This window comes from Daktulosphaira vitifoliae, unplaced genomic scaffold (genome assembly GCF_025091365.1).
Source record: "Daktulosphaira vitifoliae isolate Bord-2020 unplaced genomic scaffold, ASM2509136v1 Scaffold_3, whole genome shotgun sequence".
Taxonomy (NCBI): domain Eukaryota; kingdom Metazoa; phylum Arthropoda; class Insecta; order Hemiptera; family Phylloxeridae; genus Daktulosphaira; species Daktulosphaira vitifoliae.
This window is the reverse complement of record NW_026099574.1, coordinates 5588425-5640296: the sequence shown is the minus strand read 5'-3', so window position 1 is coordinate 5640296 and position 51872 is coordinate 5588425. Positions and strand designations below refer to the sequence as shown.

The 51872-nt window shown below is 26.8% G+C and overlaps 4 protein-coding genes across 6 annotated transcripts in view; all 4 read right to left on the bottom strand.

Annotated features, from left to right (window-relative positions):
* LOC126901007 (uncharacterized) overlaps nt 1–2537 on the bottom strand; it is a 29870-nt gene extending 27333 nt beyond the window's left edge. Inside the window, exons 1-2 of the mRNA XM_050677095.1 lie at nt 2326–2537; nt 1647–1803 (exon numbers count right to left, since the gene is read on the bottom strand). Of these exons, the coding sequence (XP_050533052.1) occupies nt 1647–1803; nt 2326–2372 (204 nt within the window). The 5' untranslated portion in view covers nt 2373–2537. The remainder of the gene's footprint in view (nt 1–1646; nt 1804–2325) is intronic.
* Nucleotides 2538–15002: 12465 nt separating this feature from the next.
* Nucleotides 15003–26217, bottom strand: LOC126901083 (facilitated trehalose transporter Tret1-like). 2 transcript variants are annotated; one of them, XM_050677304.1, is made up of 8 exons: nt 26053–26217; nt 20503–20604; nt 19227–19324; nt 17508–17646; nt 17047–17432; nt 16502–16849; nt 16172–16437; nt 15003–15647 (listed from the first exon to the last, which is right to left on the bottom strand). In XM_050677304.1, the coding sequence occupies exons 3-8, from the start codon at nt 19290–19292 to the stop codon at nt 15389–15391; spliced, it is 1464 nt and encodes a 487-aa protein (XP_050533261.1). In that variant the 5' UTR covers nt 19293–19324; nt 20503–20604; nt 26053–26217; the 3' UTR covers nt 15003–15388. The 2 variants fall into 2 exon arrangements, with proteins under 2 accessions (XP_050533261.1, XP_050533260.1); XM_050677303.1 differs by lacking the exon at nt 26053–26217 and adding an exon at nt 20666–21195.
* A 2915-nt stretch (nt 26218–29132) lies between these two features.
* LOC126901082 (facilitated trehalose transporter Tret1-like) lies at nt 29133–34906 on the bottom strand. 2 transcript variants are annotated; one of them, XM_050677301.1, is made up of 7 exons: nt 34867–34906; nt 31950–32041; nt 31735–31876; nt 31168–31553; nt 30747–31097; nt 30405–30673; nt 29133–29536 (listed from the first exon to the last, which is right to left on the bottom strand). In XM_050677301.1, exons 1-7 carry the CDS (start codon nt 34889–34891, stop codon nt 29302–29304), a joined length of 1500 nt encoding a protein of 499 aa, XP_050533258.1. In that variant the 5' UTR covers nt 34892–34906; the 3' UTR covers nt 29133–29301. The 2 variants fall into 2 exon arrangements, with proteins under 2 accessions (XP_050533258.1, XP_050533259.1); XM_050677302.1 differs by lacking the exon at nt 34867–34906 and adding an exon at nt 32486–32582 and having other exon boundaries at nt 29134–29536.
* An 823-nt stretch (nt 34907–35729) lies between these two features.
* On the bottom strand, nt 35730–44027 carry LOC126901090 (innexin inx1). Its single transcript, XM_050677315.1, has 3 exons — nt 43323–44027; nt 36715–37067; nt 35730–36238 (listed from the first exon to the last, which is right to left on the bottom strand). Exons 1-3 carry the CDS (start codon nt 43827–43829, stop codon nt 36034–36036), a joined length of 1065 nt encoding a protein of 354 aa, XP_050533272.1. The 5' UTR covers nt 43830–44027; the 3' UTR covers nt 35730–36033.
* Between the last annotated feature and the right edge of the window lie 7845 nt (nt 44028–51872).

The window sequence follows — 51872 nt, the reverse complement described above, 5'->3', positions numbered from 1 at the left end:
TTTTTTTTTTTGTGTCTGTTACCACTTTTTCTTAGCTCTCACCGAACCGATTTCTTTCAATGATACGTCAAAAGATCACAAATCGTATCTAGTCGAAGACATTACCCTCAAAAATTGAAAAAAATTCCCTCGTTCCCCGTAAATGGGGGAAACCTCCAAAAAAATTACAAATTTAAAAATCGCTCATTTTCGAAATTTTTTTTACTTAAAAGAGCCATAACTTTTTCAAAAATGAACATATCAATATAATTTTTTTTTTATAGATGCTTGATGTCTTTACCAATCATTTAGTATATTTTTTTTATAAATTTAACCCTTTACCTACCCACAGGGGGGATTTAAAATGACAACTTTTTCACAAAAAATTTACTTTTTCAACTTAACTATTGAAAATGTTCCGGAAGGTCTGACACGTTTACATATATCGTAAATTAAAACTAATGTAATATACTTTATCATGAAAAAAAAAATTTGGGACTTTATTTTATTTTCATGGTGAAAATGGCTACCAAATGCTATTATTGTGTGAAAATTCTCGATTTTATTTTTTACATTTTTAACTTTATAATGCTATAACATATTGTAAGTGTATGGATCAACATTATTTAAATTTGACCCTTTACCTGCCCGCAGGGAGAGATTTAAAATGACAACTTTTTCACAAAAAATTAATTTTTTCAACTTAAATTTTGTAAGTGTTCCGGAAAGTCTGACACTTTTATATATATCTTAAATTAAAGTTAATGTAATTTACTTTATTATGCGAAAAAAAAAAATGTCGGATTTTATTTTGTCTTCACGGTGAAAATGTCTATCGAATGCTATTATTATGTGAAAATTCTCGATTACATTTTTAACTTTATAATGCTATAACATATTGAAAAGTGTATGGATCAACATAATTTTTTTATGAGAAATAATATTTTTTAATAATCCCTTTTTCATTCGACATACTTTATTTTAATCAGGATATTAATAAGGAACTAGCAGATCATATAGCTTTTGGAATAATCCACCAATTTTTTAAAATTAAACACTATCTAAAGATTTGCATCGAAGCGTTTATTTTTGATAGTGATTTTAATCACTGTCAGATATCATTATACTTAATCCAACTATGCCACGTCACCACTGTGCTGGGTTTTGTTTTATTGAAATAAAAAAATTTTTTTTTACAATTTTACCTACAAATATTTTTGTTTTATATCAACATATTTAATATTTTTATATAAATGAAACTGTGTTTTTATCTCGTAAATTCACTAAATTATATATTTTTTATTCTAAATTAACACCCTATGCCTAATACAGTAAAATTATATGAAAATAACTTAATTTTTTAATTGACAGTAATGATAAATAATTTTTTTTTTTATACAATTTGAAACATAATTATATTTATTATGATAATGAAAAATATTATGAAGTGAAACAAAAAATTATTTTAATAAAATAGCTGATTACTAAAACAAAATTGTGTTTTTATTTGTTTTCAATGTCCCTGTTAAATAAATATTTAAATTATGTTTATCGGTATTTATGAGAATGTGTTTATGTTTATGAGAATAACATAATTTCAGCACGCACAGCATTTTTGCTTTAATTGCGCACATATATAAAATTATCAATCTAATATTTATACTAACCTGTGCCAACGCTGCATTTGGTCCATAATCATTTCTTGAGGGTATTTCTGTATATGCGACAGACATAGTGAAACATTTGAAAATAATAACACGTGTAAACAATAAAAAATCTGATATAAAATGTTTCAAATCACCAAAACCTTTGTATTTTTGATATCTAAATAAAAAAAATATTAATGTTAACATTATTAATAGTTAATGTTTATTGTTGGCCTAAATATTTATAGTTTAAATTTCTGTATAAAATTTCTTAAACTCTAATCTTAATTTTGAACTGTGATTTTCTTAATTTATTCAAAGTCTCTCTTGCAAAAGCATTGTCAAACTCACAACAAAGTTCACATTATGAGGAATAATAGAGACAAAACAAGTACATTGAAATATGTTTTTCTAAATAATTGTCTTCACTAAAAAATTATTATTGTTTAATTCTAACTATTCAAATAATAACATTTTAACGAATATTAATATGCACATATGTATAATTCAATTAATTAATATATTTAAAAGTAAAAAAAATATTAAAAATATTTAAATTAAATATTTACAAAAAATTACTAATAAGTATTTCGGCAACAATGTTTCCATTATCATTGCTATACACATACTTCGTGATTTTTATTATATAATTAATATATATTTTAATAAGACAGAAGTTATAAATACAATTTTAGATTACTTTTTAGGTACAACATATTTAAAAAAAAATTTATAAAAAAAATTCATGTTTTAACATTAAGTTTTTATCATTTTGAATGCGTGTTCATAGTTACTACATCATCAACTGAATGCCAATCTTTAATGGTATATATATAACAAAACGTGTATATTCTCATAACTTATTTCTATGTTCATTTTTATACTTCAAGGACGCATTAAGTAATAAAAAAGGAAATAAACTTATAAAGTATATATAAAATATAATAATATAATGAAAAATAATAATGCGTATAAATTTATAATTTTGGCGAGACATCAAGTTTTAATCAATGAATTTTCATTGTAAAATGATAATTATTATATAATTTTTAATAATTACATATTACCATGAACAAAGATAATTTTTTTTTAATATATTCATCTAACTAATTGACTTTACTTACAAACTATTATAGTTTAATTTCTAATTTATTATAATTGATTTATAATTTATTTTTAAGAGAGTTATTAAAAAAAAAATTCTATGCTGTTGTTAGCAATTTTTTGTTTTGATGCGAAGTTTAAAAGATATTGGTTTTACCATGTTTTGTTTTATTTTTATTTATCTGTCTCAACTCTTACTGGACCGATTTTAATAATTATTATGTCATAAGAACCCGAATTTAGTCTAGTTGAACTTATTGTTGCTAAAAATAATATTTTCCAATTTTTTTTTTCTGCTTTTTAAATTCTGATTTATTATTACTCTTTCACAAATATATTAATGGCAATGAAATTCTTAAATCATAAAAAAGAAGATAACATTTCTTTTAGTATACTGTCTGTTGAATAAAAAAAACAATGTATACGAAGTGTTTGAATGGGTTGATCACACACATGTAAAAAAATGTTTTCAACTCAAAGCTTGAAATGTTGTGGAGCGATTAGGTTTTTTTAACCAATACCAAATTAGAGAACATAAAACGTACTACAATAATAAAAAAAAATTGTTCCTACAGTTGTTTTATTATGAAAATAGACTGTCAAACTAAATACTAAACACAGTGAGGATACAGCATAGTTGAATCAAGTAAATACGATTTTAACAGTAATTAACACCACTATCTTAAATAATGGTTCGATGCAAATCTGTTAAATTTCATATTAATTTGTAAATTGTATTTTAACAATTGCTGTGTTTTAAATTTCTTTTAAAAATTAGAGGCTCATTAAATTATTTGTTTCATTGCACATTATGCATTGGAAAATTTTATAATAGTTTAGCCTATAGTCTTTTGTTAGGAACATGAAATACAGGATATCCATTTAATACCCTTAACAATTTTTTTTTTTGTCTTAAATGACTTAAGAAAGCTTTAATTGGATATGAAAACGCAGACCTCGCGTAACATTTTTAAAAATTGTAAACTGAATTTTTTTCACATTATTTTGCATTTTTTTTGGTTATTTCTCATAAGAGAATAATTGTTAGACAATTTTTTTTATTTATAGTGTACTACACTTCCAGAGTTTTAATATGATAGTGTAGGCGATCAAAAACATTTTCTAAAAAAGAGTTGAAAAAAAGTTATTTTTCTTATTAGTGAGTGATTTTTTTCAAACCCTTTTAAGAATTTTTAATGTCTTTAGTATTAAACTTTCATTAGGATCAGTGTTTTAAAAAAAATCAATAATTGTTTTGAATAATTTTGAGATATTTTTTAAATTTCTAAAATTAAGAGGGCTTCTTCAAACTTTTGGTATGGGGGATCAATTAAACTAAATTTGTTTTTTTTTTGCAATGCATAGATCATCAAAATCGGTCAAGTGAAAGCTGAGAGTTTTCATGGAGAGACACAAAAGAAAAACACAAGTAATAAAAGCAATACATTCTCAACTTCGCATTTTAATTAAAAAATGGTCAATCAATCTTATACTATTGCATACAACTAACATTGCACGTAATAGCATAAAAAAATTGACGAGTTAAAAAATGTTAAATAATCCGGGTGGGCGATCTGTGTTTATGATACTCACCGTTCTAAGTAGCTTTATAATTTTTGTTGTAGGACTTAATAGAGGCCTTAAAAAAATCCGTTCATTTTCTCAAAAAAAAAATACTTTTATGGCATAAAAAAATTATTAATAATAAATAATAATTATTAATAAATAGTTAACTCTATATATATATATATATATATATATATATAGTTTTTAATTTTTAAAATAATTATTAATTAAAATGTAAATGTGTATTTAAATGATATGATATTTTTTAAATTTATTACTATGAATTATATTTAAAATACGAACTTTTTGTTAATCACGTAACAACGAGTAATTTGAAATTTTTAGCGATCATTACAGTTATTCTGATTGAGGTAACTACTAAAATGAAGTAACGTGTTGCGAATAGGACGGCACTCTATTGATAGATCAGACAAAATATCAAAATAATAGTTTAAAAGAGATTATCTTATCTATTATACTAGAATACGCTACACTTTCCTTTTAACTTAATTGTACACATAATGAACAAAAAAAGAAAAAAATATTTACATTAGCTTAATTTATTTCATCAATAAAGTAAGTAAATATATATTATAAACAATAATGACTTTAATCTTTATAAAAAAATATGAATAAATAAAAGAATTACTATGAAACAAATTAATTACAAATTAAAAAATTAACTTTTCCTTACTCATTTCCTTACTTTTATCTTGTTCTTCTGTATTTTTATCATGCTATTTATTTTTATATCATATCATAACTGAACTTCTATCATTTAGTCTGCATCCCTAATACAAGTTTTACACACATTAGATTCACATTCTTATCTCTTTTTACCTAACAACTTAGTTACTTTAGCCGCAATCCCCGATTCCTTACCACCTGATGATAAAATTTGACCATAACATCATCTCCCTTATTAAATTTTAATTATAAATTAGAATTTGACAAAAATAATGACCAACGTTGTAAACGAGTTGAAGTCATAGATGGAATTTCCTTACGTTCGCCTATCGCCTAGAAATGGTTTAAATCGTAGATACATTATTACACAAAAATTGAAATAACTTTTTTGTACACCAATAAATAGCCAATGCTTCTTTATCGTTAACTGGATATTTCTTTTCAGCAACCATTAATGTTCTAGAAATAAAACTTATTGAGCGGCTTTCCCGTCGTGAAAAAGACATCCTGATATACCGTCATTTAACGTACCAACTGATAAAATAATAGATAAATTATAATTAAAATCTTTTTTGACAAAATCAACCACGTAATATTGTCAAAATCACCTCGACATTATTTTGTACAAATAAACTTGAGATTTTTTGTTAAAAGTTCGTAAATAGATCGCATAATAATTGAAATTTTATCTACACATTTACTTAACTCTTCTGATGAAATTTTATGACCTAAATATATAATTTCTAAATATATAAAATTTGTCTATCTTTACCTGTTACTATTATATCGTCTAAAAAATGTGTAACATTTTCTTTACCTTCAAAAAGTTAATCCATTACTCTTTGAAATTTGCACTTGCCGATGAAATACCATACGGAAATTGATTGACTAAAAATAATTTTTTGTTTGTGCTCCATGCTAAGATTTTAGAAGACTCGTCCAACTCTAATTGGTTGTACGCTTCTCATAAATCAATTTTACTGAACTTTTAACCGCGACTTATTAACACGCTTATATTAGTTTCACTCGTATGTTGTAAGTTTGTAACTCCACGCGGCACGTGTTATAATGTCGCTTATCCCGTAGACTATGACCTTGAGACTAGACTGTTGTAACGCATTCACCCCACCCCGCTCACCGCTGGCCGACAACAATATTTTCCTGTATAATTTTTTTTATTTTTGGTTTTCGTATACGCGTGCGTGTCATCAGTGATATATAACAAATTTTTATTGTGATTGACACGGCCTCGCGTCGTTTCATTATACACGATGCCCCACGACTCGTGCCACTTTTATCAGCCGTCGCCCTATTTTATGAGCATTTGACTGACCAACACCGCGCGTTATACGCCGCGGTGCAAAGTCCAGCAAGTGCCGCACGATGTCCCGCCGCCAACGATACCGTAGTCTTCTTCCCGTTTTCAAAGTGACAACCTCAACAAACCGATCCGCACCGTCGTCATCTGCGCTGCTAACCTTTTGACGCTCGAGGATCACGCCGGACATCGTGTCGTCGACGCCAGCGAAAGTGCCGCGATATTATGCGATGATCATATATTCCTACCGCCACCGCTAATATTAATATATATATATATATATATATTCATATGTTAATATTCATTTATATATTCCTACAGCCGACGCCGTATATATGCCTCGTGTATAATGTTCCCCTCGCCTCTCCCGCCCACAAAACACGGCTATACCTCGTGCGTGATACGTTTACGTACTTAAGTCGCTTTACATTTATATATATATATATATTCTAATTACTATTAAAACTTATATATTAATACGCTTTATTCTCATTAAGAGATATGTAGTGTATTCATTCCGATTACGAGGGATGATTCCCGTATGTCATTTATCGTCACTGCCTCCACGTTGCGCGCCTGCTGCTTTCCTTCGATGTGATAGCCGTTTCTTAGACTCCCTCTCCGGAATCGAACCCTGATTTCCCGTTACCCGTTACAACCATGATATTGATATTAACTATTATCATAACATGAAACTAAAAAGTGAAAAATAAATATAGTTTAAAAAAACTAAAAAACACGCTTTTAAAGCACATCGAACTAAAAAGTTAAAAATAATTATTAAAATTAACTTAAAACAATAATGAACGAAAAATACTAGAATTATTGTGAAAAAAAGCGTAGGTGCTTTGTGCCATGTTTTTTGTATATTGAGCGCCCGACGATTTTTTTCACAGTAATACTAGTATTTTTCGTTCATTATAGTTTTAAGTTAATTTTAAAAATTATTTTTAACTTTTTAGTTCGATGTGCTTTAAAAGCGTGTTTTTTAGTTTTTTAAACTATATTTTTTTTTAAATACTTTTTACATCTTAGATAAAGATACTTTATCTACTCTGTCATCTTATTTACTGTGACTTATATTCTACACAATTCTTAATATTACCAGATGGTTACAAAATTGGTACCAATCTACTACCCCACTCATTCGATATAATTAGTGTAATTATGCCCTCATTTTCTGACCTTTTCAATTGTTCCTCAATTTTGTCTCTATATGTAAAATGTAAGGGTCAAGGTTTAAAGAAAATGAAAAAACATCCTAAGGACGACAAAACAGATGTTTATAAAAAATCTTAGTTTTTTTTAATTTTTCTGAATTTTAATCGAAAAGATTAGCTTAAAACAAAATTATATACTACTATATTTTGTAGAAAAAATAAATGACAACAATTTAAATTTTATACAATTGTTTTTATTTTTAATATTTATATAGATAATGTCAAAAACTTAAAAACATAATTTTCACAAAATGGCATTTTTATTTGTTTTTACAAAAACATAACGACTGTAAAAAAATTGTATAAGGACACTTTTATTGTAAATAACAAATTATAAATTTTTATGAAAATCTACAAATATTAAATATTAAATATTATAAATGTAAATTTTACATTTATTCTAAATTTTGAGCTTAAATCACGCCCTGTTAATTATGCCGTATAATGTTTATATTTTGTAAATATCATTTTTGGACCCACAGAAAAAAATTTCAGGGTCGCAGTGTTCAAATTTTGAAAGAAAAAGAATCTTAATTCATATAGTATTTTTTTAGGGTAAGGAGATAATAGATACTAATGGGCATCACAGAAAAAATATTATAATTAAATTTCATTTGAAAGTTTTATTTATGAAATTATGTGACTCTAAAGTTAATAAATAATAAATATAAACTTAACTTACATGTCATTAATCTATAAAAACAGTGCTTTAAATCCTGACATTCATAATATCATTTTTTTTAGCTTCGATGCGAAGCTGAATATGTATTAATTTTTCTTTTTTTTGTCGACACTTTTTTCAGCTCTTGCCGGACCGATTTCTTTGGAACGATTTTTCAAATGATCACAAATTGTCTCTATTTGAAGACATTGCCCTTAAAAATTGAAAAAAATTCCCTCATTCCTTGTAAATGGAAGGAATCCCCCAAAAAATTATACGTTTTAAAATTGGTACATTTATTAATTTTTTCTTTAAACTGCCATAACTTTTTCAAAATGAATGAATTAAAATAATTTTTTATTATATAGAGACCTTCAGTATTTATTTTCATTTTATATAAATTCAATATAGAAATTTTTTCACAAAAGTCAATTTTTTCAACTTATCTTTTGAAAATGATCTTGAAATATTCCATCCATTAAACATATGTTAAATTAAAGATTATGTTACATATTATAAATTTTAAAAAAAATATTCCCGAAGTCTTATCTTCTATGTACAAATGTGTGTCATAATTAAAAACATGCTATTTTTGTATTGAAATTTTCGATTTTATATTTTAAACTTTAAATTCCTATAATTTTTTGAAAAATGTATGGATGAACATAAATTTTGTTTCTAAATACTTTATATATACCTCTTTCATTTTTTTTTTATATCGGTCAGTTTAGCCTTATACTTATTCCAATATTTTAGCTTCGATGTTAAGCTGAGAAGATATTAATTTTACTATGCTATGTGTTTTTTTTGTGTCTGTTACCACTTTTTCTCAGCTCTCACCAAACCGATTTCTTTCAACGATACATCAAAAGATAACAAATCGTATCTAATCAAAGAAATTCCCTTGTTCCCCGTAAATGGGGGAAATCTCCAAAAAAATTACAAATTTAAAAATTGCTAATTTTTAACATTTTAAAAATTTTTTTTACTTAAAACTGCCTTAACTTTTTAAAAATAACCAAATCAATATAATTTTTTTTATATAGATGCATGTTATCATTACCTCTCATTTGGTATATTTTTTTTGTAAATCTGACCCTTTATCTGCCCCCAGGGGGGATTTAAAATGACAAATTTATAACGAAAAATTTACTTTTTCAACTTAACTTTTAAAAATGTTCCGGAAGGTCTGACACTTTTATATATATCTTAAATTAAAGCTAATGTAATATACTTTATAATGAAAAAAAAAATTTCTTACTTTATTTTGTCTTCACAGTGAAAATGGCTACCATATGATATTTTTGTGTTAAAATTCTCGATTTTATATTTTACATTTTTAATTTTAAAATGTTATAACTCTTTGAAAAATGTATGGATCAATATAATTTTTTCATAAGAAGTAGTATTTATATTCATCTTTCATTCGACATATTTTTTTTTTAAATCGGACCATTTCCCTATATACGGGGAGAGTTGAAAACTTAAAAATGCATCTAAAAAGTAGAACTTTTTCAACTTAACTTTTGAGTGTTCCGAAAAGTCCGACACTTTTATGTATATCTTAAATTAAAGTTAGTGTAATATACTTTATAAGGAAAAAAATTCGAACTTTATTTGTTTTCACGGTGAAAATAGTTACCGAACGCTATTTTTATGTGAAAATTCTCAATATTTTATATTTTTAATTTTATAATGTTATAACTTATTGTAAAGTGTATGGATCAATACAATCACTGTCAGATATTATTATACTTGACCCAATATTGCCACGTCAGCACTGTGCCGCTACCTCTCTGTGCTGGCTGTTTTTATATCTAAATACTCGTTTTTGATTAATTAGTAATAATCCCAAAAAAGAGGTAATTGAAAAAATCTGATTGCAAATTTGAAACTAGCGCAAAAATGGGCTTAAAATGTATATTTTTGACTCTGATGAAAATACTTTATTTATAATTTATTTATAATTAGAAATTATTTCTGAAAACTTTTGTATCAAGTCCTTTAATTTGTGTACAAGTTTGCAATAAAATAACTACTTAATAAATTTTTATAATTTTTCTATAAAAATTAGAATATTAAATTATTAAATATTAATTTGTACTATATTTAATAGTTATAATAAATAATAAGTGCTAATTTTGCTTTTGGAACAATCCACCAATTTCTTGAGAAAATTATTGTTTTTAGTTTTTCAATTAAAATGAAACATTAAGAAGCTTTTAAAATAAAAAAATATTAAGAAGCTATAAAAATGCAAACAAATTAAGAAGCCATAAAAATGCAAAATTGAGAAGCCATAGAAATGCAAACAAATTAAGAAGCCATAAAAATGCAAAATTGAGAAGCCATAGAAATGCAAACAAATTGAGAAGCCATATAAATGAAAAAATATCAAGAAGCCATAGAAATGAAATATATTAAGAAGCCATAGAAATGCAAACAAATTGAGAAGCCATATAAATGAAAAAATATCAAGAAGCCATAGAAATGAAATATATTAAGAAGCCATAGAAATGCAAACAAATTGAGAAGCCATATAAATGAAAAAATATCAAGAAGCCATAGAAATGAAATATATTAAGAAGCCATAGAAATGCAAACAAATTGAGAAGCCATATAAATGAAAAAATATCAAGAAGCCATAGAAATGAAATATATTAAGAAGCCATTGAAATGTAAACAAATTGAGAAGCCATATAAATGAAAAAATATCAAGAAGTCATAGAAATAAAATATATTAAGAAGCCATAAAACTACAAAAATTAAGAAACCGTAGGAATGCAAACAAATTGAGAAGCCGTGGAAATGCAAACAAATTAAGAGGCCCTTGAAATGCGAAAAAATTGTGAGGCCATATAAATTGTAAATATTATTAGTAAGCTATAGAAATTTAAAAACGTTAAGAAGGACATAAAAAAATTGAGAAGCCATTTAAATTGAAAAAATATTAAGAAGCTATAGAAATTTTAAAACGTTAAGAAAAACATTAATAATTGATCCATCGATATGGATCAATGGAACACAAATTTTTTTTTCTAAATGCATTATATACACCGCTTTCATCTGACATACATTTTTTTCTTNAGAAGCCATAGAAATGCAAACAAATTGAGAAGCCATATAAATGAAAAAATATCAAGAAGCCATAGAAATGAAATATATTAAGAAGCCATTGAAATGCAAACAAATTGAGAAGCCATAAAATGAAAAAATATCAAGAAGTCNGAGAAGCCATATAAATGAAAAAATATCAAGAAGCCATAGAAATAAAATATATTAAGAAGCCATAAAACTACAAAAATTAAGAAACCGTAGGAATGCAAACAAATTGAGAAGCCGTGGAAATGCAAACAAATTAAGAGGCCATATAAATTGTAAATATTATTAGTAAGCTATAGAAATTTAAAAACGTTAAGAAGGACATTAAAAAATTGAGAAGCCATTTAAATTGAAAAAATATTAAGAAGCTATAGAAATTTTAAAACGTTAAGAAAAACATTAATAATTGATCCATCGATATGGATCAATGGAACACAAATTTTTTTTTCTAAATGCATTATATACACCGCTTTCATCTGACATACATTTTTTTCTTAATCAGATGGTTTCCCCTTATACAGTGTGCGTTCAAAACTTAAAGCCTACGTATATAAAATAAAACTTTTTCAACAAAACTTTTGAAAATGTTCCGTAAATTCTGCGTCATTTAAACTTATGTTAAATTAAAGCTTATGTTACGTACTATAAATTAAAAAAAGAGATATTCCGATGACCTATCTTCTATGTGCAAATGACCGTCGAAGTTAAACAAATTTATTAAATATTTATTCCTATATTACAATTATAAATCATATAAGTTTTTATCAGGATATAAGTAAGGAAATAGGACTTCATTTTGCTTTTGGAATAATCCTTCAATTTCTTTAAATCAAACACCATTTAATTTTGCTTAAAGTTACGTCAAAAAATAAAATGTAGATTTTAAATAAGGATATTGTAATCAATTATTAAAAATCCTTATGCCATTTCATAGAGTAACTTTTTACAAATATTTCAGCGATTGTTTCTGATCTGGTAAACTTAATAGCCTGAATTAATTATTAACTTATATATAAATTTTAATAATTTTATGTTCTAAAAAAGATTTTTCAGTAATAATAGAGAAAATGATATTGTACCAAAAATTTAATATTGCAATAGTACTTATTTAGATATTTTCTTTACTATAAATAACACTATAGTAAATGTATCAATATATTCATAATTTGCCTCATTTAGATTATACAATTCTACAATTTAGATGAACAAATTCATTTTAGCTTCGATGCGAAGCTGAGATGGTATTTATTTTATTATGATGTGTTTTTTTTTTTTTGTGTCTGTTAGCACTTTTCTCAGCTCTCACCGAACCGATTTTTTTCAACAATATATTAAAATATCACAAATCGTATCTAGTTGAAGACATTACCCTCAAAAATTGAAAAAATTTCCCTCGTTCTCCGTAAATGGGGGAATCTCCCAAAAAATTACAAATTTAAAAATCGCTAATTTTCGAAAATTTCTTTACTTAAAACTGCCATAACTTTTTCAAAAATGAATAAATCAATATCATTTTTTTTATAGATGCATAATGTCTTTACCTATCATTTGATATATTTTTTTTATAAATTTGACCCTTTACCTGGCCACAGGGAGGAATTCAAAATGACAACTTTTTCACAAAAAATTAACTTTTTAATTTAACTTCTAAAAGTGTTCCGGAAATACTGACACTTTTATATATATCTTAAATTAAAGCTTATGTAATATACTTTAATATTAAAAAGAAAATTTTAGACTTTATTTTGTCAACACAGTGAAAATGGCTTCCTTATGCTTTTTTTGTGTTAAAATACTCGATTCTATTTTTTACATTTTTAATTTTATAATGCTATAACTTATTGGAAAGCGTATGGATCAACAACATTTTTATATGAGAAATAATGTTTTTTAATATTCCCTTTTTTATTCGACATACTTTATCTTAATCAGAATATAAATAAGGAAATAGCAGATCATGTAGCTTTTGGAATAATCCACCTATATTTAAAATTAAACACTATCTAAAGATTTGCATCGAATCGTTTTTTATGATAGTGATTTTAATCACTGTCAGATATTATTATACTTGATCCAACTATGCCATGTCACCACTGTGCTGCGACACTCCTGTGCTGGGTCTTTTAGCTTTGATGCGAAGCTGAGAACGTATTAATTTTACTATGCTGTGTGTTTTTTTTTTTTACTATCAAAAATTGAAAATATTGTCCTCGTTCCCCGTAAATAGTAAAAATCCACCAAAAAATTACCATTTATAAAATCGCTAAACATTATTTAAACGTTTTTTTCTAAAAAATTGCCATAACTTATTGAAAAATTAACAATTCAAAATAATTCTTTTTTATATTTTAACCTTAGATATTTTTTTTCATTCGATATAAATTTTTTGAAAATTTGACCCTTTATCTGCCCACAGGAGGGGATTCAAAATAGCAACTTGTGCACAAAAATTTAACTTTTTCAACTTTAGTTTTGAAAATGTTACGGAAATACTCCGAGTTTCAAAGATATGTAAAATAAAAATAATTTTATACACTATAAGTTCAAAAAAAAAAATTGTACCGACGACATTTTATATTTACAAATAGTTGCTGTAGTTAAAAAACATGCTATTTTTGTGTTAAAATTCTTAGTATTGTATTTTAATTTATTTTAAAATACCTTATAAGAGGTACACTGATTTTCATGAATATTATATAAAATTAATTGACGTAATATTAAACTTATTTCAATTTTTTTTTCTTTAAAGTCGAAAAATTTAATTTTAACAGTTAAATCAGCTTAAATTGCCAAATTTATCAAAAAACGAATGCGACGAACATTTGCCGGATTCAGTAAAAATCATTGCCTATGATTTTTTTGCAATTTTTCGTAATTCTTTTTGAGTAGAATTTGCTTTTCAATAATCCACTAATTTCTTAAAATTAAACACTATCTACAGTTTTGCATCGAATCGTTTCTTAGATAGTGATTTTAATCACTGTCAGATATCATCTTTACTAGTCCCAACTATGCTACGCTTACACTGTGCTACCGTTTTTTTTTTAACTGCACATGCTTTTGTAACCTACCTATTAAAATAGGCTAATTTCTAAACATTTAAAATTTAAATATAAAATATTATATTCATCAAACTTAACAAAAAGCTATAACTAGTAGTTACGATTTTATTATAATTATATGTTACATATATAATTATATATACATATTAATAATTTTCTTCGTCAAAAAGTAGTTATACCTAATTAGTTTAGAATTAATCAAATTTCCAGTGGATCAAAACCAATAGCTGTATATATTTTTTGAGTAATTTGTTTGTGGAATAGCTAAAACGACCATAACTACTTTAATTTTTTTCACGAAAAATTGAGAACATTAACAAGAATTTAATATGTTCTCAAATGTATGTAATAACAAGTTAATAATTAAATAGATAATTGTTTAAAGTTTATTTAGCACTTCTTTTATTGTTGAGGTTGGAATTTGCTTCATTAAAAGCCATACTTTAATCAATCTTGATGCGTCATTCGTATGTATATTATTAAAGTTACGAACATTGAACATAATTGCTACTTTTTTCTACTCACTAGTGACATTTTAGAATTTTAATAGTAAATATATGTGTCTCAGATGAAACATAAAATGAATTAGCCAACGAATAAGAAATTGATGTTATATAAAAAATAATAATAATAATAAATTATAAATTCAACTCAATATATTTCTTTTATTAAAAATTGCATATTCAAATATTAATAAATCAATTAAAAACATTTATAAAAAATTTAATCTAAAATAATTGTTTTACATTTAGCAAAATTAATTTAACTAAAACACAAGTCAAAGTATAAAATACATAAAGTAAAATTAGGTGGTCATTGTACGTATCAAGTAAATAAGGAATATGACTTACACTTTTAGTTTGTAAATAGTTATCTAAAATTATAAATTAATAAAAAAGTTTAACTAATAATATAATTTTTCAATGTATAAATTGCCTTTAGTCTATTTTTTAACATCATAAAATACACAATACAAAAAATTTACTTAACATTACAGTAATAGTTTATAATGATAAATTACTAAAATATTCACGTTGATTTCATTACATTTTTATATCGTCATTTATTGAATGATTTTTTTTCTTTGAAATAAAATAGTCTTCAATTTCCATTAAAGTTTTATTTTCTGTTTCCGGTAAATTGAAATATAAGTAAAATATTCCAATTATTCCAATTGAACCAAATAAAATCATAGTATATTCAAGAGATAAAAATTCTTCAATACTTAGATATGACTTTGCCCATAAAAACATTAAAATGTAGGAAAACGCTGATGATATTCCAGTTGCAACACTTCGAACACTGTAAATAAAAAAAAAGGTTTTGTGATAATTAAAATAGAGGTGACTAAAATGTGTAGGATAGATAATTTATTATTATTATTAAAAATATTTTCTCAAAAACAAAACCGATAAATCATTAAAATTTAATTAAAGTTTTTAATATAATCGATATGAATTCGAAACTGTATATTGTTTTTATGAAGATTCATAATTTTTTTTTATGTATTATTTTATAATCTATTTTTATAAATTGACTTATAAAGAATTTATATGAATAAATTTACTTATTAAGAGTAATGTTTATCAAAGAAAAATAAATTAAATTTTAGAATATATATTTGATTATATTTATACACTAATAATATTTAAATAGGAATCCTTAAAATTATTAATATTTCAACTGTAGTATTACTTTAAATATAAGCAATGAAATTTATTGCAACATTACTTTTAATTTAATAATTTAATTTTTTTTGCTTTTAGTTCTAAAATCTCAATTTTTCATGTATAATTTCTGAGTTTTAAAATAAAGTGCTTATTTACTTATTTGGATATATTTCACTGATCACCATCCACGGTACAGCTATTAAGGTATAAGCGAAAAAATAAATGGCGAATATCAACAAAAAGAATATCCATGGAATGCTTGTAAATATTCCAGCTTTTATTAATATCAGGTAGACGCCAAATGCTAATAAGATCATTGTGTTTGCTGACAATGCAAATAATGCTAAAAATCGTTTTCCAACTATTTTAACAAGCATAGTCGTCATGATACATGGAATGATTTGTGATATTGACAAAAACATCTTTAACAATCAAAGGGCATTTAATAGTATTTTAATCAATCATTAACTTAAAGCTTCAAATTACCACTATTAAGGTTTGATTTTTCCCTAAACCAACTTCAGTCAATAAATTCATTATATATGGTCTGACAGGGATAATACTGAGTAATTGAGAGAACATAAAAAATAATAGCAGCATTCTTAATGGTCTATAAACCATGGGATTTTTAAACATCGCTATTTTCGAGGTCATCTTGACGTCGTTTTGAATTTTATTTTCATTTTTATTTCCAGATAACTCGACGTAACGGACTATTTCATTGAATTCTTCTTCAATTTCTGAAGGATAAACCCAACCTCTTAACCAGCATAATGATTTTCTAGCATCTTCAGTTCGACCTTTGGTCAAAAACCATATTGGTGATTCTGGTATCTAGTTCAATAGATAAATTATAGTCACAAATATAAGTACATAATATAGAATAACAAAATGATATCGTAAAATAGTGAAGATTTTTCTTATTAAGTTATTGATCAGATGATTACTTACTATTAAAATTAGCAATGTATAACTTAAATGAGATAAATTTTCAATATTAATAACTATAAATTTATGCATTAATTACATACCATACAAATAAGACAAACGCAACTTATTGGAATTATTAAGCTTATTAATGCTGTAATTCTTGAACCAAAAAAGAATCCCAATGAGGAGTTTATTATGGCGCCAAACATGACTCCGGCGCTAGCCAATGAAGACATTTGTCCTCTGAGTCTAGGCTCTGTTACCTCTCCAATATAAGAGAAAACAGGTGCCTCGCAAAACCCTATGCCTAACCCCATCGACACTGTAGCTATAAAGAGCATCGTAGAAGAGTAACAGAAGTACAGCAGTATCCAGCCGATAAAACTGGGAACGATTGCTAGAATCATACAGCGTTTTCTTCCAATCTTCTCTTGTAAAAATCCTGCGATGAAGCTACCGGGTGGTTGACAGACAAACAAAATACTTCCTATTAATTTTTTTTTTTTAACAATATAACACAAATAATTTTATTATTGTTCAGTCAAAAGTGGCAAAAACTTACCATACCAAGAGGCTTCAGTATCAGTTAAAGAAAAGCCAATGTTACTATTTTTATACAATTCACCAAGTACCAGCGTAGGCATCATTATTTCCATTCCCAAATTAACAAGCAGCAAACTTTGAGTTATAACAGCAAATAACTAAAAAATATATACAAAATTAGTACACATTCATAATTTTATAATTATTTATCATTAATAGTGTATTTTTAAAATGACAATTGTTTTGGCTAGCGACATTAATTTAATTAATTTGTACACTTTGATTTAAATTAGAAGAACTTATAGAACCTTCTCACTTAATTTTAAATTAGTTCTTAAAATTTTTTATAATGTAATAAAAAATGATCCATGATATTTTGAAAAATCTAATAACTTAAATATTTTGGGCAATTTTTTATAATAATTTATGCACTCTTAAACTACGTTGAAATCATATATTTTATTATTTCTTTTTAATAATAAAAAATTTAAAATTAATTTTAATTATAAAATAGCCGTTTTTTTAACTTTCGCACAAACAATTTTAATGGGAAATAACAATTTTAGTACAATTACTTATTGAGTTACAAGTGTTTTAATATATAAAATAAGTATATAGCGTCGTTGAAGTTCGTATAATAAAAATACTATATTGTATAACTGAGATAATCTCAGTGGATTTCTATTAACTAAAACTAATGGAAAAAAATTCAATTTCTAAAAGAAACTACGAAAAAGTTTCAAACTAAAATACGATCAAGTGTTATGATGAACAGTTCAATTGTTATTTATCGGTTAATAAGTTGGTAAAACATAAAATTTCGGTGTGCCAAAAGTTTTTAAACGGTCTATGCTCTAGTTCCAATAAAAAGACATATTGCATTTTGATACATGGAAATTTATTTGGTAATTTTTGGTTACAACTTTTACTTTCTTAGTGTATATTCGAAATTACCAAATAAATAAATATACATATTTATTCATCTGTACATATATGTTTACTTGATGTTTAACAAAGTTATTACAAACATTATGTTATGCAAATGGTAAAATTGAAACAAAATATTAATTTGTATTATGATATAAATAACTGGATGAAATAAACAGTACTCGTACGAATTAATAATAAATGTTTCTTTTAATCTTAGTTTGTCTTACACGAAGAAAGAAAAACATTGTATTGGTCATGTTTAAAAATATAATCATAATATAATGATTTTTAATATGATATAATTGTGCAATAACTCGTTTTATTATACTTTGAAAATAAATAAACAACCAACAAATTACTAAAAAAAGTAATAATAATAATAATGACCTTCCTACTTTGTTCTTTAAATTATTTAAAATAATAAAATATTACTAGTACTATAAACATACATGTATTATTAACCACTCAATTACTAACAAAATTACAATTATTCTGAATAATTGTAATTTTTTGGCTTTCTTTAGTTACACATGTTTTTCGTTTTATCAATTATGAAGTATTTTTTTATGATCACTTCATATACTTTTAAGATCGGCAACTATATTTTTTCCAATAACAGATTTTAAAGAAATGTGAATATTTTTATTTCTTGAGGGAAGAAGGATCGACGCTGCAAAATGCTTTAGGAAAACAATATCCATAAGCCTGTCCTTATCTCCAGTTAATATTTTAAAATATTAATAACTTAGTATTTTGTAATAAAAGGATCACTCTGTTTATAATTATAATTAATTTTCAAATTACTCACTTGTGCTAGTAACGCTTTTTGGTCATAATTTCGATTACAACCGACTATTACATCCTTGTCAATCATGTTTTAAAATTTCACAGCAGTAATGTTAACTTCTGAAAAAAACAAATATGATTAATAATGTGAGACATCATCAATCGACTTAAAATAATATTTGTCAAATAAAATATTATTCTATAACATTGTATTGTTGATAAATATTACATACATTTATCATGACCATGATCATTTAATTGATTATTGTTCCTCTAATGTATAGAGTTATTTTGTAAGAACTTTAATACATTTTATATATATAAAAACATTTAAAACTAAATTAAGTAGAATTTTCCTTTCGTCGATTACAATATTTATTATAAATAGTACATAGTTGACTATCAAGCATCAACAAGTGTTTGTGTTTCTTTTCATCAATTTATTGAATTTAATTTAGTATATTTAATATATATTTTAAATTAATTAGTTTCATATTATTTATACATGAAATTAATATATAGACCAGTTACAACTACTACTAATAGGTAAGTAATTGGGAATAAAAAGTAATGATCTTATTAAATATATATAATTTATTAAACTCTGTCGTGATATACTTTCAACATCATCACGTAAAAATTGTGATCATCATTGTCGAATTCTTACGTATTCAATTTGTGAACTAAAAGTCAGATTTGTGTTATTTCGTTTAACAGATATTACTTAATACTGTCACTGAAGTTATTATAAGAATAAAGAAAAATTATTTGGTAAGATTTCAAATCAATACGAATTAGTACTTATATTATTTTATAACCCTTGAAATCATATCCCTAATGAAAGTAACTCTCACTTATATCCAACACACCTTTAAATTTTATCAAGTTTTAATATTTTATTATTTAGTTCAAAAGCAAACAAGAGTTTATACCATTTTATTTATTATATTAAGTTTTGAGTTACGATAACTCTCTTAAAAGTTTTATTGAATTAGAGTTAGAAGTATCCATAAAAAACTTAGCGCCTTAGAAAACAATATGGTGTCTTTTAAACAACACGTTAATAAACCTTCGGCCAAGTAATGTTAAATGTTAATGTTAAAAAATAAAATTCTACTTTGCTTTTTATAAGAGCAAAGTACTATTTCCGAATCACATTCCACTACACAAACAGATAAAATTGTTGAAGAAGTTAATGATCAAATTATGAGATTTTGTATGTTTAATGTTTATGGTATATCTGAAGTGTTAGATGAATAAATATTATGGCTATTATAAGCTGTAAAAAATTTACTTACTGGTATGGCTCCTTCAATTAATTTTAAAGGGTGTAAACGACTTGGTAAATTCAGTATCGCGACCAATTTGAATTGAATTCAGATATTGCTGTTATTTCTGTGCTAAAATTTAAAATTAAACTATGTAATACTGTTTGTTTATTGATAAAAATGATTGAGTTACCAAAGATTTCTCAGCTGCTCAAAGAGATCATATAACTAGTTTACTTTCTAAATTGTTAGAAAAGCTAAAGAGTGAATATTTAAGATGGGTTATTAAATATTTCAATAGTAGACAGTACCTTGTGTCCAAAAAACTAGTTTATTACCACAAGGATACTATTTCAAACTTAATGTAAATACTGTTTAAATAATATTTATTGTATTAATTATAAATAAAAAAGTTGTATGAATTGTACCAAAATTTACGAGGTATACCTACTAAAATTAATTTACTATAATGAAAATTTTCATGTTTTAATTTAGATTTTTTCGTTTTATGTGAAACGTGGCTATATAAGCTGATATAACTGATACGTAATTAGGTTTTTCTGGGGATTATGTTGATAGAAATAGAAGTACCCGTTCTTAGTTAAGAGGTGGAGGTTTTATATTTGTATAAAATAAGCGTGTTAAAAAAATATGATTTAGACCTTGTCAAACTGGTTGTTTGTGATCGTCTTGAACAGCTGTTCAATGTTATAGTTGGTATTGAACAGCTGTTCAATGTTATAGTTGGTTATAGTAAATTTACTACATCCCCCTCCCCGTCTAGCTATTTAAGCAGCCATGAAATTTATATGGATGCTGTAGGTTAAATAATTAAAAAAAAATGTGTTAACACAAATATCTTGATAACAGGTGATTTTAATTAGTCGAATTTACATTTATGTAATTGTGATTTGGGTTTAATTATTAATGGAACATTGTTGGATAAAGCTGAAACATTATTTAAGAGTTATTTATTTCAAAAATTTAATAATGTCTTAAATTTGATAGATCTCACTTGATTAAGTTTTATTGAATGAGTTTAATACTATGCTAATATTATTAGAAACTGCACTAGTCCTGATTAACAATGATCATCCTGCACTTAGTATTGAAGTAAAATTAGGTTGTTTTACTAAAGATAAAATAAAAGAATAAAAAATGTATAACTTATAAATAGCTCCGCCTAGCTGGAGCTCCGACTTAGACCTGATGAGCCCTAATCACGTGCCTACAACGCATTATAACACTATTTTTGAATTAAAAACATTAATAAAATTGTGTTATGAAATTATTGCCTCTAATGTGTTACTATAATATAGAATTTCGAATAAAAAAAAGTAAATTTAAATTCCTCAATACAAATTTTCTTTATCGTCTAATAATTATTAGATGTTAATGAAAATAAAAAAAATAAGAGTATACATTTTCTTATTTTAAATCACTTCTAAAGGTTTGTGTTGGATCCAAAATTTCATATTTATGTCAAACTATAATAAACTAATTATGCCCTAAATGCAGAGACCAAATATACTATAGTTTCAGTACCCAAAAAAAATACAAATGATTAGAAAAACATATCCCATAAAATAATATCTTAATGTCTTATTATATGTCTACAAAAAATATAATCAAAATGTGTATTCANTAATAAACTAATTATGCCCTAAATGCAGAGACCAAATATACTATAGTTTCAGTACCCAAAAAAAATACAAATGATTAGAAAACATATCCCATAAAATAATATCTTAATGTCTTATTATATGTCTACAAAAAATATAATCAAAATGTGTATTCAAAATAATATTTAATAATAAACAACTAATTGTTATTGAGCAAAACTGGTATGCAAAAGAAAACTCTAAAATAATTATTATACAATTTGTAGATACCGTGTTATTTATGTTTTCTGTTAATATGACACAAAATACAAACAACATTTCAATGCACAAACACTAAATGGTGTGCAAATAAAAATTACGAACTTAAAAAAAATTCTCCAAGATTCTTAAATAGTCAGTTTAATAATTGAGTATGGGTCAGTTAGACACCGTCGGAAGACAAAAATTATGCAACCTTATTGGTTTTAAAAAAATTTTGCATCAGTTAAAAAAAAAATTTACAATCAGGAAATCATAATCATCTATTATAATTTAAAATCCAAATTACTATAAAGTGGTTTTAAAATCAGTGATAAATCAATATGTTTATCAAATTATCAAAAATTGAAAATATAAAAAATTAAGTAAATATATAATAATCAAACATAATTCTTTGTTGATATACCCTGCTCGATTACGTTATTTATAACGATCCTAATCGTTCTAGAGGTTCAGGAGATCCTTGTTCATTGCAAATCTCCTCATGGAGTCAATAATATGGAATCCAACGCAAGTTTGATAAACACAAAAAATATTTATTGGAACGATAACATATAAAATAAATCAGACAAATGCTCTATTGGATAAAGTCGCGAAACAATATGGATTATTATTATTATATCAAAGAAGATTACAGTCTGATATTTTAATTATATTCAAAATTATAAACGGTCATTTAGATTGCTCAATATTTAAAAAAAAATTGATTGTAAAGTTCGCATTTTAGCGAACTTTCGCATGCGAAGCTGAGAAGGTATTGGTTTTACAATGATGTGTTTTTTTTTTTTTTTTGTGTCTGTTACCACTTTTACTCAGCTCTCACTGAATGGATTTCTTTCAACGATACGTCAAAAGATCACAAATCGTATCTAGTTGAAGACATTACCCTTAAAAATTGAAAAAATTTCCCTCGTTCCCCGTAAATGGGGAAACCGCCAAAAAAATTACTAATTTAATAATCGCTAATTTTCAAAATTTTTTCAATTTTTTTTACTAAAAACTACCGTAACTTTTTCAAAAATGAACATATCAATATAATTTTTATTTTATAGATGCTTGATGTCTTTACCAATCATTTAGTATATTTTTTTTATAAATTTAACCCTTTCCCTACCCACAGGGGGATTTAAAATGACAACTTTTTCACAAAAAATTTACTTTTTCAACTTAACTTTTGAAAATGTTCCGGAAGGTCTGACACTTTTATATATATCTTAAATTAAAGCTAATGTAATGTACTTTATTATGAAAAAAATGTATGGATCAACACAATTTTTTTATGAAAAATAATATTTTTTTATAATCCCTTTTTCATTCGACATATTTTATCTTAATTAGGATATTAATAAGGAACTAGCAGATCATGTAGCTTTTGGAATAATACACCAATTTTTTAAAATTAAACACTCTAAAGATTTGCATCGAAGCGTTTTATTTTGATAGTGATTTTAATCACTGTCAGTTATCATTATACTTGATTCAACTATGCCATGTCACTACTGTGCCGCGACCCCCCTGTGCTGGGGTTTTTTTAATACCCATTCCATTTAAAAACATGTTACACTATGAAAAAATAAAAATAAACACTAATAATAGCAATTAAATTTAGTATAACATTGATATTGATAAATTAGTGTAGTCATTTTTACGGAGAAATAATGAAAAAAGTTAACAAAGTTAAATTATTCTCAGCCTTCGGTAGCAGCACCTATGATTATACTGTTTGACCTAAAGAATAAACATAAATAATTGAACACATATATATATATATATAAATGAAAGGAAAATACCTAAGGTATTTAAAGAAAAAAAATATTTTTGTTTCATCTGTTTATCAAAATGTAATAATTGAACAAGAGTTGAGAAATAACCTTTTATTCTCATTATTTCTATTTAAAATACAAGACAATTTTTGTACATTATCAATAAATTATAATTGCCCGGATGCGGCATGAGAAAAGAACTTTTATGATTAAGCAGCACATCATTAATTTTATATTTTTTGTGATAAGGATATAATTTCATCTTAAATTATTTTGACTGCGCTTTTAAAAATGTTTCTAATTGTAGTAAACAATAAAATGATAATGTTATAGCGTTCTGGCGGTGAATTTTTTAATGACTTAAAATTCAATTTTGAAAATGAAAATAAATAGCTTTTATAGGGTAGGAGACTAGAGGAATGTCGGCCACCTAAGCGGTATTTGATGTAACTCAAATGCTTTTCATTTTAATATTTAAAAATAACTTGGCAATTAAGCATTAACATGTAGGCTATATTATATCAAAGTTTTAAGTTCTTAAAATCTATATTTATTTTATAATATTAATTTAATTTTTTTTAAAATTCAATTTGACTAGGACTATTTTTACATAGGGGTTATACTACATATATAAACCAATTAAAATTTAAACTCATTAAATACATTTACATAAATAAATAAATAATCGATATTGTGAATATAGCTCTTTTAATACTACATTAACTAAATTAATGTATTAATAATTTTTATAAAATTCATTTGATGTGGAGAATTAAAGTAATAACGGTAACTTTGATGGTTTTTGATATAATTCAAAATTATTCTTTTTAAATATTTTGAATTCCATTGAAAATAAAGGATTATTATGTTGATTACATTATGTCAAGATTACAAGTTTATTAAATTAAAATGTAATTAAAAAAAAAATTAATAAATATAGTGTTTTTTCCCGGTATTTTCCCTTTATATTGACTATTATTAACCCCTTTAGCATACATCTGACTATAATCAATTTATCCATTAAGTAAAACCATTTATCATTTCCATAGAAATTCTTATCTAACATATGTTAGATAAGAATTTCTACAATTGATGTTAAGTTGACAATCGCAAAAATGTTGATATGTCCGTTAACAATAAAATGAAAACGATATTCTGATGATAAAAAAAATATTACATTACAACTAGTAATCATATTTTAGGTAACAATAACAATTATAATATTCCTATAATTCAGTGTTTTAGTTTAAAAAAATTTCGGGTGACCGGCATTCCCTTAGTCTCCCTAGGTCATATACTGTGAAAGCCAATTTGCCGAAACAATTACCAACGGAATTGATAAAATAGTAACGATTTAACAAAAAATTTTATAACGTTCTACCTATTTATATTTCAGCTATCAATGTCAAATTCGTGTTAATATACTTGTTAAAGATAAGTTAAAACGAGACAACGATTGACAACTTTTTAAATAAACAACACGATGTACAGTTATAAAGAAAACATATTACTCGTAAAGCTATAAATGACACTTGATAATAATAATACACTGGATTTATACACTGTGTTATTATTATTACATATTCGATTTTTATGTATCTTATATCAATAAACTCTGCAGGGTATGTTGATCTTTGTACTATAGTCACGACTATAGTACTAAGAATATTGAAGCAAGTCTATTTTCAAACAACAGTACGTTTATTTATTAAAAAGAAAATAAAAATATTAAAATAAATTGTAATTTTAAAACCCCTATAATAATTTTATTCCTAAAAATGATTAGCACATTATTCCCTTGATGAATAAAGTGTTAATAAAATGTTTGCCCGAAATAGACTGGTTTTTTATTACAAAAAAGATATTATTTCAAACATTATTACAATTTCATTTATTTTACTAATAGTTAATTATAAATATACAAAACATTAACTTACTAAAATTTTAATGAAGTGTCGTTTAGGTTTCTTTATGGCTTGACAAGTACTTAAAGACTAATAACAATATAATTATAAACAGTTGTTATTTTGAGATCAAGGAAATTTTGTTGACTAAATAACTAACTTTACTACATACACATTTTTTTCAGAATGAATTAGTAAGAGTTTATCTGAGGTAAGTGAACTGATAGCATAATAGTCATTATTATTATTTTGTACAATCAAATATGATAATACTCCATCGTTTATTTAAACATTTGGACTTTACTTTGTATTATTAATTATTAGTTAACACCATTTTTGATTTTACTCAAAATTATACGTACTCAAAAACAAATAATAAAAAATCAAAATTTTGCTTTAATTAAGTAATAAATCATATTCATCTCTCACTAATCACGCCGTATGTTAGCTCTGTTAATTGATATTTATGATTTATAAGTGAATTAATAAATGGTTTAAATATTCTCAGAGGAAATGTTACTGAGTTTAAATTTATTCATAAAAATGTTTATAATGAAATAATGTACATGTGTTACATTATTTCATATTATAAAATTTTATTATAATACAAAATTAAAAAATTTTCAAGCTCATTTATTGAGAATTAATCATTATTCATTATCAATCATTAAAAATCGTAAAAAAATTGAAGTGTTAAAAATTATATCATATGCCAGTACTTACGTTATTCGAAAAACAGCTCAATGAATTCACTCATTTTTCAATACAATGTACAACTGAACAATAATACAAGGTTTGGAAAAAGAAAACTGTAACATGTGTTTAATTTTTCATAAATATGGTAAAAAAAATAGCTCCATTAATTATAAATAGTTATTAAAGTATTATTATATTTTACTCGGTAAGGGTAATTTTAAAGGGTAATTATTTAGATTTACCAATATGAAAATGTTTGTAATTTTCATTAGTGTAATTGAAAACCAACTAAGTAATTATTAATTTTTATTAACCCGAAAAAAAATTAGATACTTAATATTTTCTTAAATACTTAAGTAAACATTGAATATTTAAAAATAAACGTATATTAAAGTTAAAAAATATAATAATGTTTTTAATCAATAGAACAAAAATATATAATTAGGTTATTAGAACATTAAAGCCAACATCGTTTACAATAAGCCAACAAACGTTAGCGTAAAATGTTTAAAACAACAAAACAAAATTTCAATGTAGAATATAACTTTAAGTAAAATAATTTCAATATGACAAACATTCAAATAATTATATAATCCAGCGTCTAAAAAATAATTAAATTAATATTTGCCCAAAGATTATAAAAATTAAATTTGTTTAAAAAAAATATTTACAAAATATTATTAAGTCAACATAAATTATTAAAAAAATTATTCATATATTTAAATTATAAATTTATACTAATTTAAAAATAATAATGTCAATAACGAGTTGTTTAATTTAATTAATTTAACTTAGTGTTTAGACTTAATTTTAACTTAATAACTATTCAAACCTCAACCTTGACTTTTATAATAATTTTTAGGTAGAAATCAGATCTACCGACCGAGTTTTTCTATTATCCTTAAGTCTGTTCGAATGCTCCAAAGCTAAATAACTATACAAATTTTATCAGTACATTAGTTATTGAGTCTGATAGTGTTAAATTCACAATAATTAGTTCTTATATTGTATTGTCGGGATTATAAAAAAAATTATTAGTAATTAATCATAACATTATAAAATAATTAGTAATAATTCTGTACCATTATCAGTGTTTTAATTTTTATTGATATAATTCGAATTAATTAACTCAATAAAGATACTATAGTGATAATCAGGTATTTTGTTTAATTGTAATCAATTGTTTTTTATTAGTGAGAAAACATTTCAAACAGTGACGTATCCAGGATTTTTCAATAGGAGGAGAATGTAATAAAGAAATAACTTTTAGTGACTTATTTACTTAAAATATTAGCTCTCAGTCTGAATACGCTACTGATTCCATATCACTATATCAAATAGAACACTAGATTTAATAAAAGTGTACAAATATATACATTTAATTATTATTTATGCAAATTTTATAACTAAACTAATGAAACGGTGTTCTTGAAATTTTAAGTTTAACAATCTATAATTATTAATTATACATTATAATAATAAAGACATTTTAATGATCCATAACTTAATATTATTTTGTTATTTAATATTAATGTTTAATAATAAATATTATAACAATATAAAAATATCATAAATTCATTAAAGTTTTGAAATAGTTCAATTATCTAGAATAGTGTTTCATTTATTTAATTTTAAACTTAACTTTTAATATTAATTTAAAAATGGTATGTTACAAATTTATTATTTATTACAAGCCTTTACTTGCAATGTTCTTTTTATCCAACAATTCCTTGACCTTTTGATTTATATTAATCTGAATTACTTTAATCCATGCCTTATATCTTTTGGTATACAGTAGTTTTTAAAACACAACGTTTTTATTAAAAAAAAATAATTTTCATTCATAATCTCCAAAATCAAAGGTCAATATTTGTACGTTTTATACAAACGATAACTAGATTAACAATATCAAATAAAAACAATTATTAATTTGTTACACTTTTGTATAAAACTGTGTTAAAATAAATAAAAATAAACATGTTTTTTTTTATAATTTCGTTAAATAACATCTAATTATTTTTAACTAAATTTGTCCGTTATTATGATGATGGAATCATATTTCTAATTTAATAATGAAGGTTTTTATTTATTTTTCATTGCGATTTCAAAAAAAAAATTTAATTTATTTTGTGGAAATGATATTTTAAGAAGAAAAAGATCAAATTTTGAAAAAAATTTCTTTTGTAACTAAAAATATATAATAATAACAATAGAAATTGTTTTGTTGTGCTGATTTTCTTATTTTTTTAATATTTCCTTATTTTGTTTGTTATAGTGTTATTGCATGTATATTATATATTTGTATATTATATTATTGATTATATTACAATCAACACTGTATTAATTAAATTACGATTGAAAAAAAAACAAAATTGAAATAACTTAAGTATTTTATAATTTAAAATCATATATATTTTATCTTGCAAATTTACTTAACTTAAATATTTCTTTATAGAGATCATTTATTTTCTACTAGTCATTAAATTCTATGTTTAAAATATAGCATTTCTTAAAATTACAATAAATTATTGGTATAAAAAACATAATTTGAAGTATTTACAATATTATAAGTATTATTATGCTATATCAATGCACTCTCTTATTTAATGCGAAAAATTCTTCTATCTCCAAGAAAGTTTTATTTTCAGTTTCTGGCAAGTAATAATACGAGTAAAGTGCTCCAAATACTCCAATTACAGCAAATAAAATAATTGAGTACTCCAATGTAAGAAGAGATTCAACTGGTAAATAAGATTTAGTCAATATAAATATAAGTAAATATGACAAAGCTGCAGACACTCCAGTTGCGACACCTCGACTCCTAAAAAAATAAAAATTAATAATTTTAACAGTTAAATAAAAATATGAATCAAATAATGTTAAATACTTTTCAACATGTTATTAATGAAAATTTTAACAATGATAATTTCATTTTAATGAATATATTTAAGACTAAAAACTAATGTTAACTTTACGTGATAGTTGGATAATCTGTTAAAGCGTCTCATTGATTACATTACTTTAAACGATTGTAAAAAACGCAGCAGTTTAGAATTAGGCTACCTAGCGCTTTAACCCTTTTTAGATAAAAATTAAAAAACGTTGATGAAAAATGAAAAATATTAGTGATAACGAATCTTAAAATTACAAAAAATACACTTAAAAATAGCATTAAAGTATTTAGATAACTGATACAAAATCTAAAAGTAAAAGTTGATGTTATTACCATCATCACTCAAGACACATTGACGCCCAGGACGAAAATTCGTGGTACAAACCCCTAGTAACACATTACCAATAGGTTTTCCCGTCAAATTTAGTATTTTTTTTTTCTTTTTACAGAAATTTTAGCTATTAGGTCTAAGTAGATGTGTTGCTACAAAAATTTTATTAATTTTTAAATTTTTAGAAATTTTTTTATTTGACGATTCTTTTTTTTTTTGAAAATAAATTCCTAATTTTATCATTTATGTTTTAAATTATATATATATTTAGCTTTTATTAATATTAACCTCATGATATTAACTATTTGTATACAGAATGTTCAGTAAGTAAAAAAAAAACAGGTCAATTGTTACAAACAATGAAAACAAAATAAACCCGTTTCCTTACTTACTGAACACCCTATATAAACACTACCAACTTTAATAAAGTAATTTTTATTCAATATTATCACAAAATACACTTACTCATTGGAATATATTTCACTTAATAAAATCCATGGCATAGATGAAAGTCCATAAGCTCCAAAAAAGAAAATGCTGCTAATAATCAATAATGGGATCCAACGAGTTGAACTGATTAAATTATTATTTAAAGCTATCAGATAACCACCAAAAGCAAATAATAAAAATGTATTTGTTGCAAACGAAAACAACGTCAAAAATCTTTTTCCCAACCGATTTACCGTCAATATGGTTATTATGCATGCCATTATTTGTAGCACAGATAATAACACCTAAACAAGAAAACAAATGGTGTTAGTATACTTTTGAATTTATCGTTAAATTATTAATAAATAACATAAATACCAAAATGAGATCGTGGTAATCAAAAATACCAACTCTTTCTAAAATTATATAAAGAAAAGGTCGACAGGGTATTAAACAGAGAATGAATGAGAAGAAGAAAAAGAGCATAACTAATCTCAATGGCCTGTAAACTAAAGGATCTTTAAATAATGCTAAATATTGTAATATGCTGGAACTTTTGCGAGAAGTACTATCTCCTTGCAAAGCACCGGACACCTCATTATAATGAATAAGCTCGTGGAATTCGGATTTTACAACATTAGGTTCAACCCATCCTCTTAGCCAACATAAGCATTTTTCGGCTTCTTCATTTCTACCTTTGGCTATTAGCCACATTGGAGATTCAGGAATCTATTTAACAAATATTTATTAAGTTTGCATAGTTTTTACAATAGGTGAAACTGATAGTTTGTATACTTACACAAGCGATAAAGCACATGCATGCCACAGGGCTTATTATACTAAGCAGGGCCACAATCCTCCAATGATACATGGATCCCAATATAGAAATCAACAGCATGCCGATCATAGATGACATACTCGCTATGGACGCCATGGACCCCCTGAGCCTGGGTTCAGTGACTTCTCCAACGTATGATATTATAGGGGCTTCACTGAAACCTATACTCATTCCCATAGATATCGTAGAGACGTAAAGCATCGTGATAGAGTTTGTGTAGTACAACAATATCCAACCCAATATACTAGGAACGTTGGCTAAAATCATACACCGTTTTCTACCAAAGCGTTCTTGTAAAAAGCCCGACATTACACTGCCGATTGGGTGAAATATAAATAAGATACTTCCTAAAAACAATAAACAATGACAATTTTCAAACTAAGGTTTTAAAACATGAATAATAATACCAACTACAGTACATGCGGTTTGAATATTTTCTCGTATTTTTTAAACTCTTAATAAAATATAATAATAAATTAAAATCTCAGAAATATTTTAATTAAACTAAAATTAATTAAAATCACTCACCATACCACGAAGCTTCATTCTGTGTCATTGAAAAACCAGACTGTGGTGAACTACTTCTTAAATCTCCAATAACCAACGTTGATACAGTTAATTCCATACCCAAGCCAATGAGCAAAAAACTTTGAGCAACGGTAGCCAAAGTCTACATTGAAAGTGATCAGTTAAAAATCATTTTTTTTCAAAATACAAAGTATTTTTAGTATAAATATTCATACTTGAGCCACAGTGGCTTTTATGCCATAATTTTTCACTGGTTGAATGTTTATTTTTTCCATAATTATTAATGGAATAATGTAACGGCGTAGCACTAAAATAACAATATTTTTTAATCAATATAATTTTAAAAGAATACTCTAATTGATAAAAAATGCCTAGCCGCGAGGTTCTTCATTAGAATGTACCACAATTTAAACTAACACAATTTTAAATGATATGATCAAAATTAATGGGATAAATTACCAATGGTAATAATAACTATTACAACAGAATTATAACACGAATCTCTTATAAGTTATAATATATTCGAGTGATTAAACAAGCTGATGTTTAAATATTAAAATATTAATGATAATTAAAATTAATTCGATAAATTCTAAGCAGTGTTGAGAAACTATCATTTGATAAAGATTATAATTGAAAGCTGATATTATTCTCATTGGTAATTATAAATTGTATGAAAATGATTAATTATGAAATAATTTAATAAATATCAAAATGTCATGATAAAAATGATCTTAATGTAATAGTGTACATTTATTGATCTGTAGTAATGTTTGGAAAGCGTTCTAATGAATCAATTTTTTTCTTTCTGCTAATAAAATAGAATACGTTTATAAATATTTAAAAGTAATAGACATGTAATTCGTCTAATAAAATATATCAAGTTTCTAGGCATCGCTTAGCTGAGACTCCGCCCCAGACCCAGTGCACTGCATTAATTAACCATATCAAATCATAAATAGCAAAATACTTGTTTTTAAATTATCATATAATTTATGAAATACATTTCATTTTCATTTCTATTTTTCCTCGAATTTTGCCCAAAGAAAAACCTTTTTTTTGTTTTAAAACATAAAATTTTTTTTTAATAATTATTAACACATTTTTTTTTCTTTTTACGGAACTCTTTATATTGTTTATGTTTTAATTTACTGATTATGTTATATCTATCAATAATATACTTTTTTTTTTTAAAAAAATAATTTTTTTTAAATTGGAAATGAAAAATTGATAAATTTTACTACTATAATAAGGTACTTTTTAAATTTGTAACGTAATAAAATTATGGTGTATATAACGTCACGGGTAACTATATTCAAAAAGTGCGCGTAGTGTTTATTTATTATATTAAAGAATTGTCTTACCACCTATGTTTCCCTTTTCCTAAATACTTCATCTGTCAACTGTCAACCAACGCTATGGTCATACTGTAAACTACCCTCTCCCATATGATATCAAGCTTTATTAGTAAGTAATAGTTAATGACTATGTACAGGTTAACAATAAATTGTATGTGACGAGTAATGCTCAAACCTCATAAATTTTTTTCATTCTTTTTTTCCCCTTTTACACGAGCTAACAATTTCTCGGATGTAGTCAGGGTGTATATTGTGAACATCTCATTGGGTCTTCTACATATATGAAGAGGATACTCATTGACGTCGGTAAGATATCAATTATACCCGGACATATGCGTTGGACCAGTTATGCTCATGCTTCCCCTATTTTATTATTTTGTATTATTGATATGTCAAATTGACCCTCGGTCATTATGCTAATGTCATTGAAATTTAATATAGTTTTTTGTAAAAAATTTTATCCAGTTAATTTTCATGAAATAATAGCTGTAGTCTGACTAAGACAAACGAAACAATTATGTATACATATAACATTATGTGATATTGCTCTAGTCAATTAGAAAATATACGAGATATTACAGAATGTTGCTAAATGTGATACTAAGTACATGAAAAAATAATGTGATTAGTCTAATAATATGTTTTAAAATTCAATGACTACCTTTAAAGTGTGACTATTTATAAAATATATATACTATGAAGATTAATTGTATCCAATTCTCCTAAATTAAATTATTTTTGATATTAATTGGGATGATTTTATATTTAACATTTTACAATCTATAAAAAAATATACAATATAAATATACGTAAATTGTAAATTAATATTCTATTTATTCGTTAATTTCATTTAATTTTGACTCTTTTAGTTTTATTTATCATTGTTATTTTATTTATTTTTTGTTCATTACAAAACAATTTATAATATGTAGTAAATTTTAATAACTGTTATGTTAGTCTCTAACTGTTAATCATATAACCTTTCTCCCCTGACATAAGATGCGAAATTCACGGTGCTTCGATTTTGCCTTTGGGTTGCCTTAGCCCATGGTGGACTTTCCTCAGGGTTCTTGTTCAAGTTAGGCTGGTTAATTACGAATTTAACTTACAATCTACTACTTCAAATTTTCCTTAAAATTGTATAAATTTATTTCATTAAACATTTCTTGATTAAAAATAACTTATTCTTTCCTATTTTTTCATTAAAAAACTTGTAAAAAAATTGCTTATTACACAGTAATTGAACACCTTAAGGGCAAGCTTAAACATTTCTTTGAATATTCTACACATATACAATTGTTTAATTTACTATCGTAAATGGAGTTTAAACAGGTAAATTGATCATTTAACTCGTCAACATGTTATTTGTTTTTTGAAATGCGAGTTTAAACATTTAATTGCTCTTGGTGATAAATAAAATATTTTGTCTGGAGCGTACTAAAAGCCCAAGGCTAAATTACTTTTTTACCCGACTATATTTTGATCGACCAAAAATTGAATTGATATAATTGTGCCCTCAAGTAAGATTAGAATCGGTACTGTACACCTTATTTAAATATTCATTCGAGGCCACACTAGATGAACAAGAAAACGTCATTGTAGGTTTTGTGAGGAAATTACTTTTTGTATATAATTATAGGTTAGCCATAGTTTTCAATCTAATTTTTTTTCCAAGTTTGGTGTGCATCCCTAATGTGTACACCGAACTATCCTCTTCTCCAGTAACTAATAAATTATAAAAATAAAGTTAATCTACGTAAAAAAACACACTTACTTAATAATGGAAAACTGATTCGCATAAAATATTCTTTAACAACATCAACTATAAAATCGAAAATACTAAACTTAATACAAAAATATGATCTTAAAAAAGAAACATTGAGTTTCTGAATATTGCTGAACCGTTCAAATAACGACTTACGAAAAATTGAGCAAAATCACTATGATGACCATAGTCACTTCATAATTCGTTCACACAATACAATACATATACTAGTCTAATAAAGTACTATAGTAATACTTTGATGTGTTGAAAATCAACTAATAAATACTTGAGAAGGCTGCATTTTCTTTACTATCCATTTGTCTTTAAAATTAGATTCTTGATTAATATTTTTTTAATTGCAATTTAATTGGTAGACCTTAAAGTTAAGTAACAAATTAGTATACCCTTATATTAACATTTGTTTCTCAACTAATCACATAGATACTATATACATGTACAATTGTATACTCTGAAGCTAATCAACTAAAAAGAAAATAGGTTGGACAAGGTAACATATAAATTGACAATTAAAAAGTAAAATAAAAATTTACCAAAATAATAATAGGCGGGCTGCAACTATACAATTAAAAAATGATAGTGATACTAAATCATTGATTATTTATGAAAATAAATGTATTTTTAAAAAGATGTTGGTTTGAATATTTATTAGTTTTTTTTAATAATTATTGAAGATCATGTACCCCTCAACATTATATTTTATCAATGGCGATCAATACAATGTTTAAAATATATATAAAAAATATGATTAAATACATGAGAAAAATTAATCTAGTTACGTTGATAAGTTAAACAAACACATTAGATATCAATGAGTTTGTTCTAAAAACTCAAAGCACACAAAATAACAACCATTTAAAAAACTTTTAGTACATATTTATTTAATGTATAAAGTTAATAAAATACTTGTAACATTACAAAATTTGTTTTATTTTATTTTTTTTACATGAAATATAATAATTTATTTTGAATAATTTTTCTAATTCTACAAAACGTGTACAAAAATTATTCATACCAATTATTCAAATGTAATAAAGTGATATGTACATAATAGTATATAAATATAAATCCAATGTTTATGAGGATGAACTTATGCCCAACAATTACCATACGACTGAAATGGTCAACTTAAGACTAGTGACTCGAATTATGTAGTCACTAAAGATCTGCTTTTTTAGCTATTTCACGTATCACGTCCCTGTATATTAATGGATCCAAATTCTTGCCCAACATGTACAGGACCCACCAATCACCGATGGATACTTTGTTCGTTACAGCTTTGGCCACGTCATCATTTATTAGCCTGTAGTGGCGATACCTCAAAGCGTTTTTCCTTACATTCTTATTGTACAGTAATAGAATTCTGAAAAAAAAAAAAAATATATACAGGTTAATTTTCTTACGCTTAAAAACGCATCCAACCGAAAAATCTCCGCCAACGGTTCGATCAAACTAACCATCTAAAGATCACTTATTACAGGAAATATTTTATCTGTAATGACTCTTATTTGATATTTCATCGTTGAGCAGTTATTTAATTTTTAATTCCACAGATTATTTCCCTATGTTATTTTAAACCATTCCTAAGTAACATTATTAATCCCTTTTGGTATTTTATGCGCGATCACTTGCTCTCAATTTCACTTCCTGTTTTTTCTATACAACGGTACATATGGTAGCTGCTATTCATAGGGATAGCGTTTCCCAATGAATATAGTGTGCTACACTTCAATGGGTTATACACCGTGTGCATAGTCACGTACCACAAGTCGAGTACATATTGACAATGGAGACGTCTAATCTAAATTAATATTGGTGTACACGAATTTCATAAATTACCTGTGAACAACGAGCAAGACCAGAGCGGCAAGAAGCAACAAAAACCAAAACCATATGAATATATAGGTTTTCTCGTTGACGATGTTCAGTGGCAATATACACAGTGAATCGTGCTTCTGTACAGTTCCAGATGGACCGAATTTGTGGAACGTGCACTTGGTCACCCTAGGAAATATAAAAACCATGGGGTCGATTCGGTCGTCTTGGTGTTCACCTGATAAGCCTATCACTCTGAGCCCATAGGTGAGAAACTCTCCGCCGAAAAATTTATTCATCCAATAGATCTGCAGCACTATGTTGATGAAACACAAAAATTCGCATAGCCAATACTTAGCGGCGTACCATGTGTGTTTCTAAAAAAATAATACTGATATTACTTTACAATATTTATAAGCACATCATTTTATTTATTAATTGATAAAGTGCGCTCACTAAGCGCACTTTTCAGTAATCCAGCGAATTTACTAAATTTTTAATCGATTCCTAAATTATTTACACAATAACTAGTACATATTACTATTCTTTAATCACAATAAATGTTTGCAAAGTTACACTTAGTAGTCATGCTAAATCATTAGCAATTCAAAAGATATGAGTTTGTAATAATATTTTTTAAGAGCACGAGAATTTATTTGAAATTTAATTGCTACGATAACTATCATATAAAGTTAATCTAATCGCCTTAATACAGTTTAACGCATTTCCTGATTAATTGTAACAAACGAGCTTAATGGTCTAAACTCAATGGGTCACGAGTAAATCTCCCTTAAGGTACACATTAACACTAAAGACATTCTAGTCCGTAGAACGTCATTTAAACGCATTGAGTTTAGTACGTCCAAAGAATAATTACTTTATCAAATAGAATATTGTTGAAAAATTACAGTGTGATAAAAAATTTAGATAACTATTAAATATTAAAATAGTAATAATAGTTAGAATGTTAACCTAGTCAAAAATCATACAGTTAGTTATTTTTAGTTCTTTTAAATAAAAATTAGCGGGAAAATAATTTATTTTCAGGCACTTGGAGTGGATGGAAAAATGTAGATCGTTTACATCATGTGTGAATTGAAATTATTAAAAAAGCAGTCCCGACAAACGCTGAAAAATAGTAACCATAGCACATTTCTAAATACCATAAAAAACAGGAAACAAATAATGCGAACTGAATACGTTCGTAAAAAAACCTTGCAGATCTCTTAAAATTCTAAAAATTTTAAAAAGTCTAGACTGACATGAATAATAGGATTTGTTAAACTACCCGCATTAGTCTTATAAATTCAAAAAGGGGTTATGTTTCATGTTTTGTAATGAACACTGATTTTTTTTACTAAATTCAAATGAGTATGCAAAATATTCAAGGACAATAGAAAAATGTTTTTTATTAAGATCCCAAAACTCTAGGTTATAAAAAAAAAAAATCGCCCTTGGTTGCTTTTAAATATTTTCTGGGCAATTTTATATGTTGTCAATTATTTTTATAAAAAAACTCATAGCAGCTCACTACATGCACTGAATAAGTCCTATTCGACAAGCAGAGAAAATAATTTTAATAGATTACAAGGTTATAATAAATAATGCAACGCATATAAAGGTTAATGTAATATACATTGCTTTAACTTTATAAACGCACCTTTACAAAGAGAAACAGTTCACTTATATATAAAATGATATGGTTATTTAAATGATTTTCAATGTTAACACATAAGTTTGCATTTTTTGTATATTAAAGTTACAGATTTTCACTTTAACGGGAGTAAAACCAAAATTTAGTACTCTTATAGTATTTGTTGTTAGTGCTACTTTAGTCCGTATAAACAAATTTTTAAATAAATTATATTTTTTAATTTTACTATTTCTGCTTTTACAAAGTAAACTGTTAAAAAATTATATTAAATATTTTAGTGAATTTCATAATCTTTATTTTATTTAATATTCAATAACTAATTTATATTTTTTTTAATTCAGACTTAACAATACATGAACATTATACATTGTACCGCGTACACCTCTTAAAATATATCTAATTTTTAGAAGACACTACTGCCAGGAAAATATTTTTTAAAAATTATTTTCTTTGACAAATTGTTGATTTTATAGGCAACGTAAAACATAATATGTTTATATAATATAATATATTATATTATTAAAATTCTCGTGTTTTTTGTTCATAGTTATGTATAGGGCTCAAAATTTATAAAAATAAAAAGTGTTATTTAAAGCGCTATAATAAGTACATAATAATGTTATTTAATATATACAATATTGCAACAAAAAATCAAAATATGAAAAATAAATTTTACTTAATGAAAACTTTTGCAATTTAGTTTAATCATTTACAAAAGACTACACTTGTATCATTAAAATTATCAATAAAAACAGATTATATTCAGGTGACTTTCATAGTAACCTCCATAGTAGGATATGTACACTCGGAATTTGTTCTTGTTATAATAGCTATAAAAATAAATATAATATATTTGAACATTCAGAATCTTTTCTCTATTAAGGTAAAAAAATTGTGTGAAAAACACAAAATAGCACTTTGCTTCGAATTATGCAAATATGTACAACATAAAATTTTGTGTTTCGCTTATTAGTTCCCTAAAACAAATTTACAGTTTACGCAGACATTCCTAGGGCCTCTAAAAAATATATACAAATGCTAAAATTAACGAGCCCAGGTTACTGGTGTTTTATTTAATATCAAATAGACGTTAATTTACAGTCATAACAGATAAAAAATTAAACACCATAACCACATATCGTCTAATGTTTACCATCTAATGACTTAGTATGTTTAAGAAAACATTGATTTTATTATTAAAAATGTAAAACTTGAATTCCTAAAAAATTAATTTAAATGATAACAATTCTTTTGTTTAAAAATAATATTAAATCTTGTCAGTCATTCATGTTCCCTGGAATTTAATTAATAGCTGTTATTTATTAAAATTCGTTAATTGATTCGATAACTCACACAAGTATTCGGTAAGATAAAAAAATGCATTCGCTATGACCAGTCATAATAGTATAATTCACACAGTTAATGATTTTTTAACATTATGTAAACAAATAAAAGCAAATACTCAGTGCGTTGCATGACATCGTTAATAAGAATGATCACACGCGTTTCCAAACTTTAACTAAATTTTCGGAAACAGTCAATGGATCTTAATACTTAAGAAAATATCATAATCAATGGTTTCTAAATTCGTGAAATCGTTAACAATCTATTGAATAAAATCCTGGCACATGTTAAATCACCTGGTATTAAATGCAGTAATAACTCATTTATAAAATATCCAAGATTTAAATTTAAAAGTAATTACAAAATGTATAGAATAATCCAAGCTTGCAAAATAAATGACGTATACTGATTTTAGATAAAAATTTATAAGTATAAAGTAAGTTATCAGGTTATGATAAACTAGTTATTTGTAATAACTAATAACAAAAAATACTATGTACCGATTGATAATCGCACAGTCAACATGTTCTAAAAGAGTTGAAAAACACACATAGAGTTTATATTGCTCGTACAAAACGCCGTTCGATGGATTTAAACAGTGTTGAATAATTAATTAACCGACATTTTCCTAGACCTAAAAAGGTTCTTATGGGCGAAACAAAAAAATATGCCGGACACGACGCTTTTATGAAATACTTGTACTTTCTCCATTGACGTTTTTCGACGCTTCCGTTTGTCGCGTTTGGCAATCAATACGAAAAGAAAATAAATCAAACGGTACACAGAACCGTCCAGACGGCAAAGTAACTGTCCGCCTTTTTTTTAGTAGCCATTGTGTGTTTTTTGTCTACACTAATACAGTTTGGTGGGTCTCAACTGCTCGCGGTACTTCCACGAGCCGACCAACGCGGTATACTTGATCGGATCCGAAACGAATTCCACTCTGAGGAGACTGTACAAGACACACCTGTACATTACACAACGATTTCAGAGCGCAACGCGACCGAGACATTTCGCGTTTGGTTCCATCGGATTACAACGTGCGACATTTGACACAAATCTCCTGACGCCATTTTCGAATGTATCCCACCGATTTTTTAATTTTCGTCTGGTTAAACGTAGTCGGCCGTTGCGATGCGAGTTAATAACAATTATTATTATTAAAACAACGCGTAGGCAATGGCTGTACATATACCTGCGACTACCGACAAAACACTTTTAATTATAATTTAACCCACAGGCTTGTAGTTCACACGGATATCTAATTTAATTTTTTTGTAAGAATCAACCCGCACTACACATAACTTCATGTCATTAAAATAAAATCATACAACAGTCGTCGATTAACATTTATCATTATGAGACAATGCTTTAATTAGTGTAGTTGGCCATTAGAAAAGTAAATAATGAAATGAATAACTAAAGATACTCTAAATCCGTCATGTTTTTTTCGATAACAACCAAAAAATAACTCGATATTGAATATTAAACAACAATAATCGATTCCAGAAAATATTCTTTCGACAGTATTGGACTGTGTTATAGTGTAATGGTTCAGTAGGAACTCAATTAAATCAGTTCCCCTACACACGATACTAACAGAAAATTCTCTTTTCAATTCTGAAACTCGACAGACACGAAAGGTTGCACTTAAGTGTTTGTAAAACTCATATTAATTAATAATTGATAAATTTAACGAACTTGCCATTGTCCAAAACTAATAACATACCCAAAAAGTAAGAACAGCATTCTCACGTCATGGTATTGTTAAATGTGATTTCACAGGCCTAGTACTTAGTGTATACCATGTAGACTATAATTTAGTTGGACGAAAATGAAAAGAACGATGTGGGTAATCACTCGATTTCACTTTTTTTAAAAGAAAATTCATATATTTTTATATTTCACTTGATTTCTTAAATACATAAAAAAACTCTTATACATTTATAAGTAACATATGAAATGAAAACTTCTATATTAACAATGTCGATATTGTTAACATATTCCTGAGAACACACCAAAACTTAACCTTAAAAACCTAAGGTTGGAGACACGAGTATTTTTATTTATTAAAATTTACTCGCGAATTTTCTACACGACACTAATTTCGAGTATTTTCTGTTAAAATGAAAAAGATTTATTTCCCCTATTAATAAACAATAGAATATAACAATCGGATATAAACTGAAATGTAATTGTAAATATATTTCAATAGTTGCTTTTATTTGACGTAGACTAGTGCAATAAAGAAATATTTTTAAAAAACTATTCAAAGAACAATTAGATGTAAACAATGATATTAACAACGCTGACAGATGTGTTTTAGGACCGTTTCCTAAGCAAACGGTACTTTAAAGATTCTTACGAGGACACGAGTCAAACACTTGTTTTGGATATATTTTTTACAAAAAAATACTGCACGCATAGCTCATTTTGTTTGGGTTATATAACTTCAATCCATTGTTTAATTTCCGTGACTCATGAACGTTGAATTTTACTGAATGTAAGGCGAGTCCTAAGATTGTAAATTTGCCAAACACTTAACTGGATGTCAGGTTTTGGTAAATTGCTGAATAGAAAAGAAAGAATATGTTTTAAAATACTTGATTCCTCAGTTACACGCAGTCACTTATGATAACTCCAACTAACCCTCAAGAGTGATTTTATATTAGAAAATGTTTTTAATTAATAAACTATAAAAAATGAAAGTGATTTATGTAGAAATCCATTTTAAAGACATACATTAGAAAAAGGGTAAAACCCTCACCCCGACGCGGGTTGTTTTACATAAGTTTTTTTTTAGATACAATACCAATAACTCTCTTTAATACACATGTACACCACTGTAATAATTAGAAACGGAATTATTATTATACCGCCTCCTCCGGGTAAACGGACAAAACCCGCCCTGTACATACTCATATACAACTATCCGTTCACAATCACATCAATCGAAAGATCTTTACTGGTTTTTCTCCATTCGGATTCTCAGTATCAGTTAACCCGTTTTCCGGCCATGAGAACTTCATGTACAGACGCAAACAAACAATCCTCATACTCACGAGTATCAATGGACATTTTATAAAATATACTCGTATATTAAAAACACAAACAATATTTGTCATTTACCGAGTGTCTATTGGATATACTTACGTGTTAACTAATTTATATTTCAGCCAAACTATAAAAATAACATTATGTCAGACAGAGTTTGTACTTAACAGTTTCTAATTAGCATAGTGGCTTATTAGCAACTGTCCATTGATGAATCAAAATGAAAACCATTAGAGAATATAAATTTTATTGACGGTCGAAGTACAAATATTCAATATAAAATTTAATTCAAATGAGTATTTGTATTGAGTACTAAGTCAAGTACGATTGTATAGGCATTTATAAATTTTGTTCAGTTAATACAGCCAGTACGGATTTTTATGAATAGGCTTGTCAAATTAATAAAGTTATCTAATTAGGGTTATAGTGTTTGAGGATTAGGGGGGTACATTTCCCTTTAAAACGAAAAATATCTCTTCGCTACTGTATACTTCAACAACACTTTGCACGACTTTTGGTCCTTTTCAAATGGCTTAAACAAAACTTATAAATGCATATAAATCTATTTTCTAGTACTGACCTTAATATGAGTAAGTAAGTAATGGATGAGAATAGTCTTGCGTTTCTCCTTTTCCTTTTCTTCTCCCAAACCGTAGTGGAGGCCCATGACCAGCGTAGTCATTAGTCCCCCTTCTTGAGCGTCCCATACCCATTTTGGGAAATAGCACAACATGGCCTGAAAGAATAGTACAAAGCACACCCACTGATAGTAAGAATAGTATTTGGCCGGCTCTCCTTCTTCGGGCCCTACGCCAGGATGGGCCGCGCCTACGCCCTGTTGCCGACGGAAAGCGTCGGGCATGGTGAACGTGGACATTATCCAACAGTACGTGTTCACCGGCCTGGTAGGCAAACCGTCTACGATACACTGTATTGGGTTGCCGACGTATTGTGTGGCCGTCACCATTAGCGAGCACGCGAGTAACACCACCGTGGTAAAGGTGACGTGCACCCGAAAAATGGTGCCGTCGGTAGTGACTTCCTGTCTCTTGATGAACTCTTTGAGACCGCCTAACAGCTTCAGCATACTGAGCGGTTTTTATACGGGCGAAATTATCATGGCACCCGAACCGCGGTGCTCAAACCCTGATGATGTCGCAGTTACGAACGACAGCGCGCGCGCGAGGGATAACGATACTGTTGTTGTCGACGAAACAACGATGCGTGCACTACTACCACTTCTGCCGCCGCTGCTACTATTACTAATTCTCTACCGTGGCGGCTCCTGCCACCGCTCGTACTACCAAAGCGTACTGCCACTGCCGTCCTCCCCTTAGTGTGAACACGCGCGCGGGATAGTGGAGCAAGATCTCCTGCAGTACTGCCAACAGCAATCACCGGACGATAGCGGCCCAAGACCGGATACCATCGAGGGTAGAACAATAGTTGCCATTATCCGTCGACCAACACGGTCTGTCAAAATCACTCATCCGTCACTTTCATAAATGTTAACTTTCGACGAAATGAAATATATACCGCAACACAGTTTTCCAGCGCTTTGGAAACCACTGGAACTGGAAAACGTAAACTAAACGTTGCAACGGACACGGTGCAGGGTGCAAATACCCCAAAAATAAAGTGAACGATGTGCGCGCGCGCGCCAAGCGTTTTGATGGAAAAACATTCGATCACAAAGTTTTGGAAATTCGTGAGTCAAAATTAAATAGCAGACGTGTCACATATATTAATACTTTAGTTTCAACCATTATTAATACTCAAAAACAATTAATATATTCTTAAATTGACTACCGAAAATACTTTGTTCTCGTCCATTAAAGACGATTAAACATTAAAATTGTCTCTCATATAAATACATTTTCCATCAATAAGCGTTTGTTTAACAGTGCACAAACACATGTACAAAAGAAACACATCTAAAGCCATCGAATAGACACACAGCTGAGTGCAGTTACTACAACGATGTTTGTAAAGATTCTGCATCGTGCGTGTCGTCAAGGTAACCGTCTCGATCCGACCGCGTCCCTCATTCATAAATACCAGTGTACCTTGTCCGATTGATGACAACGTAGTCACGCAGTTTATAAAACAATAAACGACCCTTATGTTCTGAAAAATCGTAGCAACCCGAAGAAATAATCGCATAAAAAACACGATTTTTCAAATAATGTTCCAAGCTTCTCTTATCACTCTGTACCGTTGGACTCCATAAAAACAATACAAGTAGACACTCCTGTCGACGACTCACGGGATTCCGACAAGGTTATAATATCCGGTCGGGGCATCTCGAATTGTCTCATAACAGTGTTGGCCGTTGACTGAATTGTAATGATTACGACCCGTGTCAATATAATGACACTCGTTCGGCCTACGATTTTGCTTTGTCGTCGTATTACTGTAATTACACTGTACGCGCAGGTATTTGGAGCGCACAATGAACTGAGAACTTTTCAAGAAGTATACCACTGAGTGCATTACACCGCAAAAATAAAGACAACGGTATTAAAGGCGGTCGATATCTCGAAATCAATTTGACTTTTTACAAACACTCTAATTGTAACGGTCACGATTTCTTAAACTCGACCGAAATATCTTTATAAATCTCTAAAATAGTTCCGATGTCTATATAATACGATTATAAATGTATGTCGACCATTTTAACTGGAATTTTTTTTATCTCGGTTCAAAATGCAAGGAAATGTACACGTCTAGACAACTTTAATATAGACGTGTGTCACAATGAAAAATAAACTAAGAGCCTGTAATGTTGGCCACACTGGTGAAGTAAATATAAGTCAGTATCCGCCGTTCTCCAATATCTTTTGTCGATTTTAACAACAGAAAATCATAATTCATATTTTTACTTATTATGAGACAAGCATAACTTGTCAAGTGCGCAATAATACAAGATGTAACAGTACTTACATTTTATTTAAAGTATATTTTCAGAGATAAAATAAATTATGCGGTTTTCAATGGTAATTGATGAAATCAACATTATTAAGCGCAAAAAAAACCTTTTTGTAGATTTCTGATTAGTTATTTTCTGGCACATGAAAGCACACACACCATTTATTGGTCATCTAAATTATCATCATTCATCATTATTCTTATGTGGCTAAAAAGAGACACAGAATTTATTCTAATTTTACAATAGTACAAAATAATACAGTATAATCAAATTTTTTAAAGAATTTTTACATCAATGTGAATTAATTAATTATATTTATAAATGCTAAAATGATATGATGGTTTTCACATAAGTATAACACATAAAACGGATTATTGAAGAACTGAAGATTTGTACTGTGAGAAATAGCTCATGTGATGATATCAATTCTACTATTATTGATCAATAACACTTTGACAATTATGCAGCTTCAATTAATTATATTATTAAGCAACTAAAATACATTTTTAATTTTTATTTGTACTGATGGAGTATTTCCATCAATAAATATCATATTTATTTATTTAAAATAATAAACAATGATTAATAATTGACAATGTCAAGTATTTATTACATTGAAATGTATACAGCTGTTTGACATACAAGATAATTATTTATTGATTATAAATTTTATCAATAGAAAATTTTTTTAAAGATTCTTTTTACTACACTAGGACTTATTATTGGATACTAGATTAATCTTGATTATACTTTGATTATCCAATGATAATCTAATAAATTGCCAACATAAACTAATATAAACAGTTTACTCAAATATATTAACGAGTCACTATTGACTAGCAATGAAAATAACAAAACTAAATCATTTATTGAACAAAATACTTTCCAAGTGAATTATTATCCTTTTAATATATTATTTTAACGGTAACGCTATGATTTTAGAATAACTTAATTAACTATTTTTTACTAACAGTTTATTCTTCAAAAACATAAATTCATCTAAATTTTACCTCGAGCATTTTTATATTTAATAACGTGAAATTATTATTTTTGTTTAAAGACTGACTTTATAACTAATCTCTAATTTACTTATAAACATTGACAATTACATTGATATATCCTATTAACCATTTATAGCGTAAAATGTTCATCTTATAGCCTAAATTTAAATATTTTATTTTTTCACTTATATAGATGAGGCCAGTAAGGATTTTGGGCAACAGTTATTCTAAAGCGAGAAAATGTTTGTTGATTATTCTTTCGAGTCATCACAAGGTAGTTTATAGATGATTTTTGGCTTGTGGTTCGGCATCAATATTTTCAATTGGGGGTTATAAAAACACATAGTTATTTTTTTATTGATCTAATACAACGTCAATATCCTTCTTCATTTTGCACAACTCGCGAGAACATTAAAGCCTGTTCAAATAATTGACTTTCGCTTCTATCTGTAATTTTAAAGAATATTTGTTTATACATCTTGTTAAAAACTTATGCAATTAATTAATCACTTACCTATTGTAGTTTGTCTAACTGGAATTCTAATGGGTATTTTATAGCGGAAATTCTTTTCAATAGCGGCACACCATTCGTCCGGACGCTAACGATGTATTCTCTTCACTTTTTGATGGCTTCTGACAATCGCCAGTGTTTAAATTATCTCCTATGCGAACATCTTTCGACACATCATTTTCCACATAGAATTCCGTAAACAAATACGTTCGTCCAATAAGAAAACTATCGATAGAATTGTTTGAAAAGTTTAACGAAATAGAACTGCAGAATTGTCATCACTGGCTGCCACTTTACTTGATCGAGTTGACTCATTAATATTACAATCGTTAGATAATGACTCTTTTTCAATATCTGCCTGAATTTTAGCCTACATAGGATTATAATCATACTGGATAAAATATTTATCGGGATCTTTTTTTTTATTTACTTCTGTAGAATTCACTAAGCTCTTAGACTGTATACCTTCAAGTTTTTCACTATCAAAATGGACAGTATACATACTTCATTATCGTTACGACTCTATGCTTTTTTCGGTTGGCTTAGGCTCAACTGATTCATCGATATTGTCGGCTAACTTACAATGCAAATCATTCGGTGCTTGAATATTTTGTTCATTTATTTTTACTGTTGGATTTGAGTATTCTACAAGTTTGTTGTTTGGACTTATCGGAGGAATGAACGTTGTTGTTTTTGGGTCCAAAAAATAATAATCTACACATTGCCTTAATTTACACATACGTACAGCTAAATCTTTAGAGTTCAAACTTGTTATCTTTTGGCAAATTCCTTTGTGGTGGGAAAACTCGTGTATGCTAAGTCTTATAGTAGAAGTATCATTTTGTCAGTCATTCCTAACTAACACTAGAGTCCTAGATCCATTATTTCTTCGAATCTTTTAAATAATAAAATATTCACAATTTACAAGACGTATAGCTACTGTGCATTTCAATTTGTATGCATGTTCAAAAAATTGTAATCTGCTTACGATTCTCGACGACTCGTATTTCTTTACAAGATTTTTCACACGTTCGCTATTTTTCTGATTAGCCACGTCTGTATGGACTACTATAAAACTAAAAAACTTGATGAAATTTTTTTTTGAAAAAAAAAAAAAAACAATTATTTGTTAAGCACATGTGCTTAAATAAAAAACTTTTAATTCGAGACACAAGAGAGTAATGAACGAGTCATTCAGAGTAAATGTTTATTTTTTCTATTAATCACATGTCGTGTTCAAAGTTTTAAAAGTAAATAATTATTTAGCCTGAATTCTCTAAATATGCAAATATTATGTAAATTATATTAGCTAATAAACATATAATCTAATTATGAACACTTGTATATAATTTAAAAATATTCTATTAATGACACAAATAATATAATTGATAAAAAAAAGGAATTATTAAATTTGCAAGAATTTTTTTTACTTTTATTAAAACATGCATTCAGTTTTTCAGTTACACTGTTTAATTTTGATGATTGTAGTGTCAATATTTCTTAAAGGCTGCTCTTTACTCAGAATTACTAACAAATTTCATTTTCTAGGATTTTAATGCTATTGAACCTTAAAGTGGTAAAGTAACATAGAGAAAACTGCAATCCTTTCATTATTTTATGCGTTCCATGTATCAATACGGAGTGAGTATATTCTAAGTTATGCATAAGTAAATTATATAATATACCTATGCATAACCTATAAAATGCTTTTCCAATATTTAATAATAATATTATTAAACATCGGGTAAGCATTTTAACTAAACAGACAAGATTTCCAATGATATTTTGCAGAAATTGTAAAAATGGCATTTTTAGAGTGTCAAATGCAATCCTGTTGAAATTCAAATTTTATTCTCCAAAATGATATTCAAACCCTTCAAATTGCAACCTTCACATTTTGAACACTATGCAAAGTAAACTATATTATAATGAATTTCAGTCTCATCTGAGTCTTGTATAGTTTACATAAGTCTGCGTTGTTATGTGAAAATTATGGTCGAACATTAGTCGCAGTGGTGTTAGGTCAGTTTCGTCGTCTAAGTGTGTGCAGTGTAAGGACGGCGTGCACGCGTCTGACCAGCCACAGGAATCCCGACGATCCGTTTTGTATTATTTTCAACTTAGGTTTCGGTTATTTTATTAGCCCATCATTATATCTGTTTGTATACGTGACCGTGAACCCCGTGCTTTTGTCTTGTGATGGTCATCTCGGGGTCTGCCGCGGACGTGCACCCGAAAACCGGTTTTCCTGCAACCATATCGTTCCATATATTTCCAGCGTGTATCAGAAAATTCAATTTTATCGTGGAATCCGAATTATAAAAATCAGCCTCCCGAAGACGACCGCGATGGCTACCCTAGAATGTCTAGGACAGAGTAATGTAACAACAGAGAACCTGCAGCGCCAGACGGATATCGGGTGTGTTGTTCACTTGGAGGCACTACCGATGTCCGATTGTAATCAATTCTTCAAAAAGTCTGCGACCAGTCTATTCCTATCCAACATTCGGCTCATAAACCTCGATGTCTTGTAGAGAAATAAGTCTTGAGTGCTCTTAAAAAATGGCATGTCAGGCAACGGTTAAAGTGTTTCTTTCTTCAATCCAAGTTACTTGGAAATTGCTTACTGTGTTTTGTTTAGATCAGCTCTGGAATGTAGCACTATATTATGGTTACAAAACTAGGTTTAATTAATAAAACTGAGAAATTATGTGAAACGATTAATCCTTACCGAAAGCTTATGGTCAGAGCAGCATTAGAACTATGAAATCGTTTTTATTGAAACATCCCGGAAATACTGATCAGTGCATTAATAATTCGCTGCTGTAAAACGCAACGTTCTCCTCGATAAATTCTAAACCTAAGGTGTAACGACAAACATGTTAAAGTTGTAATGACAACGGTATTTTGTATTATTTATTCATAGGCGTGCGCAGAAATTCAAGTCGAGGGCAGCAAAAACATTTACCAGCACAACACTCTTCCTAAACATTCTATACTTTGGATATTTAGGGCGTTTACCGTAAAATTCATTTTGTAAACTCAGTTTAAAATTTTTCTTCATTAAAAAGTATAATAATCGTCCTTCAAATTTTGAGTAAATTGACATTATTTCTATAGAACGCCAATTATTAACGACCCAATTTAATAAAACTAGACCAATCAGAGGTAGCAAATGATCCTATGCTACACCTTATACACGCTTATACATTTATTTCAGTTAAATTAACAAATAATTTAGATTGTTTGAAAATTATAATAATTAATCCTTAATTTTATAGAAAATTACTTTATAAAAATTATTCAATAACATTAAGTTAAAATCTAAGCACAGAAATTCTAAACCTCCATTTTGTGTCCTAGAGATCTAAAAAAGCATGCTGTAAGTAAAAGATATTTTTGAAATAATTTATCATGAGGCATTTAACTTACAAATGCGTTCTTACGTTTGAACAAGAAAATAAGGATAATTTTGGCCCTATTCCATATAAGTATAACTAACAAATCTCCTGGTACGATATAATTTAATATACAGAATGTTCAGTTAGTAAGGAAACAAGTCAGTTGTTACAAACAATGGATAAAACAAAAGAAACCCGTTTACTTACTTACTGAACACTCTATATAATAACACATGGATTAAAAACAAAATGCAAATAGTTACTTATAATATAATTACTTTCTTTTTAACATCATTATTGAATTATTATTTATTTAAAGTACACATATTCATAATGAAATATTGAATTAGGACTCCTTCGTTTCTTCAAAAATTCAAAAGTAAAATTTAAAATAGTGTTTTTAATACTACATTTAATATTATATTTCAATCACTTAAAGTGATTAAATAAATCATTTGCTCTATCAAGTTAGTTGGAATAAATAAAATATTTTTTATAACTCTTAGTTTGGTTTACAAAAGAATATATTAGTAAAATCATTAATAGTAATAAAATACTTGTATCATTTGTCTTCATGTAAATCATAAAAAACGTCTGATATGTTTTATATTCAAATGTTGTTTTCCTCATATTCCTCATCAATCAAATTCTGTATTAATAAAATAGTGACCCGTTTGGATCACTTGAATTATGACAGCATAATATAATAAGTATGATAGTAAATAATACTACATTATAAAAGAAACTAACGTATAATATTATAAAAGAAATAAATAATATTTATTGTTATCAAAAAAAAAAAAATAAACACTATGTTTACTCTAATAACATGGATTATATAAACCACAACCCCCAAGATATTATTAACGCTGTTAAACATTTACATAAATTTCATACAAGTCAACATTGTATAAAAATTATTAAACAATTTCGATAAAACTTGAAATATTTTAAGATTTACACAGCTTAAATTCTAAACTAAAGAACAACAGAGCTGCCTTGGAAGTAACGATGATAAATACACACTGAACATATTTAATCGTCCCATTCTTAAAATAATATTCACAAGACATATCTCGTATTAAAAAACCCAGCACAGGGGGGTCGCGGCACAGTGGTGACGTGGCATAGTTGGATCAAGTATAATGATATCTGACAGTGATTAAAATCACTATCAAAAAAAAACGCTTCGATGCAAATCTTTAGATAGTGTTTAATTTTAAAAAATTGGTGGATTATTCCAAAAGCTTCATAAACTGCTAGTTCCTTATTAATATCCTGATTAAGA

What these genes read in the sequence shown, in the direction of transcription:
- LOC126901083 (XM_050677304.1), bottom strand. Translation starts at nt 19,292, where the DNA reads ATGATTGACAAGGATGTAATAGTCGGTTGTAATCGAAATTATGACCAA. An exon ending in GCGTTTGTCTTATTTGTATG is followed by an intron (nt 16,850 to 17,046) that starts GTATGTAATTAA and finishes CTATTGAACTAG; the next exon opens with ATACCAGAATCACCAATATG. An exon ending in AGTGAAATATATCCAAATAA is followed by an intron (nt 15,648 to 16,171) that starts GTAAATAAGCAC and finishes TTTTATTTACAG; the next exon opens with TGTTCGAAGTGTTGCAACTG.
- LOC126901090 (XM_050677315.1), bottom strand. Translation starts at nt 43,829, where the DNA reads ATGCTGAAGCTGTTAGGCGGTCTCAAAGAGTTCATCAAGAGACAGGAA. An exon ending in ACTTACTTACTCATATTAAG is followed by an intron (nt 37,068 to 43,322) that starts GTCAGTACTAGA and finishes TTATTTTTTTAG; the next exon opens with AAACACACATGGTACGCCGC. An exon ending in GTCTTGCTCGTTGTTCACAG is followed by an intron (nt 36,239 to 36,714) that starts GTAATTTATGAA and finishes TTTTTTTTTCAG; the next exon opens with AATTCTATTACTGTACAATA.
- LOC126901082 (XM_050677301.1), bottom strand. Translation starts at nt 34,891, where the DNA reads ATGCGAATCAGTTTTCCATTATTAA. An exon ending in AATCAGTTTTCCATTATTAA is followed by an intron (nt 32,042 to 34,866) that starts GTAAGTGTGTTT and finishes TTGTTATTTTAG; the next exon opens with TGCTACGCCGTTACATTATT. An exon ending in TAAAAGCCACTGTGGCTCAA is followed by an intron (nt 31,877 to 31,949) that starts GTATGAATATTT and finishes CTTTCAATGTAG; the next exon opens with ACTTTGGCTACCGTTGCTCA.